Source organism: Solea senegalensis, linkage group LG12 (assembly GCF_019176455.1).
Source record: "Solea senegalensis isolate Sse05_10M linkage group LG12, IFAPA_SoseM_1, whole genome shotgun sequence".
NCBI lineage: Eukaryota > Metazoa > Chordata > Actinopteri > Pleuronectiformes > Soleidae > Solea > Solea senegalensis.
In genome coordinates, this window is record NC_058032.1 from 21928662 (window position 1) to 22000750 (window position 72089).

General features: G+C 40.7%; 1 protein-coding gene across 4 annotated transcripts; it reads right to left on the minus strand.

The window, feature by feature from the left end:
* Positions 1-38364: 38364 nt before the first annotated feature.
* slitrk4 (SLIT and NTRK-like family, member 4) lies at positions 38365-55938 on the minus strand. 4 transcript variants are annotated; one of them, XM_044040490.1, is made up of 6 exons: positions 54806-55938; positions 51475-54010; positions 41013-41238; positions 39864-39986; positions 39196-39243; positions 38365-39110 (listed from the first exon to the last, which is right to left on the minus strand). In XM_044040490.1, exons 2-3 carry the CDS (start codon positions 53966-53968, stop codon positions 41225-41227), a joined length of 2508 nt encoding a protein of 835 aa, XP_043896425.1. In that variant the 5' UTR covers positions 53969-54010; positions 54806-55938; the 3' UTR covers positions 38365-39110; positions 39196-39243; positions 39864-39986; positions 41013-41224. The 4 variants fall into 4 exon arrangements, with proteins under 4 accessions (XP_043896425.1, XP_043896426.1, XP_043896424.1 ...); XM_044040491.1 differs by lacking the exon at positions 39864-39986; XM_044040489.1 differs by having other exon boundaries at positions 39196-39986.
* Between the last annotated feature and the right edge of the window lie 16151 nt (positions 55939-72089).

The window sequence follows — 72089 nt, forward strand, 5'->3', positions numbered from 1 at the left end:
CGCCCACAAATACCAACATGGCATTTGTCTCAAGTATATTCACTCACATCTTCACCAGTATGTGCTTTCATAAAGGATTGTACCATCTAGTCCTACATATGAACTGAACTTAAACTGGGGGTGTCAAACAAATGACATACATTTGAGCATCTGGATTGATCAATATGGGGTCGGTCTAGAGAAAAAAACAACTAGGTGTGTGAGCAATATGAGGTTAACATTATAACACAATATTCCATCATGATATCAACATAAAGCTATTCATGATGCAATATCTACAGAATCTGAAAGTAGACATGTTTGTTTTGATAGGGACTGATGTATACTTGACATTATGCAAATTGACGTGACCAAACCTGACCCGAGCCCAACAATAATTTTTGGGAATATTTGTCTGATCTGAGACCTGTAGTATACTCAAACTGTGTAGATGTTAGATGGAATATATATATATATATATATATATATATATATATATATATATATATATACATATATATAAAACTGATTTAAATCAGAAGTGATAAAAAAAAAAAACAGCTCAACATTTTGCAAATATGCATCAGAGAAGCACACACTGGTTGATATGTGTACAAACAGAGAGATGTTAAGAAGGTAGTTGTGGAAGAAACAACAACAGCAATATCTTTCTTGACTGTGTTCGAGATTAGAGGAAGAGGCTGTCAGATTATCTATCTAAGAATCAGGAGCGAGGGAAGAAAAGGGGCCGACATGGTGTCGAACAAAAGAAAGAGGAGGAATGAGCTGCTTCAGTGAAGATGTTTAGTCTGCAATGATCTGTCAACAGCACTAGCTTACTTGCACTTCAAACTAATTTTCTAATGCTGTGCCTTCTTCTCGCTTCCCTCCATCTGTCTCCTCTGTCAGTACATATCTCATATTTATCAGTTTCCTCTCTCTGCACCTCTGGCACTTCATATTCCAGCTCTCACTGTGGATTCACAACAAAGGCAGCCACACTCACTGTAGAGGCAAGATCCATTTTAATCATGGCCTGAGAAAAGCTTTTAACAAGGGGAACTTTGTTTCGGGCATTTTAAAAGGAACTTGGTTCACGTCCCATCTGTCTTGATCTATCTCTCTTTGAATGACTGTGGCAATCATTTCATCTTGACAATAACAAAACACAGCGAAAAGTCAAATCTTTCATGATGATATTAGGATTCCTTGTAGTTTGGCACAGTTACTAGCCGACCTGTTGTACATGTTTCTGCTACAGGATTACGTCTGTTTTAGTTTAACTACTTTGACCATCATGCAATGGTCCAGTCCAATTAAGGTGGGCTAGGAGGGCTTTAAAGCCACTGAGTTGAATGGATCAGTTTGGAACAGTATGGTATGTAATTGTTTATGTTAGGAATTAGGAATATTAGGAATAGTACCAAAGTAGCTGGCCCCGATCTTAACATTTTTGTCACCCTTCCCTTGGGGTACTGGAGTAATGTTACGGTATGGTCCATACAGCCACAAACTAAGCAGGAAAATAAGAGCTGCTGGATGTTCTCCATTGATGTTTGTCTTGTTGTGCGCTGTGTCGTCGTTACACCGCTACAGTGTCACGCTGACCACACCCCGCCTACCAAGAAAAGGTACTGTTCGTAGTCAAAAATGCAAGCCTGACCCAGGGCTTTACGGTTTTAAATAGTACTGTACTGTACCAAATCTAACCGTAAGATGGAAACATGGCATAAGAAGCAACTTGGACTCTGTATGGAGGAGAGATACTGTGGCAGCTGGCTGTGAGGCTGTGTTGAGTAATTCTTTGAAGTTGTTTATACTTAAAGACCTTTGCTCTTTTTTCTGCACAACTCATTGTATCCTGTTTAATTATCTGCAGTGCTGCAAGCAACACAAAGGAAAAGTCCCTAATTTATGTAGTTTTACTACCGGTAATGTTACATTGTCACTTTGTCTTTACCTTGTTGCTTTTAGTCTGCTTATACCCCTTATTCCTGGAGGCGCTACTGGAGAAATGATAATGGGTGGAAGTTCTGCAGCAGAAGTGGAAGCAGCAGCAAATTGGTTCTTTCCAGTGGCAAAACACTGTGGCGGCTGCGGCAACAGTAACATGGCATTAGGATTGCGCTGGTCCTGCAATGCATGAGCATGCTGCAGTTTGTATTTCACCCCATGTAGAAACTTAAACCCAGACTTGGGGAAGTGGGACTTTCACTTTGCAGGGGAAAAGAGGTAGGAAACAAATAAGATTGAGTCCTAACCCCTTTTTATTTGCATTGAATTGTTTTAATGTGATATCCATGCACAGTAAAGCAGTCTAATTGTTAAAATAACAATAAAAAAAGTCAATCCAACTATTTATATTTAACACTATCCGAGTGAAATTTAACACAGATCCTGATTGTATCTTAAATTAATTAAATTTCACACAGCAAATTTCAGAAGACAGTGATTATATCATCCCCAAATGAGGTGTAACAGATTATTTTTTTACCCATAATTCACACAAGGTATCATGAGCCATAGAAATGAGCTGGATAGATTGTGTGTGTCTTTTTTGTGTTTATTTTGAACATATTTTTAGCCATTTAGTTTTTGCTTGTGTCACGTTAAATCACATGTTGCATCTGTTGTTTGTCATCTTGTTTTCCTACTTCGGTTTGTGTTTGTTTGTCATCTTAATTCATGTAATTTTGTCTTTTGAACTTGGTTTCATTTTGTGTCTCTTTGTGGTGATTTTGTCAGTTGTATGTCTCTGTGATGGTTGTTTTTGTGCAACTACTTTGTAGTTGTTTCTGTCCAATTGTATTTTTCTTCCTTCATGTCTTGCTTTGTTTTGATTTTGCAGATATTTCCAGTCACTTTGCATCTTATTTTGCACCTATTGGTTGTAATGTTGTCCCTTTGCTAATTGTGTGTCTTTATTTTATCTTAAAATGCTCTTTAAGGTGTGTCTTCATTCAAAATAGGCATCTGACTGATGTTTCTACTCGAGGTCAGAACATAGTTAATTTCTGTCTTATTCTATTTCCTTCCCATTCTTGCTCTTCCATTTCTCTTAAACCTCCATGATTTTGCTCTTAACTCATCAACCCTTTTTGCTCATCATGAAGCAACCCTGCTCACCCTGTTCCTTTTATGACAGGGTTGGTCAATCTGCTTTCTCGGCGTACAGTAACCTCACATGAGAAGATCAGTTTGATGGATTTGAGTCAAATCAGGGTGGTCAAACTTGTTCAGAACATCTCTGCTTTTAATCATTTGCTTACCTGAAGAAAAGGGTTGTATGGTGAATTTACCATGAGACTTCAGAGGTGTCTGTTGAATAAAAAGAAGGTCACTCTGTGCTCAAAACAATTACTGCCGCATGTTGCGTCTACTGTATCTTTGATTCTGCCAGTCTATCAAACCCCTGCTCAAACTCCGGGTTAGATCTCAGGCCAATGCATCACTCCCAAGGATAAGCCAAAGTAAAGATGATGGATTGTCTACATGTATGCATACAGTACGACCACCTAAACTGATGTATTTATAGAACTTTGAAGGATGGGTTCTTCGGAGAATGTCAATGCTCCTGCATAGGCCAGCCCATGGATAAATCAGGGAACATCAGTCAAGATGAGTCACACACGGTGAGTGAAGCTGCTTCTGAGGTCATCAGGCCGGGGACCAATCACATTCATTCAATTCCATTATGAATTCCACTCTGGGTTTTTGTCTGTCTCTTTTCATAATCACAGTCAATCACATTAATATGAATTATTTTTTTTTAAATACAGTGAGTCATGTTCAGACAATAGAAATGTAGCTCATCTTCCCTCTCATCTGCCACCCCACCTTCCTCATGCATGCATCCTACTCACATATGCATATTCTTGCTGTATAAGGGGCTGTCAGTATAGTCTCAGTAAACATCAAAATGCCACCCTTTGTGTTTTCGTGAAGACAGCCAATAAGCTATTTTGGCAAAATGATGATGTTTTAGTGTTAGGAACGGTGAATACACTGCTTGGACCCAAATGCACAAGACAGGAGACACGATGAATGACTTCACGTGCCTTTATTTTCCTCTTGAAAATAGCGACTATACTTGAATGAAAACAAAATTCAGAAGGAGAAAGTAAACTTGACTAGACTTGGCTTTTAAGCTTAGAAGAAGGCGAAACAGGCGAAACAGGCTTGGGCTCGGCCATGTGCTCTTGGACACATAAACGACACACTGACAAATGACAAGAGAACCAGGGACACTATATGGGGGAGAGGGAATCAAGGGCAGGTGTGAGTGATCACTTAAGGATCACCAGGTGAAGTGCATGAGGGAATTAGGGGAGATGTGTCAAAACAACTGAGGAAACTACGAGACAGGAAGACATGACATTTACCAAAATAAAAGGGGAAGTGAAAATCAAACCCACACCAAAAGTGACTTTGAACCTAAACTAACACAATAACTAAACTAAGCACACAAATACACTTACAGACTTGACGCTTGGTGACACATAGTCCGACCTCATTGGCATTCACTGTTGATATTTTTGTCATCGCTGTTGCCATCCTCCTCTTGTGTTTGGGGATTGCTTGGTCTGTTTGCTTTATGATAACTTTTACTTTCTGACCTTTACTTCCTTCCTTTCCCCTGGCTTTGTTCATTCCAATAACGTTTTTTAAAAAAAAAAGTTTGCAGCCAGCGCACATGCTTCTTTGTCTTCTTTGCCTTCTGTTACAGATTGTTGTCGCTGTTCCAAACTCATTACCCTGCCATATATATCACCCTTCCTTGTTTCTCTTTCTGTCCCTGAACACCCTCTTCCCTTCCTGCTACAGAAATCAATGGGTGCATCACTGTAATGCCATGACATATCCACTCATTTGGAAGAAGACAAACTTCTTAGTAGTGTGACACTTGTGTACACAAACATATGATTATTTCTGAACCTGCTGCATAGACCTGTGTTTTTCCCTCAGTCTTGTTAGTCAGATATTGATGGTGTGGAGTTTCCTCTTGAGGAGGGGATAGGAGGAAGGTGGTGTTATTAAATATTTATGGATCAACATCCATTCTTATGTTTGGCAGTGGAGAAAGCCTGTGACTGGAAGAGTGACACGGCTTGTTTGTGCACAACATGTGGCGAGGGACATGCAGAGCTTGTCAGAGTGTGTGTTGCAGTGGATCTATTTGCAGATTATGTTGTGCTGGGCATTATTTTTAGGCATCAGGGTTTACTCCTATAACATTTACATTATCTTGCTTCCAAGAGGAGACATTTTCCTTGCCCATCAGTTTGCAAATGAACACACCTCAAAATTCAATATATAGGGTATGCAAATTAGTGGCAGATGACGTAAAAGAAGCCTTAATCTTTCCAGTGACTCCTTAGAAACAACCACAGGGCTCAGAAACCCTCCATTAACTGTGTCTGACCCATGCAGGTAACCCAGCCTGAGCAGTTGTGACAACCCGCTGCCATTTATCAGCATGCATTTACATTTTTAGTCGACTCTTTTCATCCTCTGAGGAAAAACCTGACCACATGGAAACAGTCTGCCTACTTTAGATTTCCTGAAAATTAAGCACATACCATTGGATAATTGTTTTTATTTATATGTTAATGCCAAACAGTGATATAAAGGAAATTTGTGGGTAAGGTTCAAGTTTAAAACAAACAAAAAAGAAATAGCTTTTTTGGCTTCAACGTGCCATCATATTAAAATCTTGAATTTAACTTCATTACATGCACAACCTTGGTACTCCGGCTTCCTCCCACAGTCCAAAAACATGCAATGTGGGGATTAGGTGAATTGGACACTCTAAATTGACCGTGAGTGTGAGAGTGAATGGTTGTTTGTCTCTATCTGTGTGTGGCCATGTGGCGATGGCCCTGTGGCGATGGACTGGCGAACTGTCCTGGGTGTACCCTGCCTATCGCCCGATGTAGCTGAGATTGGCACAGCACCCCCCGCGACCCTCTTGTGGAGGATAAAGCGGTAGATGATGACTGACTGACTTATACAAACATGTCTATGGTTACTTTATTCAGTTTCTCCCAATAAATCCTCCTGGATGTTACATACTGGATTTTTTACACACACCCTTAACTGCTCAATAAGTGAACAATGTCTGTTGCCTTTTTAAGGGGAAAGTTCAGTTTGTTTGTTTTTTTTTTCAAATTATAGTTGTATGAGGTGCTGAACTTGGCTGTCTAGACTTCTTTCCACTAAGCGCTGGCAGTACATTACCCTCACCTCATCCACCTGGCTCCTGATCAAGTCACGCATTACCTACAAAATCCTTCTCCTCACCTACAAATCAGTCCATGCCCTGGCTCCTCACTACCCATTAGACTTCCTTCACCCATACAGACAGTCCTGGAGGCTGCCATATCCTCAGCCATGGAGTCAGCTCAGTCTGGTAACACCCACCTTCTGGAACTCGCTCCCAACTGATCTCAGCAATGCCCCAAATATGGACAGCTTCAAAAATAACTTTAAATCACATCTTTTTAAACTGGCATATGGATGATAACTGTCATATGCCAGTTTGCATCAAGCAAACTAACAAGTGGATGTGCCAGATTCTTTTTCATCTAAACAAAGACAAAACAGAATTAATTGCCTTTGGAGTTAAAACTGAGGCTTGCCTTCCCGCCGGATTAAAGGTGACATCGGATGATCATATCGCACATATATGTTAGTTATGGAGGTCTACTTACATATATTACCTGGTTTCATGGTCAAAAACCTCCCAGTCAACGAGCCAAGAGCTTTCCCACTGTCCTGTGATTTGCCAGGTACCTGGAAGTGACGTAATTAGCAAGTCAGCTCTCAGATACACAGCTCATCCTCTGGCACAATGGATGCTCTGCATCTCAGCAGCTACAACAAGAGTAGTTCTTCTTCTGCAGTTGAATGTATGCAACCGGATGTACCAGGAGGAGCAACAGTGGTGAGAGGAGTGGTGAGGTTTCCTGATGACATCATCAGCAAATGGAAGTGCCTTTCCACTTTGTAGAGCCCAGGAAAACAATAAATCTCAGCAGTACCTGAACTGTTTGTTCTAAAACTTTAGGGTTTTATAAACGAGGCAATGACGCAGATACACACACAAAAGCAGCGTTATTTGGAGCTTACGGTCTATGTCGCCTTTAAAACCCAAAAAACAAGAAACCTTGTTGTTTTCAAGAACTCTGACCTGAATTTAAAAAGTCACAATGTCTGTGTGAATATATCAAGACTTAAAGGATTAATGGTGCGGCAGGATCTGGAAAAACTGTTCCATGCTTTTATCTTCAGTAAAGTAGACTAATGTAATGCTGTTCTCACCGGCCTGCCAAAAAAATTCCATTAGACAGCTGCAGCTGATTCAGAAAGCTTCCGCCATTGTTCTTGCTAAGACTAAAAACTGGAAAACGTAACACCAAATTTTAAAATATCACTGCACCTCAGCCATAAATGTTTTATTATTTTTTTTGTTCCTATTTTACCTCTCTTTTTAAACGTTTTATTGTGTTTGATATGCCTTTTACATATTTTATGCTGCTGCTGCTATATTTCTCTTTCTTCTTAGTGTAAAGAACTTTGAAATGCCTTATATATAGGGTGCCATTGTCAAGACACAAGGAATACCTGATAATATTCACTACAATTAAAGGATTTGCTGAATAGTATACCAAGCCCACTCAAGACTTTGATATCTTAAGAATATGTTTGTTGACTTTCCTCAGTACCAGACATCATTTCCAACTTGAAAATGACGTGAAGAGAAATGGCTTGTTCCCGTCACTTAATCTAGATGGATGTGGTTCGTCCTTCAGTCATTATTGTTATTACTTTTTTGAAAATCTTATTTAGGCTTTTCTTATTTAATACAAAACACCCATATGAAACTCAATATAGAAAACACATCACAAAAAAGCCACAGAGCGTAACTTTTGGTGATTGTTGTTGTTGTTGATCAAAATCAGAAATACTTTAATAATCTTGAGGAGGAAATTGCTTAAAAGCGCTAGCTGTTATTATTCTGCCTCTGTTTGGTCTTTGTGAACAGAAACAATGTAACATTGTTTGTGTTCCATGTACTTCATCTGAAAGTAGGTGGTGTCAAGAAAAACTACCAGCTATTATTTTATTTCAAATTATGTTTATATGTATGTATATAATACATATATATATATTATTATAAAACCCAACTTTAACATGACCAGTGTTGAAAGATGACAGGAAGTAAGGCAGCAGGGAGACAGTCCATGACATTCACCCTATCCAAACACTTGTTGTTTCTTTCACACTTGCACTGCATAACTTAGCTAATTGTCCATGTTCAAATGTCATGTTCTGGAAGCTCTACCCTCACACAGATGGTTGAAATCTATGTGAAGTTGTTCAAATTGTCAGGGACTAAATAACCCAGAACAATCAATGGCATGCGATTGGTAGAGAAATGCAATTATTCCCCTGTTGTCTTGCTTCCTCAAAAATGAATAGTCCTCCTCTTTTGACTCAATAACATCCTTGTGTCCTAGTGTCAGCCTCCTGAATAGTGCACATCAGTGCTTTTCAAACACATCCCATCAAGGACCAGCGTTTCGTTGGGTTTTCACTTCAGCCAAGCAGCACAGCAGCTGGTTCCACTGATTAATATAACCTCAACAAAAGCAGAGGAGTGAGAGTGTGATGAGCTTCTGCAGCGTCTGAGTGGAGTCTTTGGCCATGATGCAAAACATTTACTCTAGTAAGATTTCCTTTTTATGCTGCTTGATACTTTCTCTCCATACTTCAATGAAACATACTGGCATTACTTATATGACACGCTCCATACGGGACAGATGACCCGAGGCAGTTGCCCCATTTCCCAAACACTCAGTACTGACAGGCTTTTGCTTTACTCTACAGTTTTGCCATTCACCCATTCACACCCATTCAGTCACACTTTCATCCAGTGCAAAATACATAATGGACATTATGTCCATTATTTAATGGCGTCTAGGCTGGTGGCAAATACAAGCAGTATACAACAAATACAATAGCCACACATTACTTTAGCAGCTCCACCTAATGACTTGGATGACCAGACTGAAGTTTCTATGTTTGTTTTTTTTAATTTACCATACGGTACAACATATGTAAGTGAGAAATGTTTAAATTAACTAAAATCACTGAATTTGTTTTATATGAAATGGTATCAAATCAGGGGATTAGGTACATTTTTCACTATAAATTGGCGGTAGACGATGGATGGATACATCAAATCAAAAGGGTAACAGCATTTCTGGAAATGCATTAACAAGTAAAGGGTAATAATGCCTAATTAACACCTTTAGCTACTACTTAGTTCTAATGGTTGATTCCAGCCAAATACTAATAATAAATATAAGAGTTGCACGTGGGGCAATCTGTGTAATTAGAATCATTTACTCAGTATCAGGTAAAATGTATCTGGAATCATATTGAATTTTTACTAGATCTCAACTAGACATTTAACTTGTCTGTATTGGTGATAAAATATAAACATTCTAGTACCAACACATCCTATTTAAGTTCTTGTCACTATACAATGAAGTCCACCACCCTTTTTTCCTCTGCAGTTCAGTCATTAACATCCTGCATGTGAGCTGGAGCTTCCTCAGTGAGAGAACTCCGTCTTGGAACCCTATTGGCTGAAGGGTTCCTTGAATCAAGTCTCATTCTAGAAGCCAAACCTTTGACCAGGCCTTTCAAAAGAAGATAACAACAAGAGCATTATAGGAAGTATAAGGAAAAAGCAAAGGAATTACTGTACAACTGACATGTATAATTGCTCTCAACAGAAAACACTCTCATCTACAGTGAGTGTAAACAGTTAAAAAATGTAAATTGTAAATTAGGAAATTAATTTTCTCCCCCAGTTTTAACCAGAAAGAGCCACCAAACTCCGTGAAAAAGCAGTAATTATATCATCTCGAATAACAATATAATTTGAGGCCAGCATAAACAATAAAGGGCCCAAAATATCCCTGGCTGGCATATCACTGTTTCAACAAATCATTAACTCAATTCAATTGAATTCCCTAAATTAACAAAGCCTAAATTACTACTCTTTTAACAAAGTTAGGCGGTTTTAGCAAGTGCTCAGTTTGAATAAAAATGAGCTTCTCCTTCTCACTTGATTAGCAACTTGATTAATATTTCAAGAGTTGAGAAGTGCTTCCCATGTTCCCATTTAGAGGAGATCAGACAAAAAAAGTATATCAGTGACCACCAGTGTGATTGACAACTGGTATTGTCCAATAGGAGCCTGTTTGCATGCAATGCCTCGGAACTTTCAGTTTCCAAACGTCATATATTACGCCAAATTACGATTCTATAGTTCAAATCTGCTTCCAGCGCTACTGTAGCATGACGCACAGCTAATTTGACGACTTGCTAAATCATATCAAGGTGACTAGTTTTGATCTCAATTTTACAGACTTCTGATATCTAAAGAGACAAAAGAAAAGATGCCACTCACACCATAACCAGGCGTCAGACATCTGCTACAGAGGCAGCTGGACTTAAAGTCCAAAGGTCATGCCCAAGGTCAAATCGATTTTTATACCACATATAAAAACACCACCCCGTTGTCTCAAAGTGCTTTCCGAAAACATAAATAAATACAATAACAATAAAAATATAATAAGTCACCAAATAAAATAGTACAAACTCAGCAATGAAAACCACACATGATGGAAAAATAAAAGGGAGACAATAAGACCTTAACCCCTAAAGAATAAGAAAAAAAACAAAAACAATAAGAATAAATAGAAGACAAGCTCAACTGCTATTAAAAGCCAAAGCAAATAAAAAAGGTCTTTAGCAGATACTTTAAACTCTCTAGGGTCTGGGCAGCCCAAATATCAGACTTTTCCACAATTTTGGACCAACCACAGAAAAGGCCTCGGGTTTTTAGCTTGGAGCTAGATCCAGGACCTGACTCTTGCATGGAGGTGCAACAACTCAGTCAAATAAGGTGGTGCATTATTATTTATTTTATTTTCTTATTATTGCAGCTATTTAAAATCAAGCAATACCGTTTTGAACTGGATCTTCTAGGTGAGAGGACTGAACCAGCTGAAAACAGTGAAGAGATGGCTGATCTAACCCCAAAGTAATAAAGCATTGCATTAATATGTGAATAGTTATGTGTCTCTATGTGTTTGCCCTGCGATGGACTGTCAGGGTGTAAAGAGCTCTAATTAGTTCAAATCATATTAAAGGGCTTAAAGATAAAAGCTGCATGTCAGTGTGTTGCTGCATAGTGAGCTGATGCGGAATAATTGAATAAACTGCAGAAACAAAAACAGCATGATTTATTGATTGGGTGATTTTGAAAAGCTGCTCAAGGAAACAGACCATTTTGACGTTGCTCAGCAAAAATGGATTGTTGCTGTATGAGCATGGCTGCCTGAGTGTGTGTGTGTGTGTATGTTTGTGTTTGTGTTGTGTGTGTGCGTGTATATGAACAATGCCTTTGAGACGTCGGCAAAAATCGCTAAATAGGGCAACCCCACATGACCCAAAAATGCTCACTTCTCTCTTGCTCTGTCTGTTTGCCTTCATCCCCTCCTCCTCCTCCTCATCTCCCTCCATCTCAAATGGGAACATTGTATGTGGCCTATCTACAGCCCAACAACCTCCTCTGGGCATTGTGGCACACACGCACACACACACACACATATGTTGTACAGATACACACATGTCAATCGATGCTTGAGGCAGACAGCAGGCCGGCAGTAACTTTCAAACTGGCTTAGCGCAGCTTACCGAGGCTTAGAAAGGCAGATTGGTTACAGAGGGTGTCCCTGAATCAGAAAGTCGCCAATATGGTCAACATTTTCGAACGACAGCTGATAAAGCAAACCACGCAAACAAAATAAAAAACACATGCACACACTGTGTTTTCCCACTTTGGGGCTTATACACTTGGGGTCTTAACCGTTCTGCATTTTCATCCCCCTTGACTAAGTGTGTGTATCAGCATGTGACTCATCAAAATACAGCACTGCCCTTTTCTCATGGGGACCCACCCGTGCTCGGCCTGTGGCCTATTTAGCCTGTACTCACTGTGGCCTGGCTGGTTTAATGACACTCTCGCCAGCGTTTGTGTCAAGCTAGCTGAGCTGGTGATGGTTCAGGCACTTTTCCTACAAAGCCAGATTTGGGTAAGGCTATTAACAGATGCCTGTATGAAGCAGGGATTCAGTGACCTTTAAAATCCAGAATCGACAACAACTCTACCAGGACTGTTTGTAGGGAAACACTACAACAACACAACTGCCCAACCCCCCACACACTTTTTTTTTTTTTTAATGGTCTGTAATGCTAAATATGTACAACTTTTTCATGCACACCTCATTCACATCCATTTATACACTCCCGGTACAGCCATCAAAAGCGATTTGGGGTTAAAGCCTTTCTTATTCTTGTGCAAGCCAGGCATCAACGAAGGCTCACACACCCGCAAGTTCCTTCAACATGGTGGTGCAGCGCGCAAAGAAATTATCCTGTGCTTTTAACTTTTAATATCTGGCAGTTATTTACAATTTACTCTATACTAAAATAGTGTTTTAACAATTTACAACAAAAAGAAAAAACACTGTAATTGTACACAAACATATTTGAAATTTGAACAGTATAACATTTAAAATAACCTTTCCTTGAGTTTTTGTAAAAAACTAACTAAAGGTGTTTTTCCAACTCACTCCTCTCTGGTGACAAAGACGTCGATTCTCCAGCTTCCTGCAACAGTGCAACAGCACAAGTGAAATTACCGTAATAACCACATTGGTTGGTTTTGACTTGCAATTTCTTAGCTTTCAGAAACAAACAAAGTGTGAACAAATGATCATCTATTTGGTGTATAGAGCTGCTTAAAAACCACACATCTGCTAAACCAGTTTTACCTCAGACACATCCATTGTGCCATGTAGTTACAAAAAGTCTGAGGTGCACGACTACTGTCGCCAGCAAAGATGACTCAATTTCTTCTGTATGCATTGGCATTTACTTGAAGATCCTGGGATCAAACCCCCTGACTTTCCAGTTGGAAGACAACCCACTCTATACTCACTGATCCACAGCTGCCTGTACTCACTACTAAAAGTTGTCATGTCGCAGCACAGCTGAATGACAACGTAAGCAGATTACAATTTCAGATATCGTGTGAACGTTTGGCCTTAATCCTGATTTTTGCTCATAGGAAATCGGCTTTAAGGCATGAAACACTTGCAGCGCGCTAACACAGAGCAAATTGTGGCATTTCAGAGGCCACATAGCAGCAATATTACAACAGTAAACATAAAGGAACAGACCTTTGTCCTCCCACTGGTTTTTCAGACGGTGGTTGCCTCAGATTTGGGCGACACCATACCTTTAGCTTAGACAGATAATCACAGTGATTGACAAGCTGCATTGAGACTAGCTGAAGTTCACAGTGTGCTCCACACTCCATTGAGAAAAAAGGTGATGCAGGGCACTTTTGTAGACAAAACTGGATACACAACATCACCTGACCGGACATCACCTTAAATCACCTGAAGCACCGACCAACACAGACGGAGGAGGAAGCGGCGGAGAGTGGAAAATGGTGGAAAAGCACAGGAAGTTGTGAAAGCATGTTTACACCATTTCTTGTATAATTACCTGATGGGGCTTTGTTGCTATCTTCAGTCTTACCACTAGAATTCATTGACCTTTAACAGAAAATTATGCTTTGTATTAATCAAAATCATAAATTATGACATGGACATTTTAATCCTTGAATATTACACAACTGTAGAATTTAAGTAATTATTTTTTGCACAAACATCTCTTTTGTAAGAGTGTCCTGGCCATGCATACAGTACACAAACAAAATACATTGAAATAAAATGTACATAAAATCTACTTAGAATATGCAGAGGGTCCAATGAGACCAGATCGACCTAGGAAGAAGGATGCTGTTCCAGGAAGAAGGAGCCACGTATTTAAAAGCCTTTTTTCCTAAATCAGCGCAGACTCTTGGAACTTCTAATAAATCCTGCGATTGACGACAGTAACCGCCTCTGAAGAATGTAGGCCTGAAGATATGCAGGAAGCAGACCTTTAAAGTAAGATATGCCAGTGTTTGGATCTGCAGGTGGACAAGTCAGACCATCCACCACTAGCATATAATTAGCAGTGATGCGTCAGTGCTTTTAAATTAAATTAGTGATGAACCTCAAAGCTCCATGATAAACTGTATCCAGGGCATGTAAGCTTTGGGAATATGCATAACACATCACCATAGTCAATGACGGACAATTGTGGCAGCAACAGGCTTCTTTTTGGTCTCAAATTACAGACAGATCTTAATTCTAAAAAGAAATATCCTAGTTTCAGTTTCAGCCTTTTCACCATCAGCTGCATTTAAGGTGTGAAGGAAAAAGGAAAAATAATAAGATCCAGACTCAATCTGTGAACCCTGAAAATTGGTGATTGTTTGCCGGTTCCTTGTCTTTGATTTTGAATGCGAATTTGGAGAATTTAAGTTATGATTTTTGTTACGTCAGAGTTGAAAACAAGTTTTAAATCTTTCAATTTAGAGTAGAAGTATGAAAGGAACCAAGGGCAAGTGGAATGTGGAATGTGGTAACACTGAAAAAAATGATTCTGACCACTTGTAAATGTTGCATATACTAGGCAAGCATATTTTAACAGAAATATTTGTATTATTAAACTTCCCTTGTAAAATTGTATCAAAGGTGACATAAAATGCTTGTATCACACATATATGTTAGTTATGGCGGTCTACTTACATATATGAACTTGTTTTCGTGATTAAAAACCTTCTAATCGCTGCAAACGAGCCGATCAAAATATCTCCTCACTGACGCTCTCATCAGCCGCGCTGTTTCAGACCAAAACCACACCCCCAGAATGTGGACTGTGTTGTGATTGTCCTGTGATTGGCCAGGTACCTGGAAGTGACGTAATAGATAGGCCAGCTCTCAGATACACAGCTCCCCCCTTTGGCACGGGGGATGCTCTGCATCTCAGCAGCTACAACGAGAGTAGTTCTTCTTCTGCGGTTGAATGTACACAACCGGATGTGCCCGGACTAGTGCCCTCACCAGGAGGCGCTACGGTGGTGAGAGGAGTGGTGAGGATTTCTGATGACGACATCAAATTAAGGAAGTGCTGATCCGCTTCGCAGAGCCCAGGAAAACAATACAACACTATTTTCTCAGCAGTGGCTGAACTGTTTGTTCTGAAACTTTAGGGTTTCATAAACGAGGTAATGACGCAGATACACACACAGCGTTAATTGGAGCTTCCAGTCCATGTGGGCTTTAATTCCAACACAAAATGTCAAAATTATGACAATCATATTTTATTTAATTGAATGTAGCTCAAAAAAGATAAGCTTGTCCTAATTTGTGCATGCCATCCTGTTTGAATTTTTGGCACATGCTCACAAGCATACCGCCAATTTAAGACTTTGGGCGGTAGAAGTTCGTATCTTCTCTGGGAAACCTGCCAAGAGGACATTACTCGTCGTTCCTCGGCTGAATCCAAAATTGTTTAGGTAAGTCTTTAATAATTACTGGTTTGTCATAATTTTACTTTAACCATTGTGTTTATACATTTTGCAAATATTTTGATCGAAACTCAAGTAATTAAGCTAGATACATGCATTGCCTAGCTAACTTAACATGCTCCTAATACATTATAAAATAAAATATCCGTTATCGCTGTGTTTAAACACTAATGTTGCGCTTACAAAGTGGGCATTTGACCACCGCTGTGTATGGTGACCGACCCAGGCAGCGCAGTGTCTGTTCGGCGGTTATCACCCCCGCGCGCAAACTATCCCCCCTCCCCCCACACCCCTCGTCGGCTTTCTCAGCGAACAACGTACGACTCGGATGCAGTTCAGTCTTGCACTTCCCTCGTTCACCGTGTGCTTTTATAATTGTTTAACTACAGGGACGTTTCAGGAGTATCCCACGTTCTGACAGCAGCTCCCTGACACCCGCACATTACACATAATCTCCCGGAAGCCATGTGACCATCACACGCTGCAAGATCGATTACACACGCAGTCCCTCTCATTATGATTCAAAATGTCAAAATGATTAAAAATGTTAAGGATATTACAATGTCAATAACAAATGAGTAAAACATGTTACATCCATCTTCTACAACTTTATCCTCCACCGGAGGGTCGCGGGGGATGCTGTGCCAATCTCAGCTGACATAGCGCCATAGGCTGTGTTCACCCTGGACAGTTCGCCAGTCCATCGCAGGGCACGTTGTTGCTCCATTTGCATCAATTTATGTAATATCTTAATGCTGTGAAGTGAACTAAATCATGTACCAATATGTCGCAACCGAACAAGGACTTGAACCCAATAGCACGACTCAGAGACAACTTCCAAAAATATTCCAATTTATTGGACAAAGTAACAAATAAAAATCACTCTCAAAGGAGGAAAAGTAACAACAGAAAATCACTCTATCGAGGAATCAGTAGATAAGCAAAAGGCAAAAATAACAAATTATAATCACTCACTGGGAGGAGACAAAAGGTTTGGGCAAGGTGCCAAATCAAAATCACTCTTCACAAGGAAAAAAAAAACTCTGATGGCTCAAAAAGGGACAAAACAAAGTAGCAACTAAGAAATGCAAAAACCTTACAAACAATTGACGTGGCATGGATTGGCGTGGGTTCTCTGGCATGACAGACAAGACGAACTGGCAAAGGGCAGAGGGAAGCACAGGCTATATGTAAACTCAAAGTAGTGGGGAACAGGTGGAAACAATCAGGGCGGGGAAGATAATCAGACTGGCGGGAAGGGCAAGTTATCTAAAACGAGAGGAAAGATAGATGTCAAAATAAAACAGGAAGTCACAAGACAACAAATAGAAGGCAAAACTATACATAACTTAACACAACTTTCTAGATATGACACAATAGTATAGCACTTAGAAAGTATTCCAGTAGTGAGTAAATAAATAATGTTGCATATTTTGCTGACCCTGCCTGTAATCTGTCATCTGTTTCATATTTCAATATTATTATAATAAATGAGATTCTTTTTCATACATGATTTTGAACTGAATGGTAAATTTAACATTTCTTTACAAACAAAGTTGGCAACATGTTTTTTTTTATATATTTGTGTTCTTACTTGGCAGGTTTTTCCTCATCTGAATTTCAACCCAAGTTTGGAACCTTTATATGTTGTGGGTAAGTATATTTAACAAACATATTATTCACAGTCATATAATTAGACAAGCAGTAAGTTTAAATCTTACATAAATTGAATTAACAAATCTAATTAACAAATATAGCTATGTATAGGTGTATACGGTAACATCATACAGTATTAGCATGTGTTGGCAGCCTTACTGTAACTCTTTTTGTCCCAGGGAATGCTCCCTATACCTATTGTGCTTGGTATGGGAGCATTTTAGGGCATTTGAGTTGTGTCAAATACCTTCTCAAACTTCTCAAGTCTCACTCATTCAACTTGGTGCCCATGTGGATCAGCACCCCTTGGCAGATTACTGGATTGGAGGCTGCCGAATGGTGACACTTAAAAGATGCATACACATACAAGGTTAGATCACACTTAATTATGTTGTGCTCATTTGTTGAGTGTATTTATTTTATAATATTTCTATATTTTTCTCTCTCACATGTAGATTGAAGAATGGCAGAGCCTATGAAGCTGAGAGTCATCATAGAAGAGGATGACTTTAGAAGACTTGATCTCCACTCAGGAAAGCCAAAGACTTTAATGGACTTGCACAATGTTATTCGTGATACATTTGGAATTGAAAGAGACTTTTGCATTCAATTCATGGATCCTGACTTCAATGATGAGTTTATGAACATTGCTTCGGTGCAAGACATTCAAGACACAAGTACAATTAAGCTTGTGTACATGCAAAATCATCCGGATAAAAGTCCTTCTTCAAAGCAGAACACTTCAAGCACTCCTGGACCATCTGGGAGTCCATCAAGCGTTCAAACACCTCAGAGTGTGTCCTCATTGTCTTCATCTGACTCAGATAACACTATCAATCTGTCACATTCAGACAGTGAGCTGAGAGCACGTGCATGGCCCCGTGAATTCATCATTCCTTGCTTTTCCTACGGTGTAGAGGTGCAGCTTCAGTGGGGGAACGAGACCTTCAGAGAAAATGGCACAAGGCTGAAGATTACTCCAGGGCTGAAGTCGGAAATCCTAGAAAGGTTAGCTGAGGAGATTTTCGAATATACAGCATACCCACAAAATCACCAAATAGATGATGTAGCAGGGGCACTCATCAACAAATTCCCCTGTTTGCGAGAGTCTGCCACTGGATGCTACAGCTGGATGATTAGCCTGAAATACAACATGGCTAATTACCAGACAAAGATGCGGAGTATTGGCTGTCCTGAAGTGACTGTAAATGCATTGAAAAATAAATCGAGCGATGAATGCTTCCCAGCCAAAAATGTAAAGAAGGCTAAAAAGGCAGAGGTCAACTATTGTCCTTCACACCCCACTGGCGAAACAGATGAAAGTCTGGAAAATCTGAGCGTTGAACTATTGAATGATGTCAGACAAAGGAACAGGGCATCAAATGTAAGAGAGAAGATGTCTAAAACATTCTCCTACCGGAGAAAAGAAGTGGTGCATGGAAGCCTGCATGGCCTGCACTTTTCAATATTGATGAGGTAAATGCTTCCTTCCCCCATGTTCCTTTTTTCATTGGGTAGTTTCACTGTAAGGGTTGTGGTCTGAAGAATGGTATTTTTTTTCATGTATTAATGGTAGTTGACTAAAACACTGTACACATATATGTATGCCATGAAAACAACCTCAGGAAAGTCTTACTGTATCCTTTTCATGGATCACCATTACATACATGACTAAACAGTGCTCTTTGTCTTCTGTCTCTTTCTTTTATGTGTGACAGATAAATGCTCAATTTCAGCATATTACAACATGTCCCCTTCAGACGACCTTCATGGCACAGTTGGACAGTCTTCAGTCCCAGCTGACGTCAATTTTCCAGAAGAAGGGAGGTGTTAGACACGGGCCAGGGAAGCAGCCCTGTTTTCTTAGGTTGGACATTGAAAGCACAATACCTGCAATAAGCAGGATTTTTGACAATGCTTAGCACAGCAGCCAGCATATCAGACTGGATGTGCTTAGTACCTAATTTTAAAGAGGTCACCATTTTTGTCAGCGTTGTGTCCCAAATTTAACCATTATTTTGTAATCAAAGGAATAAGGTTATTTAAAGTATAACCCTAGTGTCAGGAAACATTTTTAATCAGTGTAATCTCTTTACACAGGCTGCAAGTGATGTTCATTCAAAAAGGGCAGCAGTCCTCAGGGCACTTTGCCTCTACCTTGGTGAAGATGATGGACATTTAATCCACGAGTATATGGTGAATAAAAATATTCTCTTTTTGTAATCATTTCTGACATCAGACAGAGGTTTCTACTGTGTGTGTAAAATAATATTTTACTGATACAGTGCACTATTATAGATTATATGACAAACGATGATGTTTCTAGTGCTGCTTTATCTGTGTAAATGAGACTGGATGACATTGTAAATATACAGTATAGTATATATTTGGACAGGCAAAGACTTGATTTTTAAAAATTAAAAGGGTGATATAAAACAAAGACAAGTCATAAGGGCAATATAAGCAGCTGTTATGGAAGGCATCTAAAGGAACAGCTTCAAAGAGGATCAAATATGGGTGTGTCCAAATATGTCAAAAAGACAACAATTTCCATCAGACATACTTATTTTTCTACATGACTGCATGTAGCTCTGGGTTATTTGTCTTCAGTCAAAGTATGGAGTAACTCAATGACTAGTAGTGAGGTTATGCTAATCCACAGAGTCAGTATGGTAAAATAATTTGTTCTTGTGTCTTATATGATAGATCCCAGCATAGAGATCTAAAGTAAACTCAAAAGCACACCTTGCATCACACAATACCCATAAAACACTGGATGCACAAATGTAGCTTGTGTGGACATTTTCCCTGATTGAAATCGGAAAATATTTGTTCTGCTCGGTGTACAATGTGTTTCTTAAAAATAGTGGTTATTTATGGGAAAGCACTCAAACGTTTTCCTTTTTCTCCTATTTACTTTAAATATGCAGGACATCGAAGGAAATGACATCCAGAGAGACATGCAATGGTGCACCATGGGCATTTCTGTCATCAGCAAGGAAAATGGAGAAACTGGACATTATGATGACATTGGAATTTTTGTTGAAGGCGTGATCGTCCTGGACAACATTGGATCTGCAGCCCAGGCTTGCGCAGTGATGCTTGGAGTGATCGATGCATTGAACCTGGCCTACCTCAAGGAACTGAGACACTATTACATATTCATTCAAAAAGTGCTCATGCAAATGGATGGGGAAAAGCTTTCCCCCAAGGTCCTTGGCCTGAAGAACAAAATCAGTGTTGGACTGTAGGAATGCTTCAGCCACACTTGTAATGACATTACGCGGTGCTTTGCTATTTCTGTTAATTATGGAGAGAATGTTTAATGTGATATGAAATGCAACTTCAGTTAGCGTTCCATGAAGATGAGAAAGTGTTTGTCTACAAAATAGAAGTATTCACACAGCCAGTGGTGTGAACATTACACCCAAAAACGTGCTGCTAGTTATGTGTGTTATGGCAGTAATGAAGGATCACCACTCTTGTCTGTTCCAGGCCAACACCCAACAGAGTGATAGGATATTCACTAGAAATGTATCCTTCAATGATCAACAAAGCCACTTGTTTTATTACGTGTTCACAAGTTTCTTCAATGAAACTTTGCAATTTCCATAATATAATCTCAGATTCAGGCAACCTGTGTTTTTTTTCCCAGAAACTTTTTTTCTACTGGTATGTTTTCAATCGAAGCTGTGAGGTAGCTCTAGAAAGGGTAACCATGGCTTTGCATGTAACTGGGAGAGAACTAGTCTGCTGTCTAGTCTCTAGTCAGATCAGGACGCTGCACAAATGTATCAGTTTATATTTTTCATTCCATGTTAATGTTATGAAGAATCTGAACAGCAGGGTTCTGCTTTTTCTTGTTTCATCTCTTTAGTAGAGGCTTTTAATAGGTAAGGGTTAAAATTGTTATTGTTTATGCACTTACAGGTTCTTGGCTTGTCTCTGATCTGATCTCTGAATATGTGTCAGAATTGACGTGTTCTCTTTCATTTGTTTACAGAATCAGAGCAACATAATTATTTTTCTTTTACAAACATTCATGTCATATGTTAAAGTGAACAGCATTGCTATCTGCATTTCATATTTTACAGGTGTTGTTTACATCTTATAATAAGAATATTGGGTCATGAGACTTCTAGCCTTTGTAGCATATTAAAGTCAGTATCTTAACCCAGCTTTTAGTTCTGTGTGGTGGATGATGCTCAATATTGAATTTATATAGCTAAAAAATATTTCATTAGAATGAACTTAATTTAAAGTTTTAGTATTTGAACAAAAACAATCTAAAAAGCATACACAATTTAAGCATATTTAAAATGGTTTAAAATTAGGATTAGATTAAAATGTACTAAACATAGTTTAGTATTATATTAAACATATATTAAACATAGTTTAATTATATTTGTAATAAATTACAAATATAATTGATTTAAATTTCTCAAAGATTATTAGTGCCCTCAACATAAAAAATATATCTAGCTTTAGATATAATTATTTTGTGCAACCACTAAAATTAAGTACATTCAACAAAATATTTTTTTCAGTGAAGTAATACGTCACATTCGCCCCTGAACCCACACGCCAACGTCTCCGCCATATTAGACTTAGCAAGTACAGAATAGAAAGAAAAAGAAGTAAATGGTCAATCTCCTGGAAAAAGAAAAAGGATGATAATGGTCACATTACTAAAATGACTTCAATTAATCCTCCCTGAGTTCCGACAGGCCCTTTCAAGGCCCTTAAAAGTTTTTGAGAATTGCCTTATTCTCATGCCCTGACTCCTAGACCATTTGTGATAGCTATACAATTCAATCATCTGTTCAGGATGAGACTCCGCCTTTTCACCCTATATCAGCTGAGATTGGCACAGCACCCAGTGCGACCCTCATGTGGATGATAAAGCGGTAGAAGACGGATGGATGGATACCAGAAAGCACAGAAATAGACCGTTGCATTACAGTATAGCCCTCAGGACTTACACGGAAGATTCTTCAGCACGTCACACGTTTGTGACGTCAGGCAGCCTGATTATCATGATGGTCATAAGAGATAGACGCCACTGATGTGCCCTTGCTTGTTACAACACCACCTACTGCGTCATGCACCCTGCGATGTTGCACTTAGATCAGACCTATGCAGAACAAACATCGAATCCTAATTACTAGCAGTGTTGTGGGCACTGTGCTCTCTCACTCTCTCTCCCTCTGCTGATGATGAGAGTCCATGTAGAACAATGACAAGTAATGTTAAGCAAGAGAGAGGAAATGACGCGATGCCTGTGAAATGCAAATTTCAAGATCTGTGGCTCACCAAAGAAAATTACAAAGACTGACAGCTCTTACAGGTTGCCCTCCCATCTTAAGCATTTGGTCCTTGAAACCAGAAAGTCATTGAAAAGTCCTTGATTTTGGTGTGGGAACCCTATATTTCATTTTATTTAGGGGTTTGTGATTTACATGGAGTAGGTCTGCAAACGTGTCCATGTCCATGTCCTTGTCCTTTTTTTTTTACATCACTGATTACAACCCGTCAGTCATTTGCTTTGACAGGCTCTAATCACTGGTGACATTTCAATACTGAACATCACATGAACAGAATCACTTACAAGCTGAGAATAATTCACAGTAAAAAAAAGGACAAGAATAGAAAAGAAATTGAATGGAAAATAGGATAAAATCAAATCAAATCACCTTACTAATAATCATATCAATAGGATGATAAGGAGACGAACAGTAAGCAATTACTATTTATTATAACTCATAACTTTATATATAACTCTGGTATATGATTTGTTCTGTACATGACCCCTGTTAAATAAACGAATAAACTAAAGTATAGCATTCCTATATCATCAATTTACTAAAGTTAGCAAGTGTTGGATTCTGTACCTCAAATCAACTTTATTTCTATAGCACATGAAAAAGTAGCCAGGTTTGTCACCACAGTGTCAGTCCATTTAAAGCAGTGGTTTCAAAGTTGTGGTAACAGTTGTTGTAACAAGTCCTTTCTGTATGTCTTTTTTTTTTTTTTTTAATTAATAGATTTATTTTGCATCATAAATATTTTGGTTTTTTTTATCGTGAATATGGTTCCAAAATAAAACAAGCATTATTTGTAAATCACCTTAAAACAAACACACTGGACCAAAGTGCTGTACAGAATAATGGATAAAAGACAGAAGAAGTAAAAGACAGAAAAGCTCACACGAGGCAATAGAGTACATATAAAAAACAGGAGTCATATTCATTTGTAATTTTGAGCTCCTATCGTCCACTGCTGGGCTTTTTTTTTTAATTGACTGGCCCCCGACTGACCAGACGAGACAGTCAGTGGCCCACAGGTCTTTTGATTTGGAGACCCCGGATTTTAAGGTTTGAAAACCAAAAATTACACATTAAAAACCAATCCTAAAATTAACAGGAAGCCAGTGGAGGGAGCGCAACACTGGTGTGATGTGGTCTCTTACGACACAAGTGGAATCTGTAGCCTGTGGGTTCCCATCGCTCCGTCTTCAAATATGTGACCCAACCCTGCTGGATTTTCAGCGATCCGGTAAAATGTTCTCCCATTTGCTTGTTCTCAACTGTCATGGCATCCCAGGGGCACAAACACTATCCACAATCTTCACTTTTTTATGAAAACAGCCAGTAAAGGGACAGGTTTTCAGACATACACATGCATTTGAATGATGCAAAATTGTTGAGTGTTGCATGATGGGGGCTGTGTGACCTCTGCAGCAGTGGAGTTCTATAAAAAGACAAAAACAACAAGGAAACTATTTTATTTGGTCAGAGTATGTAGCCTAATACAGGCTAGGCCACCAATGGGGAGTGCACTGATAAATTCCATCTGTCCCCATTGCTGAGATGAGTTATTCAGCAGCTGCTGACCTCACTGATAGGACAGCTGGCTCCGAGGGCAGAGCACTGATTACATTGTTATGAACAATCTGCAGGAAAAAAATCAGTTTTCACTCTCAAAGACAATTTAATTTCACTCGCTTTCCGATGCTAAATAACAGCGACATTCACACAGGCTACATGGGAGCCAATGCAGGGGCGGACTCTGATGAATTCATACTCCTTTCATTCTTATTTTTGCTTCCTCTTCCCCGTTTCCTGCTCACAGATTGGATTTCCTGTTCTCCCCTCCTCATTGATTATGATTTCCTCTTGTTCTGCAGATTGTTTCATACTTTTATCTCAGCGACTGTCTCACCTCGACACCCCGCCCGTCTCATCGCCTCACTTGCTTTTAATCAAACGCCTTTTAACGCGGGAATTGAGACAATCCAAGAAGAGCACAGGGGCCTGGGGGTTAATCCATCTCCTTTATCTTTCAATCGCAGCACCTCCCTCTTTCCTAATCTGTGACCTGATTGGACAAATGGAGCTGTCTGTCAAGCTGTGCTGGGGTGGGGATGATTCTGCATGCAGACGAGCAAGCCTGCGACACCCTCTCCATCTCAATCACACAGGCTTGGCAAGTGGAAACACACACACACACACACACATAACACTCGCTCTTGCTTTTCTTGACTAATGCACACACTCTGTGAGGGACTTGGGAAGCTAACAAGCATGTGACATTGAGAAGGGTGAACAACAAGGCACCACACACACACACACACACACACACACCAACTACATCTGTATGCATAAATCAATAGGCCTTCTATGGCTGAATTTACTAAGGTCAAATGGGGCTCAGGCTGACGGGAAACAAGAGGACAGGGAGTTTGTGTGTGAGTGTGTGCGGCTACATAGGGATGTTTTAATGGACAGACAGAGGGAATAATGAAGGCACTTTTAAAAAAGGTTGTGGAGGCTGAGGAGGACAAGAGCATAAAAAGACGATGAAAAAGAAAGGAGGGGCTGAGAGAGAGAGAGAGCAGATAAATGAAGGTGGTGGAGGAGGAGGAGGAGGCAAGGAAGAGGACAACAGTTAAATAGAGGCTGCAGTGAACGGAGAGGTCAGTGTGGGAGATGATGGAGAGATGAGTAGGGGGTGGGAAGTAAAGTTGTTGATAAGGAGAAACTTGGACTTTCAAAGGTAACAATAGTGATGGAAAACATTTATATTGTCTTTTAGTTCCTGTTTTGGTAGTTGCGTGGCCTGCGATTAAAAAGTCTAAATTTCAGCTGTAACTTATAATCCACTGGCTCCTAATATTCTCTGTGAGCTATATAAATAACTTCTTGAACCAGCTCAAACCACCAAAAACCTGCCTCTGTTGAACATGCTTTGTTGCTCACCCCTCAGGTACTTAATGCATGTTTGCACAGCTGATACCGTGTACTTGTGGTTTGGAATAAACATGACAATTATACAATCAAAAAACTCGAGGCAAACATTTGCTTTGTGCCCAAATGTTTAGAATACAGGCTTTAAACAACAAAGGCATTTCATAACACACTTGTCAAGACAAACACAAGGAAAACTTCAGTTTAAAAAGCCAAAGGAGTCCTTGCAAGTGCACTGCATTGTGTCACAACAAAACTGGAGCTAATGCGCCTGCATGTTTTATCTCCAATCAAAACAGCTGAATATGGCCTAAAAACAGTACAAGCTAAAATAAAACCAGGTTAAGAAGGAACAGTAATCTTCACTTACTTGCACAAACAAGGCGTCTGTCCCCAGAAGACAACAACAACTGACACGGTAGAGGCAAAAAATCCAAAAACAAATGTAAAAAATGGAGGAGAAACCTCCACAATACAATAAGTGACACAATGCAAGGCACGAAAGAAAACGACAAAGTGAAATTTCAAAGCATTATCAAAACATTTAAAAGATAAATTAAAAAATTGTCCTTCTGCTCTATGGGACTGCAACCCTAACTCCCAGCAATGCTATTTTAATGACTGTGTGTGTGTGTGTGTGTGTGGTGGCCAATAATCACATCACTGCCTTTTTAGCAGCAGTCCTACAGTAATTATACTTATTAAGTGTGTTGCTAGGAGCTCACTTGACAATTATAACTCATTGTCCTCTCTGCATGTGGAGTATCTGTTTCAGTTGTAATGTCACTTATAGATGTTAAAGCTGTGGGTGTGAAGTTGTGGGTGAGATTCATAAAATGAATCTGTTGGAGGGACTCCCGCCTGTGCCTGATGTGGACCTAACAGCCGACTTACACTTACGTGGCGGAGGCTTCAAATGGACCTCTTTTCTGGCTGAGAAGTTGACAGCCATCCAGTATATCCTGGATTTGTTAACCCATTCTCATCCCAAGAATGCCATATACTGCCATTCTGTCATGTCCCTTGCCAACGCCTGACAGACTCACAATGTACCCTATACCAGGTCTGAAAAGAACACACCAGGCTTTCAATTGACCCAATTGACCAGTTGGCACCAACCACTGAATGTGGCCCCCTGTGGCTGAGGTCAATTGGTGATTGGGTAACTTCCCCAGGGGTACCCCAGCTCTTGACCTGTCGGTCACTAGCCAAGTTCTCTTTCCACTTGGCTATGGGCTGCATCACTTTTATTAAAATCATCAGTATTTCCATGACCAATAATAAATAATAGAGAAATTATATATTCCCTTGTCAGTTAAAGTGTGGACGGTCACCTGGTGAGTCTCTTTCATACTCGGAAGGATACCCTGTGTGTCTGTAAGGTGACGCCAAGTATATGACACTCTTGGAATGAGAACAGGCTGGGAGTGTTGATTACTTGACTGGCAGACCACAATATGTACGCTTAGTCAGGCAGAGTGGTTCGCAACAATAACTCCACAGGGGACTGTCCTGGCTCCTTTCCTCTTCAGCCTGTACACAACAGACTTCAACTATTGCACTGCTATCTTCAGATGGTTTTTGATTACTCTGCAATAGTTGGATGTTTATCAGTGGTGGCGAGGAGGCCAAGTAGGGCCACAGTGGATAAATGTGTCACATGGCGTGAGCAGAACCATCTACAACTCAACGTGACAAAGACAAAGGAGCAGGTCATCTATCTGAACAGGACTAAGGCACCTGTGATCTATCTCACCATCCAAAGAGTCCCAGGGGACACTGAACAACTATTAATACCTGGGAGTATTTATAGAGCATAAACTCGACTGGACAAAGAACACCGAAGCTGCCTACAAGAAGGTCCATAGCCACCACTATTTCCTGAGGAGGCTGCTGTCCATCAGCATCTGCTGGACGATGAAGAGGATGTTCTGTGAATCTGCTGTAGACAGTGCTTTTTCGCTGTTGTGTGCTGGGACAGCAGGTTAAAGGTAGCATAGACCAACAGGCCAATTATGTTGTGGTAGTGAACCGTGACTCTATCTTGGCCATTGCCGTCGGGGGTCTGTTGCAATTCCACTTTGCTTACATTGTCTGTCGCAGTCCAACGACTAGATCTTAGATACGAGTGTATAGCTGACAAAGTCTGGTGCGCAAAGATTTTCTGGTATATTGTCGTTGGGCAAATGCCGCCTGCATTCGAAGGAGCCAGCGGTTCATATGACAATTGGGACAGCACGCGTGCTGTGAGTGCTGTGAGGCATTTTGACAACCCCCAGACAACAAATCCACACTTGTGAGGATCCAGCCATTGGATTGAGACACAGCTTGAGTCAGAAGTTACAAAATGTTCAACTTTTTAAGTGACAGGACAAACATCACCCATTAAAATGTGTTATGCAAATATAACAACAGGTGTTATACAACACTACATGGCCCAAAGGGAGCCCACTGACAAGAGGGACAATATGCACCCAACAATGGCAACCATTACTTTAGCAACATTAAAAACAATTGCTATGCAGTCAACCATGACAGACACTCCTCTGCTTACCTCCTGTCCACCTTTGAGCATTGATGCAATGCATATTGTTCGTCCAAAAATGGACTGCCAGATATATTAGTAGAATTTGTTTGTGTCACTTGAGTCAAGCGGTTGATCGCTCTAGCAGTTGCCCCGGATGAATAGCTGTGGGAAGGTTACATTAACTGCACACATGTATAATGATTTCATTTGTTACCGGTGATTTCATTCCAGAGAGCATTTGTTTCACCTCCTTTGATTCCACATCAGAAATCAAACATGAATCTCCTCTGTGGGCCAACGAGTCTTAGTTTCAGGTGAGTGCACAATAACAAATACATCATTATTATATTAAAATCTAATCCTGCTAATATATCCCATTTAAAAACAAACTCCATTTTATCCTCTTGGTGCCTGGTGAGTGGGAGTCAGCGGAGGAACACTTAAATGCAGCACTGCACAGCAACACAGTCCATCAAGTACTACTCTGACCTTGGACAGTGAAGACTTATTAAATTGATGAACTCAACTTAGGATACTGAAGACACCAACAGCAGCAATGTAGATGAAACTGCCAGCCATTTTATACTGTAGCCAGATTTGGTGTCATGTACACTTTATGTTAAATATTCAAATGCAGCAGTCTCACAATATGGCAAGCCTAATATGAGTTGAGCTCTCTAGCTCAGCATCAGGGCACCTACACATAAGTGCAGTGAAATCTAAATCTCTTTGGCCCACTTGAAGAGTTATAATTTTAGATGCAGCTCTGCTGCGAGGTGCTAAAGCCAAAGGCCTCTTCAAGTGCCAGTGAGAGGCAGATGAAAGAGTCAGATCGAGCAGAAAACAAAAATTAGCTTGGAATAGGAGTTACATTTGGTTAAACGTGACGTATAATCAAACTGATAGCATCATTTGGGCTGTGTTGATTCAGTTTCACTGTCATGATGCTGACCATTAGTAGCCCTTTTCCTTGTTTTACTATACATTGTAATACTGTTTCTGTCTAAAGGAATAGTTCAGGTTCTATTGGAGATGGAGGTTATGTAGCGTTTCCCAAGATCACTCATTCTCTGCAGTGAAGTCCATAGAGAAAATAAGCGATTTTCACATCACAGCACACAGGTACTCCACTGGTACTGATCCACTGTTGCCACAATCAAGATGTGCTACTGTGTGAAAATAATTTGCTTGGATTTATTTTTGACACACTTTTACAAAGGTAGTAGACCAATAGCTCCTGTGAGCTAAACAAAAGCTAATTTCCTCTATAGACTTTGGTGCACAGATTTTATGAGATGAGCCATGTTTTCCTGACCATGCGTCAGTACCCCATACAATCATGAATAAAAAAATTGTGAACTATCAACTTCATGATCTGCTCTTATCCTCTCTCATGTCTCTTTAAAGTCCTTTAGTGCACACTGCAACAGATAAGCCAAGGTAGAGGTCGCTCTGGAGTCTACTTGTATCACTATGAATCACTGTGGTTTGACTTTCATGCTGAGTGCTGAACATTAATCTATATGGAAATGTGTTATTTAGATTGCTGTCCATAGCGTATCACACTCCTGAGTACTCAACATTATTTTGTGATATATATCAGTGCTGGATAGATTTACCTTATTTCCTTCTCATCTCACACACACAAAAACCTTTTCCATAGATGTGATTAATATTTGTCTCTGTATATTGGTTAAACTGATAATGTATTTTAAACCTTTAAACACACACTCACACAACATCCTTATGGAAACGCCTTGACAAATACAGGCGCAAGCACACACACACAAACAGAGAACGTAAATACCACTGAGGAGAATGGAACACACAATTTGCATGGAAAACGTGGTGTACTGTACTTTGTAAATCAGACACACTATCTACAGGATAAGCTAACGTTCCATGCTCATTGATTTTGCCATATCATCTGTATATATGACAATGAATAAAAACAACATACATTATATCTATGCTGTAAAATGAATGATGCATGAAACTGCATTCCCATAGCTGTAAAAGGTAACAGGGCAGTAACATATAGATAAAACAGGATGGGATTTAACATGTTATTTCACTGCATACCATAATAAATGTGAATACACTGTGTATGCAACTTTATTAGCAGCGTCCTTGTATCGCCAACAATACTGCACAGATCGCAGCCATGCGTCTACGGCATGCGCACCGGTTGGGGGAAAAGTGGCCAAGTCCATCACTGATCTTCACAAAGCCGCAACATTCCTGTGGCCAAAATTCAAAGCAGCAGGTAACGGAGGACCCAGATGACGCGAGTCATAGATAGATGTGGCGGAGAACATCCGGTAATTTTCCAAAATAAAACATCGTTCAAAATCAGATAATAAATAAAACGGAAATAATGTAATTTATGTATTCTTTCTGTGCCCCCGGTACCAATTGATGCACAGACCGCTACCGTTAAAGACGTATGCAACAAAAGAAAATCAGCAAACAAGGAGTGGCACGTCTTTCAATCAAGGTATTTATGTGTTGTTTTTTTCCACACTTTATTTGAATATGTCTGTTCTGTGTTCAGACACTTCTTATTCTTAACATGTTTATTTCACTACATTTAATTGGGAAATGTGTTTTTGTTCCTCTACATTTATGGGCCAGCAGTTCACAATACATCAATTGATTTACCAATCTGCCTGCAGTGAGCTCCAAACACTGTCAAGTATATATTGGAAAATTGCAAAATGGATACCAGGAAAAGTTGATAAAAAATAACTTCCTTTCCAAATAGCAACATATACAGTATATCATTGCATTTACTTGATAATGTAATTTAGGGGCATGTCTTCACATGTTGCAATACAAGCTTTTACTTCTATTTGAAACATGGCATCTGGGATTTTTTTTTTTTTTCCAGACATTGACCGTACTCTACTTTGATACTCGGTATTACTTACAAAGTATATTCTATGTCAAACGTCTCATACCTAGTCAGACTGCATCTCAATCTCATTCGAGATTAAGTGAGTCTGGAAAGGGTGTAGTCAACTTTCATTTTCAAGATGCTTGAACAATTGAACAACCAAACCAATGACCCAGATGATGTATGCAGGATATGTATGGAAGTTTACCTGCTTATAGCTCCAACTTATATCTTACATTAGCATGACAAAATTTATCTTGATATGTTAAGATGTCGCTGAGGTATACACATATGAACATGTTAAATGGAACTGAATCATGTTGCATTTAATTTGCCGCCACATCTGTAGATTAAACTTAGTTGGATGGGGGTAGGATTGTAGAGTATCCTGATTCTGCATACATCAGTGGGTAAGATTCTTAGCAAAATTGAATAGGATCTACCCATCATAAAAAAAATCAGATTTTAAGTCAAAAACTACTGGACAGGAAGTTGCTAACAAAAGGACAAACTTACACACCAAACTCACACCAATGAAAACCTTCTTAGGGGAGGTTAAGTTTGTCATCATGATATGGCAATAATATTGTCACGTTGCACAGCTTTAATAACCCATAAACCAGGGAAAACAACATGAATCGTTGTAAATATTTAAACCATTATTGGTTTAATCTACTGGGACACAGCAGAAGGACATAAGCAGTGTTATAGACTTCCTGCTCTGTTTTGTAATGGTGGATCTTCTTTGACAATGATGGCCTTTATCAGTCCTCTTTCAAACAACCCGACTCCCTTTCGAAAATATGTACACTGTTATCTTTCAGATGTCGGTAAACTGCTGTCCCGACATAAGGTGTTTGCTCTCCTGTGTCGATCCACATGCCTGAGCAATGGTTGTTTAGCGTCACTGATCTACTATAGGTCTGTTGTTTACTTATGGTAGAGTGCATACACATGCATGCACGCACACATCTGAGCGTGCAGTTTTAGATGTTGGTTTCTTTTTGGCATGGACTGGTTTTTAGTGAACGGTTTGATTTAAAAGCAAAAGGAATGCAATGCTTGTTGAAGATCTTTCAAGATTCAGAGACATTCAGGATGATGACATCCACAGTGTTGGTGTTCTACCTGGATCATGTTTACATAAATGTCCAGCTTGGGTATTTATAAGCTAACTAAATACCTATTCTGGGGCTAACTCTGCTCTATGTCTGGTTTTGAAAAATGCAAGTTGATTGGAAAATCCCTACTGCTAATGAGGTGTTCAGAGAGTCCAGCCTCTCAATCACACTGTGCACAGTGGAGAAAGAGAGATGACCACTACAGCACTGGTATTTATAAAAGGGGGTGGAGTCCAGCATTGAAAGACTAGACCAATAGAGAATAGTGGGGGGATTTTAAACCATGGATTATACTTGTGGACACTCAGTGGTGAGATTGTATGGTTTAAGCTTCAAATCTTTACTGAGGCATCTTGCCACATCATCACTGTATGTTTTACAGCAACACAGGGTTAAATGTCTTGGCCATGGACACATTGGCATCAACTACCGGAATCTGAAAAGGTTGTGTAGACCAAAGGAGTGGAGTGTGGTAGGGTAAAGTACACAAACACCTAGAAGAGCACAGTGATAACAGTAAAGTAAAATAGTTCCCAAGGTCCATTTTGGTTTGCAGGCCCAAGTTTGTGCCACCTTCACCTTGTTCATTGTTTTGTATGAAAGTAGATTTGGCTCCTTTGTTCCTCACTGGGAAATCCAAACACAGTGTACTGCACAAAGGGAAGGCAGGATAAGAATATGTGACACGAAAAAGGAGTAAAAGAGGCCATTAAGTTTAAAGTAGGGAAACTATCCCCCAATAGAGCAGGTGGTCTATGCCTCAGCTTATCACCCACCTACAATTTTGTGGCAACATGAATGATGTAAGACTCATTCATTTCACATTTTACTGACTAAACAAATATGCTGTACTTCTTTTTAAGATGTATAGAAGTGTACAGTTGTGTTTTAGTCCGGAAATTTGACCTCAACATCCGAACCCATCCATGAATAATGAGCACCCACACTCAGAGCTGTAAACAAAGAGCACACAAACACACAGCAACAGTGAGTACATAGTAAAGCACAGGGGGAGCTGTTAGGGGCTTAGGTTGCTTGCTCACAGGCATGTCACCTATTGAACCTCCAGGGAGTGTATTTCCTTTCCCTCACCATCCAAGGATTTGAAGTACCTTTTGTTCCCAAGAATGGTTCTCTAATGCACAGTTGCCCCTGACAAGAACCACAAGGCGCTATCAAATTCAGCAATATGCACTTGACAACACAGATACAGTGCATATCAAAGCACTGTTCTGGATAGCAGAAAGATGGTAGCTTGCAGGATATGTTGTAATTCCCTGGGTTTGTCCTGTAGCATGTTGTAAGGAGACGTCAGATTAAAGATGTTCATTACACAGCACATCAGAGGATGAGCTGCAACTAAAAGGGGAACAAGAGGAAAAACATTAGAGACAGAAAGAGAGAGACCGATAGATGGATGGATGCACACAATCTCTTTTATTGTGGGTTGGGTAGCACATCTGAACTAGTATTGGTAGCGGAACCAGTACCCTGAATTTGTTATTTTTCTGTACTTCTGTAAAGTTGTGAAGTCGTGAAAAAAATAAGAACATTACAACATTTAGAATGTACAGTATTTATAACAAATTAAAAACACCCTATCATCCAGTCAATCCTGATGCCTGACTGAGCAGGCAGAGAAGGTCATCCTTGTGAAACCGACCGGGTGGAGAGGTTCCCAGCATAATCGGTGTGGACAACGCTCAATGCACTGGGAATATCAGGGAAGGAGCAGAAGACAGCCGTGTGCAGGTTTGAGAAGCAGCAAAAAGAGCCTCTTGCTGGCTCTGGCAGTTCACAGTGGGACAGTTGGACCTGCCCGTGAAATCAATTTAAAAGGCAGCTTGGGTTACATTATAGTTTAAGAGAAGGTGTTTACATCCATGGTAAAAGTCTGATTTTAGTCAGACTAAGACAATAATTTGGTTTTCTCAATGTCAGGTAAACACAAGCTAGACTTAGTCAGACTAGCATACATAGATAATGCGTTCATAGTCTGATTACTCCTGTATGTATACGCTTAGTCGGACTGGAATTGGACTTGGGGTTCTATAGTAGTAGTTCAATAATCAAGGTACTTATAATCAAGGTAATAATCAATTACAGATAAATGGTAGGCCTACAGCTTTTTTGTTCAATCATAACTCAATATAAATTAAAAACTGTTCATTTCATTAATTCATTACCATGTGTTTAGCAAAGCATTTCATAAACATTTATAATGGTTGTCCATACTCGAACATACCAAAACGGTCACCCTGACTGTCAGGAACTCTTTATGACACTGGCCCTTGTGCAGCACTTACTCACAGTCTTCTGTAACACTACCCTGTGACGTTTATCGCAAGTGTCTATGTTGTTTTATTTTGTTTGCAGTTTTTGTGGACTTGGCAGTGCTTTCTCTTCCCAATCTCTTGCCGCTCCTGTCGGGGCTCGCACACCATAACGTGCCAGGCTTTTGAGCTCATGTGATCACAGTCAGTTGCAAGGCTCACGATGAAGTTTCTCCATATCATCCTGTCATTTTTGTACAGTACTGAGGCATTTCTTGCAGCCAGGTCGAGGATATTATAAAACACTGCCACTGGCCATCTGCTTTTGAGTGCTTTGACTGAATACTTTCTCGCCATTTGATCCAGCACATACACATTGAACTTGGTGCTGTTGTAGTACATTACCATGTCTGGTTCAGCCCTTTCCCCACTTGTGTTGGTCACAATGATGCATCGTCACCTTTCAGCTTTCTTCTGATTTTTTGGACTGTGCCAAGCAGGGTTGTTTTCTTGGCTTGTAATGTTTTTGCCAACTCAAGTGAAGTAAAACAGGTTATCTGTAGTGATAAGTTCCTGCCCTTTCCTGTGTAAGGCTCCACCAATTTTAACACCACACTGTCTCCGGGCCTCTGACCTGGCCTTTGTGTCTTTTCTCTTGGTATGGCACACCATTCACCATGTATTTAGTATCGACATTGGATGAAACTGCATCTTGCCTTTGTTGGAAAGAGCTGTTCATCCAGTGTAATGTTGACACCGGGTTTATCGCAAAAAATAGATGGTACATCATTTATAATGCATACGCTATGGTAATTAAAGGTAAACATGACCAAAACTTTTTTATTTTTTGTCGTTTTAATAACCTAACGTTGTTAAAACAATAAATACACATATTTAGGAGAAGTCAGGATCCCATGGTCTCATATAGTTAATTTCAACTAAATGATCACACTAAAAAAAATCAAAAACAGTTTAAATTAACCCCCTTGGTAGTTCTAGTCGAAAACTGTGCATGTAAATATACTGAGTGATGGATACGTCCTTGCTAAAACTGTATAGCGCTAAGCTAAAGTCAACAAAGACATCTATCATCAACAATAATTTATTCAATTAGCAAGTTAATTCAGCAGTCAGCAAGTTGTCAGTCAGTTGTTACTGCTGACTGCACTGGGTGACTTTTATTTCAGGCTGTGGAATTTTCTGCACTCTTCAGCCTTTAGATATATTTGGTATTTTGCCAGGTTGAAGTCGTCGCCTTGTCCAGTTTGTCTCTGTTTTGCTGCTTAGCGGCGACCGCTTTGGATTTGCCATCGTCTTCTGCCCCGAGGACATTTAACACGGGACATCTGTGACGCAATCACACTTTACTCTGCTCTAGCTGTGAGTAAACATGACTCTCCCCACACTCGTTTTTGCGTAGCCAAATTTGGCACAGTTTGATTTAACACCAATCGGCACTCGCCGCCATGAATGAAAGCCAGTCGGTGCTACTAAAAGTACCAAGTTCAGTACCTATTCCCACTCTTTCAACAGCTACTGCACTGTCAACACTGGCTGACTTGGCAAGCAAGAGAAAGGAGAGACAGAGAGAGAGAGAGAGACAGGGAGTAGAAAAAGAGAGCATTTGGGAACTTGTTTAATTCTCTCTGTGGGTGTCAATTAAATCTCTCGGCTCTGTCAACAGCACACACATACACACAAACTTGATCTTTCAACAGCTAGTGCATTGTCAACACCAGCTGACTTGGCAAGCAGGACAGAGAGAGGATAAGAGAGAGAGAGAGAGGGAGGGGGTGAGAGATACAGAGAGAGAGAGACAGAAATAAAGAACAGGTAATATGAGAGCATGAGAGCTCTGCAGGTAAGGAAACACTGATCTCTCTCTCACATACACACACACAAACATTTGACTTGATGTTTTCCGGTGTGGAGGGGTTGGATGCTACAAACATCAGTTCTAATTATGGGAAAAGCGCAAAGGCCTCCGCTTGTACATGTGCAGAGCAAAAGGCCATTAGCTGAGCAGATGAAAACCTACTGCATATCAAATAACATGCATGTGCCATGTTTCAGTGTCGCCTCCTCAGGGTTACTCTTCTGAATGTAAGGAGGACAGACAGCGCTATAAGACAAAACCTACATATTGATCATGTAATCCTGGGACTGGTTTGACTCCTGACACTTCAGTTGCATCTTGTGACTGAAAGCCACACTCTGCTTCATTGAGAAGATGTCGCACAAACAGACACCTGCGTCGCTGCCGTCTAATCTGCGACGGAATACACACACAGGACACGTTTAACCTTCACAAACTGAGCTTGACTGCTTTCCGTCCCACTCAATCCTCTTATTGTCTTCAAATAAGTATTTTATGTCAAAATCCAACATGCAAAATTCTGCCGAGAAATACAAACCCGTTTCTTACATTCTCATGATTGCAAAACAAACACACAGTGCAATTAACCAAACATACTTATTTTGAACTACTGCCAATAAACACTCCCAAACTGTGACTGGTTGTCACATTTCATATTACAGCCACACTAGTGGGTGCAATTATGTTGATATCAAGCAACTGGCCTGGCATCCCGCTGATTTCGCACCGGTAATTGCTGCAACACACAAAACATTGAGGTGAGAAGATTTTGTCACTTTCATGGGTTTGAATACAGTGTCAGTTGTTGGTCTTTGAAACAGGGGAAGCTCATCTCGGGCCCAGTTATTTAAAAACTGAAATGCTATAATGCTATAGTGTTTTTATTTACAGTTTATATGTACACATATAAATGGGCTATATCACCGAGCAAATGACACACAGCAACCAGCTAATTGTCGACAGACTTCCCTCGCAACATCCACACAGGCAGAAAAGGCTCCGCTGTCGTGTATGTTTCTGCAACGCTGTCAATCAAAAACTGGTTCTGCCTTTCAGACACTTCCTCCAAACATTATCCACCCCTTGATCCACTGTCATGGAAGCTGAGCTTCCCTGGAAGTGGCGATTTTGACGCATTTGTCCAATCAGTGTAGAGCTCACAGCAGTGAAAAAATCATATTCATTGCCCTCTCATAGAGAACAGTTGAGCTTAATGTGTTTTTTTACGGAAATAAACACCTGATTCTGAGCGAACTAGTGACACTTCCTAATTGTGTTTAGTATTGAATGTATATGCAACACAGTACATAACGGGCCTGTTGGAAGTCGAAGGGGAGCAAATCCCATTGATTCACACTGATGTTTTTAACACAAGGGGCATTGATGAGAAATATTCTAGAAGTGGTATTCATATCAAATTTATCTTAAAGAAAAAAAACAAACAAAAAAAGTTAGACATGGTTTTTAAAATACAGGTTTTCATATTCAAATCTGTAGGGACAAAGTGTCTTTGGAAGTGAATTACTTTGTCCTACAGTACCTTGTAAAAATGTGTTTTGATTTTGAGTAATTCATATTAAAATAAATAGTGTGACAATGATCGCCAGTCTTACATTAAACCTTTAAAGTAACCTTTCCCTGTGTCCAATTTGTTTGGAAAATTGTTAAGAAGCCAACTATAGCGCTTGGACCCAAACGCACGAGACAGGAGACACGACAAACGATTTGAGAGTCTTTATTTATCTCTTGATATGGGAGGCAACAAACTAGACTCCAGGAGCATAAACAACGCACTGGCAGAAGGCAAAGGAACTGGGGGAACTATATAGGGGAGAGGGAATCAAGGGCAGGTGAGAGTGATTACTTCACCAGGTGAAGTGCATGAGGGAATTAGGGGAGATGTGTCAAAACAACTGAGGAAACTGCGAGACAGGAAGACATGACATTTACCAAAATAAAAGGGGAAGTGAAAATCAAACCCACACCGAAAGTGACAAGAACTTAACGTGACTAAGCTAAACTAACAAGATAACTAAACTAAGCAGAACAAAAACACTGACAAACTTGACGCTTTGTGTCAAAAATGTCCTGCTAACTTCATTCAACCCCAGATGAAGCCTGTTTAGAAAATTCTACTCAAAGTACCACTATTTTGATACATTTTTACTTACTTTTACTTTACTTTTACAGTACAAGTAAAAGTCCTGGTCTAAAAAGTTAAGTTAAAGTAAAAAAGTAGCTTGTTTAAAATGTACTCAGAGTAAAAGTTACTTAATTTTTAACAAGATTCTTTCTCGTGTCATGCCAAAAAGGAAAAGGGGACACACATCTGACAGGAATTGTTTTTAATTAATTAAAGGCAAACTTTTACAAATAAAAGTACTGACAAAATAAAATATGTAAACACATAATGTATCAGTCAAAATGGTTCAAAGGTCACGAATGCTTCATTCATCTCACCTTAATTTGTGCCAGTTTACCTAAGAAATGTTTTATTTTTTATAGTAACTCAGTAACTGATGTGATTTCAAATGTAGTGAAGTACAGTACTTCCAAAAAAAAAACATACTTAAGTAAAATTACACATTTTAAAAATTCACAATATACCTACTCAATTACAGTAATGGGAGTAAATGTAATTCATTACTTCCCACCTCTGATTAATGGTTAAACTTAATGGTCTGCCTGCCACACTTCCACTGCACAAATCGATGCTTCACCCACGGCACCAGTAATGTGACATTTTAACTGTATGAAAACTCAACAGGGATGGAACCAACAAACACACACAATGCTGCAGACACGATGTAACCCACTCCTCGCGATCCGTCATCACAGCAATTAGGCAACACACATGCAATGTCAGCTTGACCTTTACTTTGTATCAGGATGCATGTTGACATTGATCTCCGTCTTGTCTCCGTCTGCTCGATAACAAAACAGCACGGATCCATATTACACCTCGCCGCTTTGGAAGAAAAAAATGTAATCAATATCTTGTGAGGGTGTTGATAATTGTTTTCTGACGTCATCTTTAATGCATTTACACTTACACTGCATTATTCCTGGATGCCAAGGTGGATTACTTAACCATGTCAATGCTGTTGTTGGAAGTGAAAAATAAAGAAAAATCATCATTAGAAATAACTAAGCAAAACTGATTAAGAGGATGAAGATCCAGGATCAAGGATAAGCAGAATAGTAATAGCAGTCTAGTGAATGTCAGAATGTGATGTATATAGAGGAAAATGAATATTATAATAAAATAAATATATAATATCATGTCGCGTCAAACCCTGAAGGACTACGTGATGTAAATGGCATTGATCATGTGCTTGCATGCAGACTGTATTTACACAGAGGATTAAAGCCTTTGGGAGCAACATCACAGCCTAAAGATCCGCAGCTGACGCCGCAACTGGAGCTGAGCCATGATGGCATTTGTTTTGAACGTCTCGTCTAGGTTTGGCTTTTACTATTTGTAATTTAGATTATGCTAAATCAACAAACCGTAATTACATTCAAAGCAGAAATAAAATAGGTCTAAGCCTCACACGCAAAACTAAAGAGTTGAAAGATGGAAAACATCTCCAAAGAGCCAAGTAGAACTGAAGAAGGTGGGTTCACAGTGTGCACACTCACATGCACACACACTAATAACCACTTTATTAGATAAACCTGTTCAGCTTGGGCAAAATTGCCTGCTGAAGTTCGAACTGACCTCTTTCTTTGTGACACGTGGGGTCCACACAAGCTACATTTTCCTGGGGAGCAAAGACTTCACACCAGAATGCACTGACAAGCCGATGCACAGTGGTTTTTGTCACCTCACCCTTTCTTTGACCTAATAAAGTGACCCACAAACACCCAAGCCAATCAGACACCCTGACCTCCATTGCTCTCTATACACTACACACCTTCACATATCAACTGTGAAATCTAACAATATAACAGTCTACACAGGTCTATACTGTATTTTTAGACTGGTTTGTTAAAACACATTGACTAGAACTACCAACGAGTATCTGCACCCTCCAAGAGAAACAGTTGGTTGATGATCACAATGGTACCTTTAAAATATAATATAAGGTTATGCTGTATATGAAGGAAACGGGACACCGGAGCTTCAGCTCTTCAGTCAGGTGTCATTAAGTGGATAAAAATAGCTTTCACTTGGTGCCTTGATTTACTTTAAAGTGCTTCTGTAATTGGCAAAGTGTGAGATCCAGGGGAGAGACCTTTAATTCTCCCATAGCCTTTCAAAGATTTCCACCAATGCTTTTGACCGTTTAATGATGCAGGCGTTCGTTAAGATTTCCAGCCACATCGCGGTCATGATCATCACCAGAAAACATCATATTTGTAAGACCACAGTGGGAGATGGGTACGGCAAGATAAGACGTTCCTGTATTGAGCTTTTGCAGAGCATGTGTGGGTTAAATTTAGCCCTTCAGGACAGCGTTGTCCTCCATTGTTGTTTGATTTTGCTGTTCTGCCACTTCAGGTCAATGACACCAATGCTCAGCGAACACAGTTGGACCTTTCTCAATCCAGCCACATATTGTGTATATACAGTAGCCTATTCGGTATATAGAACCACATACTGAAATGACAGAAATCTGATTTGAAAATTGGAATTGACAATTGGATTTGTATGGAAGAGTATTAGTGCCACATGTAAAAATACTTTTTTAAAGAAGTAACAAAAAAAAAAATAGAACAGCACATGCTGTTTTATTTATTTATTTATTTTTTACACGTAGCCCTAATGAGCTTCCGAGAAAAATAGTTATCTGAACCAAAAACGAACAAAAACTTTCTAGATAAATGGAAACAACAATGAACAAACATTTCTATATCATCAACTTACTCATCTGTTGCGTAGTCACATTCTCTCGTAGCTTCAGTCAGTACATATACATGGTTGAGCAGAAAAAGGAAGGATTAGGCCTCAAATCCAGGCCTCTTCTTGGTTCTGGTGTGGCCTGATGGTTGTGGAGTCAAGTCCTGCCCTTCTGCCCATGAGCAAGAGGTCAGGCGTTCAACATGAAGCTTCTTTTTAATTGTGTCTGCAGTTTTTCATCAGTTTTCCTGTTCTTGAAACACACCACAATGATATTACACAGTCAATTTCCAACACATTTAAAATGGGTCACTGCAGAGTACGGTTAACAAAGTTATTTTATATTCTCCTATTACTAGTTTGTAACTTTTAAATCTAAACAAATAACGGCTACATGGAAAATGGATGTCTGTGTAAAAATGTCTTCTAGTAAAAATGAAATTCAGATCTGTATCAAATCATATATGTTTCTTTCTGTGAGAGAATATTTATAAGCCTGTCAGGAGTGTAACTGTCGGCTAATGAAACATTAAACCTCCTGCTAAAGCCAAATCCAAATAAACACTGTGTGTCCGCTAAATCTGTAGTGTCAGGAGTCTTTGAGCTGCCATCAGCCGAGTCCACATTATTACTAAAGCTGGCCCTGCTGCATGTCCTTCAGGGGCCAATTCATTAGTTAGCTGGAAAGCCCAATCAATCACAATGCATCACGGAGGACTCGGGATCATAATGCAGCTCAGGTGCGGGAAAAAAAAGGGAAAAGACAGGCAAATGAGACGATGAATGGATGGAGAGAAAGGCAGACGAGATGGATTGGCAGGTGGGGAGAAAGGAAAAAGGGATGATGGCTGCTCTAAACCCCAGGCGGCTTAAGGTGGTATCCCAAGAGAGGCTTTGTGTCATTAGGGATCACCTCTTTGTCACAAAGTTCTGGAGAAGACTGTCTTTTCCTCATTTTAAACACATAATGAACATCATTGGTTCCTGGACATAAGAGGAGGACTTCTTCCAGAGAGCAGTCACGAGGCATTGAGTGGGTGAGAACAAATGGAAACTCTTCCATGACCTGGTTACAGACTCAATCATATTACATATCACATTGATACATTTTTATTTTTCCATTTGATATAAGACAGTTAGACACTGATCTAATACATTTCTTCGGGGTAGAGAGTCAAAGAGTTTCACGTTCCATGGTGAAATGTAAGCTATTGATTAGCGATGTGAAAATAGCTACAGGAAGGCCTCTGCTGTGTTCCACTGGGAGCGGATGAAACACACAGACACACTAATTCTGGCACTGAGGACACTCACAGACATAAAGCATTCCTTAGCTTCATACCCTAATCTTAATCTTAAAACCCTAATCAGGTTTGCTATTCTTTTAAGGACATCCACTAACTTCAGCCCAAACAAGCCGTTATACCTAACCTTAACCATATCCAGTTAATGCCTAACCCTAACCTTATCATAACCACATTTCAAATCTGTGCCCTAGAATTAACCAGCTCAGAAATGAAGTTGTGCCTCATTAGGACCAGGTTTTTTTTTGTCCCCATGAGTACGACTGGTCCTGACAAGGTCAGTGTTTACACTAGAAAAAGGTCCTATAGAGGTAACAGATACAGGCACTCCATACACCAAGCATGTAACCTCTATAGGACCCAGGTCTAAGGTTCTAAGCATGTCTCCTGTGCTTGTTTGCAATTGTTCCCTTGGCTCCATTGATCCATCGCAGATCAATGTAATAACATAGAAACAGGTGAAGGTTTGCATTGCAAGGAAACAGCAGTGCATTCACCACACATCCTGTGCTTGGATATGTTACACATGGAGCTGCCTCCAACTCCAAAGCATGGAATTGTTTCACAAAGATTCTTCAGGACTTTTTCAAGCTGTTCAACCGCTCAGTTTTGTTGGTTTTACACAACAATAATTCAAAGCTTCTTATGGTGTAAAGTAGTCGAGTGCGGTTAGACCTCAAGGATAATTTGCAGCTAACATTTTCCTTGAGTAATTCCATCGAGTGAGGTCCGCTGAGTGTTATTGGAGGCAACAGCTGTGAAACACATTGCAGAGGAGGTTTTCATAGAGTGCGTGTGCATTTCTAAATTGTCAAAGCTCGTTATCTTGGTGGAACAATTAGTGAGAGTACCTTGCACTTCATGGAATACTCCCGCTACCTTCCACTCTTTCAAAAACTTAAATGATGAATGTTTCATCACACCGTCCAATTTCTTACATCACAAAATTCTGACTCACACAGCTAATATTTTCAACGCTCTGCAGTGCATGAAGGTCAACACAAACAGGAACAATTCAAGTAGGAGAATTAAGAAAAAATAAATAAAAAGAGATGTACATACATTTACATTCATACCCATTAATAATTGTTGTCCTGACAGGAAATGACACTGTGTACACCAAAACTGAAAATGTGATTCTATGTGTGTGTGACCTCTTTTGCACTGTGTATATAAAATATAAATAAATAAATGAAAAAAAAAAAAAAATGTGTGCATGCTGTTTTAAGCAAAAGGCATATTTCAGGTTCAGGCACCAATGCAAGACATGGGATGCCAGAGAAAAAAATAAAAAAAATATTTTTTCTGATGTGTTGTGGAAAGATGCCGTGTCTCTCTAGCAGGTTTGCACAACATTTATTAAGTTTCTTGCCTGCAGGGGCTGATGAAACATGTGAGCATTAAATGATCCAAATCAAACATCTTAAACACTTGTTGACTCCCCAAGGCTCCGAAAGCCTTGAACAGAAAGATGACAATGGGTTCCAGTGCTCGCGGATGTCACGATATGTGTGAAAATGGCAGGCAAGGAGCTATGGCTTCAGCTGGATTTGTCCACGCCTAATGAGGCAGCTGTTGGGGAGGCGAGGCTTTGTCTGCTCCTCATTGGGGATGCGTCGAGTAATTTGTGATAACTGGGGAGATGCCATCCTCTTTCATGCCCCCCAAATGGCCGTCTGCGGCGGATGCCAAAAATTGCTCCAGCACCATTCCTTAGTGCATTGTTGGCATTCAGAAGGCACGGATTAGCGCCGCTACAAGTCTGGCACCGCGGCTTAAAACGTCATCAAGGGTGAGAATAAAAAAAGAATGACACAGTATTTAAAACAAACGCTACATAAAAATAAACAAGAGGGGAGACATCAATGGTTTGTCAGGAGACATTCAGTGCCTATTTTAATGGGACTTGAGCATTGAAGTATATTACATTACTTCCTGCTGGATCTACCAGTGAGTCTAGTGGTAAGGCCAACACAGTTATATTTTGGAGGACCATTTTCTCAACCATCTATATAGGTGAGCGACTGTGTTATTGTAGATGAGAACATTGAATCATGGCGTTAGAGCCTATGTTCTTCCTCTAATTCTTTACAACAGTTTTTTTGCTTATTAAACTAAGCAAAGACCATTCCAACAAGTTTTCCATCAAATTCACCGACTTTTCAAGGACTTTCAAGGACCAATTCAATCAAATTCAGGGATGGAATATACTGACACAGCTTAAGATTGGAAGGGTAACTTGTAAAAGCCACTAAAGGAATACTTCACCAATTTGCATTTAGCTATGTATTACTAGAATCGGGTTAGTATTTTTGAAAAATTTTGCTTCCGAACCCCAGATTCCCGAGTCGAGGAATATCTTCATTCCTCTTTTGTTACACGGCCACCAGTGACATTTGGTCACTTGGTCCGAGGCTTAGAACTGCAATGCTAATTACGCACTTTTTAGACCCACTCATAGGGGGACGGGACCTCATTCCCAGAATGAAAAACAGTGTCCGCCATCTTCGCTAACAGTTCCGCTAACAGGGCCAAGTGTCACTGGTGGCCACGCAACAAAGAAAAGAGTGAAGATATTTCTCAACTCAGGGGAAACTGAGGTTGGGAAGCACAATTTTTCAAGAATACAACCCCTTTTCTAATAATACAAAGCTAAATGCAAAGCGGTGATTGCAAAGCGGCCAAGTGATTGTTCTTGGGATCTTGGGCAAGTCAAGTCTTTGTAATTTTCTTTGGTGAGCCAGAGGTCTCGGAATTTGCATTTCCAAGGCATCACGTAATTTCCTCTCTCTTGCTTCACGTTACTCGCTCATTCTTCTGCATGGAATCTCACATCGATGGCAGGGAGAGATGGTGTACAGTGTCCACAACACCGCTTGTAATTACAACTGGAAGTTTATTCTGTGTACACCTAGTACAGCAATGCAAGGCACAGGAAACTGTTGGTGGCGTCGTAACAAACTTCTCTCTAGCCCAAAATTCAAGAACCTTCAATGACCCATGTCCATTTCATGTACAAGGGCCTTGAGAATTTTTTTTAAATTCACAAAAACTCAAGGATTTCAAGGACCCATGGGAACCCTGTGTTATGCAACAGTTTCAACAGTTTCTTTTTTAGCACTGTCGTTTGAAGATGCGGTCCAAAATGAGCCAGTTTAAATCATCTCATAGATTAAGACCCGTTAAGTTGTGGTATTAACTGCCAGTCCTATCCAATCACAAGTGCACAGTGCTAAGTCAAGGTACCTAAATGTTTCCTGGATGCAATTTTGGAGGTGGCTTTGCTCATATCCGTCCCCAGTAAGCATTAAAGACCACTTCCTGATGTCTTTTGTCCTGCTGTATCTTCACAGCAGGACTTTTCAGACCCATTTCACACTGGCTGCATGGGTAGGTTATGTCTGCGGGGTGTGTGTGTGTGTGTGTGTGGGGGGGTCAAGCCGAGGAATGTTTCACAACTACTGCGTTGGACCATCGTGCATGACAAGACTCCACGTCCATGTAATTAGCCCCCAGTTTGCAAATGAACCCCGGTGCCATCACTGACATGAATAGACTGCAGACCTGATTGTTTTCAGGTCAGTGAGCTTTATCTACAGACAGCAGAGAAGTTCATCAAGCTGTTGTCGGTGCTCGACTTTAGTTCACCAAACGTGTTTGTGAGGTGTTGTAGGAAGGAGAGAGGAGGAGGAGGTGGAAATGTAAGAACAAAGATGTTAGCCGATGGATGACATCACTGACAGAATATTCTATATTTGCAAATTATTAGGAACACCTACTTTGTTATCCAACAAACAAAGCCTCTTTGTTCATGTGTTAGATGAAAGCAAGACCCTATCCAGTACTCATGTATAGGCATGCATCGATACCACTATCATACAAGTACTCCGATACTGCTGCACCCGGAATGTCAACAGTTTGAAAATACTTAAGATAAGCAATGGAGAAGAAAGTGCAGCAGACTGCTAGACTGTCGAGACAGGGAGGAGAAACGTAGCTCAAACACAAGTTGTTTGATAAATAATCAAAAGAACCAACACAACAGGATTAGCAACTAAATATTCAGTATATTAATATTCAAATCTATCTGTTCCTAAATGTTTGCTCACACAAATATTTGGTGTTCTATTCCACGATGTTATAGCTCAATGTAAATACCTGTAGCGATCAAATAACATTTCCTTTTCATGCCCAATTTTAATTTTGTTTTCACGCTGAAATTGTTTAATTACTCAGTATCAGCAAGTACTGAAATTTAAGCAATCATACTTGTAGTCAGTCACAAAAAAAAATTGTATTTCACAATGGAAATAAATGACATCTCCACAGAAGAAGCGTTTAAAAATGTAAGCAATGATTCCTGGTTCCCAACCTTTGCAAAAAATTTAAAATAATATGGTTTATGACGTTAAATCACTTTGTCTAAAGTGACACATTATTAGATGCATTATTCTCTTAGTGAAACGGAATGAAGCGTTTTATAGAGGAAGAAATGACGTGCAATAAAACAAAATAAAAAGACACTTACGGGTGAAAAAGCTAATGTGAATGAGAGTGAATGCAGCTGTTACAGATAATGTGGATAGGAATAGACAGTACCTTTCCACAGCTTATTATTATTAAGTTATTGTAATTCTTTCCTCGATTTGAAATTTTTTTTTCATCTCTATTGAAACTTTCGTGCTGCCCCCAAGTGCTGTTTGAATATTCAAAACGTCCACATAGAATAAAAGACGTAGTGCATTTGCATTTCAATTCACCCATCAATAAAAAAAAAACCAAAAAAAAACCCTGCAGCTTAATGGCAAACTTAAGGTTTGTATTGGACATAAAAAAAAACATGTTCTTCAAGTTTTTAATGATGCATACAAATATATCATCACTGGTATTTCATTTCATGTGATTTGTCTCTCCACATTTGCTTATTTCTTACTCAAGTGCCACAGTCGCTGCCTGTTCCTGCCTTGCTCTGATGACTCACTTTTGCAAATAATGATTAACATTATCATTACCATCCAAAGCCTGTCCTCATTTCTCTCTAATTAATTATCAAAGAAAACTAACATTGAGTTATTGAAACATAGATTTCTCTTCCCTCCTTTTGAACACAAATGCCTAAAATGAGAAAAAAGAAGAAGAGACCTGCTGCTTTCCAGTCACCAGTCCACTCTCTGTGCTGTGTTCTTAGCGCACACTGCCCCTTGTGGCCACTTTCATTTTTGAAGCATGCCATCCTCTGCCACCAGCAGGACTTTCCAAACTGTCCCAATCGAAAACTCAACCACCCGAGTAAACTAGATAAACATTTCATGAGGCAATGCCACCACAGAATGTACTCAGGGATGAGCTTTACATTTCAACTTTCTCCACAGCAGGTGGGGTAATAACAGCAGAGGGGAGAAGTTGAGGGGTGCAAACCCCAACCACAGAGCTCTTGGTGTGGTGTGTTAAGCTACAGTGAAAGTCAACTGTTCCTCCATTTTTTGGGGAGGACTACAGTGGCCTCCTGAAGGGCCCTCAGGAGCTTCCAGGAACAGAGCCCTGCTCAGGAGCCAAGACAATGCAGTAAAATGTTGGAATGAACTGACACTTCTCCAGCCAATTTTAGAGGGGGATTTTAAAAAACCTATCCAAATTATCCTTCCGCTCTATTAAAGAGGGTATGAGATGGGTGAAGATGGGGAAGAGAGCAGGGAAGAGAGAGAGAGAGAGAGTTTGAAGGGGGTGGACATATCAGATTCACCCAACAACACCCCAACCCCCACATGCGTCCTTTTTTAGTTCATAACTGCCACGAGTATTCATAATTAATGAGGACAATTCTCTGGCGTGTGGATGAGTCATACTTTCTGCTACTTGGTTTCCCAAAAGCCCCAAAAGGTTGGATTAACACAGGGAGGAGGGAATCTGAATTTTTCCCCCCTAAATGGAACAGACATGAATGTTTGAAAGAGGCCTAAAAACTAATCGTAACACACGCAAATGAAAAAAGCTGGAAGGAAAGATAGAAATAAAGGACGTTTAGTATGTAAAAACAATACATTGCATCTTTGACGTTCCGATTTTAAACAGCTTTCAGTGATTGAACAAAACAAATCGGCACAAAACCCAGTTTAAACAGAGCTTCTAATGTTTGCTTCACATTTCAAATAAATTAAAGGTTCAGTGTGTAGGCTTTTTTGGCATCTAACGGTGAAGCTGTACAACACAATTTTACAGTTTACATAGTTACATGTGCAAGCTTCAGTTGCTCTTGTTTGAATATTTGGATGTGACGGACACATTTCAATGACGCAAGGCTGTGAAAGCAAAACACCACTGAGATTCCCTGCTGTTGTGTCATAAATGGACAATTTGTGTGTCTGTGGGAGTGACGTGAGTTACCACATGAACCAGCAACCATGGGTAACATGAAAAAAAAAACCTTTGCATCTGGTGTGAATGCACCACAACAGTTTGTCCCCTCTAGGCCACTGTAGAAAACACGGCGGCGCAACATACTGAGAACCCACTCACTCTCAAATTAGATAGAATGGGCTAATAAGGTAATGAAAGCACAATGATTTTTCATTTCACATGATTATGCAATCATTAAAACACAATCCGGAATGTTATATCTAATATCCGCCAACAGCCCTAAGCCTACGCACTGGACCTTTAAAAACAGACCAACTTAGCGAGCGGCAACACTAATGATGTGGTTTTTACCACAGTGGGACAAGCACCAAATGGTTTCATTGCATTAAGCACAACAAGCAGCAGTTTCCTAGCTTCCACAGCCAGTTCCCTTAAAACTAAACAGACTCGGCAAACACATAATATGCTTGAAGGGCAGCCAGTTTCTGTACAAGCACAAAACAACTGCCGCACCCTGTCACTCGCGCGGTCGGACAGTGTGACTCGATCTGTGAAAAGGTGGGAATTATAAGTAGATTTGACGCTTTCAGCCGAAGGGTCGTCACTTCCCCTTCAAGTGAAGCATCACTGGAACCAGCTCCAACCAAAGAAAATAAAAATAAAAAATAAGGGGACACTGTGCAAATAGGTGCTGATTTTAATACCTTGGTTTAAACATGATTATACAAGAGAAAATTAACCAATATACAGGAGATTTATGACTGATAGAAAATTGTATTTATTATACTTTCCAAGATACATTCTATTCATTTGTAATGTAAAACACTAATCATTTTAACTTAACAATGCTTTTTTTTTTTTTAAATAATGACCGGATAGAGTTAAGTTGATAAGAGAATTTGGGAACAGAACCTGTCCTGACAATAGAACCTCAAACTAAATAAATAAAACAAAAATAATTCGAAGCCATCAAGACGGAGCATTTTTTTTTTTTCTTTTTACTAATATTGCACATGGTGGATTCATGATTCTTTCCAAATCGGACAATTTAGAGCCTTTAATGCCCCCTCCCCCTCCCGCCCCCATCAATTCCTCAGAATCATATCAAGTTTAATGCACATTTATTTTGGTTGCATAATGTTAATAAGAAACCTCTAACAAGATACTGGGGGAGATATAAGAATAAGGAAACCGCTTGAAACGTCACAGACTATCAGGCCTTGGTTTGTAGTGCGACACATTTAGAAAGGAAACACCACAGATCACATGTTACAACCCTCGTCCACTGGGCTGAGAGAAAACAAAAACCTCGACAGTCACTTCGGGTGGCCTGAATTAGCTCTGATGCATCATTTGTATCAAGTCCATTCCACTCTTTGTGTATTATTCTTTTCAAATAATACCAATAACTCTTTAAATAATCCTGCATAGAAAAATAAATGAACTATGTTTTTAAATTTCTGTTTCTTTACTACGAATTGAGAGCTGACAAGGGGAGGCAGATCACCTATTGAATTACATCAGTGGTTTGCTTTGACAATTCTGGCTTGTAGTCGCTTGATGATTATGCTCCATCATACAGTATGTATGTGTGTGTGTGTGCGTGTGTGTAGATGTTTGTCCTCGTAATTTACAAACCAGTCCCACACATACAAATAATGTAAGACTTACAAAATAAATTCCAGGTTACGCTTACATGGCAAGCAGCTTTGTACTTTTTTTTTTTATCCTTGGGTTTTTCATTTTTCTGAAACAACGTCCTCTGACAGTGTATGTGCCATTAGATGTCACCCAAAAATGAACAGTAACTGTAAGTAGCAATTTTTGAAGAGAAACACCATTCAGAAGACACTATATTTAACATGGCTCTTTACACAAAGAAAACAAGTCACAAAATCATTCCCAAAAGGAGTTTTGCAGTGCCTCCAATTCCCACGAATGGTTGAACGGGAGCCGTTTAGCCTCTCGGCAATGAGCAGGTGTACAGCTACTGGTGTGTATTCCAGGCAGCCGACTCCAGAGAGCATCCCCAAGAACAAACATGTATCCCCGCAAATCAAAAGAGCAAAAGTAGCATCCACTGAGTCATTGATTGTTAATCTTATCCCAGAAGTGGTGATTTTGGATACGTTCCAGAGCAAAAGAACAACACACAATGCTGCCTCCTTTTCTTTCCTTCTTTCTCTCTTACTTTTAAACGAGGGCTGAAGTCAGTGCGGTATATATTCTCGAGCACTGTTTTCAATACCCTTTGATTTGGTTGGAAAAACAAAAGGAGGAGAAAAAGAACAACAAAAAAAATATACATAAGAAGGTAATTACCCTTTTCATAGCAGCAAAAAAATGTTTATGACTGTCTGGTAGCTTTTTTTATGGTGTCCTGTGGTATGTATGTGGGATTCATACATGTCGTGGCATGGATAATCCGAAAGGTCTTATACAGTGGAATACATCCATGCTGATTCTAGTAATAGCTTTGTAGTGTGGAGCCATTTTGTCCATCTCTGCATTGGTCATTAAGGATTTCCAGAAGGCACTTTTTTTGCTGTGTGTGTGTGTGTGTGTGTGCAGAGAGAGGGAAATGAGAGAGGGGGGGGGTTCAAAGATACGTGTGTGGCTTGAGACAGAGAAAGAACGAGAGAAAGGCAGGTGTGCATGGCTGTCTGTCTGCCTGTAGGTCTGCGTGTCTGAATTCTTTGTGTATGTGTAATCAATGCACTAAAGCAAACACAAGGAACCCTACATTTTACTGAGTGCAGTCTGCTCCTCAAGCACCTGCAGGTAATCAGGCGTTCCTTGGAGCTTGGCTTTCAGTTCATAATACTCACTTTTTCTCTGCTCCACCACAATCTTACTGTGGTTCCCACCAATCAGAGATGACTTCTTCATCTTTTTATCCAGTGTTTTTTCGGGGTAGCGGATTTCGTACCCGCCCATCCCTATACTGTTGAAATCCCTTTTGCTGTCCAAGAAGTTCTGAATGAACATGCTAGATTCTCGGTTGGGGAGGAACTCCTCAAGTTCGTCGATGGTGCTGAGGCGTTTGTTGCGCTCCAGGGTGGAAAGAGCCTCTTTATCCTTGTCGCTGCTGTTCCGGAAGATGATCTTCTGTCTCTGTGAGTCGGCAAACTTGAACCCGGCGTCCATGTCGGAGGAGCGTCCGATTCCGCAGGTGTGGCTCTTGCCAATGTGCTCAATAGTCTGGGGGATGAACGTCTCCCCTCCCAGGTCATCTCCTGGGATAGAACCTTTTTTGCCAGATTTATGGTTGTGTCTGCGGAGTTGCAATGACATCGAGCCACATTCCTGATTCCCTAGCCCCTCCTGCCTGCCCACTGGTTTTTTATTCCGTCTCAGAACAAAGACTAAAAGGCAGAAGGCCACAAACACAGTCAGTATTAGCACTACAAGGATGCTCAGGATCATAATTGAGAGAGGCACAGGTCCTCCTGGTGGTGCTTTGCCAACCCCAGCAGGCGACAGTGAGGTCAAAACAGGGGTGGCGCTAGTGAGAATTAATGGTGGCCTTGCAATGAGCTTAGGGCATAAGATCTCATTTTTCAAGAGACGCAGCTCAATGTTGGCGAACTGCACAGGGGAGGCACATTTCACCTCTTTAGCAGCCACTCCATCACTTAGCTTTTCTAGCCAGAGTTTGAGGGCGACCAGATCACACGAACACTCCCATGGGTTCCCCTCCAGGTCTATCTGGGTCAATGATTGCAGCTGGTCCAGGACACCGCTCACTGGTAGGGTCATGAAGTGATTGTTTTTCAGATTCAGTCGGGCTAAAGATACACCCGCAAATACGTAGGCGGGGAGACTCCTCAAAACATTGTTGTTGAGATACAGGAGTTGCAGATTCGGCATGGAGTCAAATGTGCCGGCTAAGATTTCTTTTATGGCATTGTATTCCAAATACAGGTACTGTAGGTTCGTGAGGCCCAAAAACATCTCGGGATGTAACTGTTCGAGCTGGTTTCCATTCAAATACAGTCTCCTTAAGTTAGTGAAGTTAGCGAACACACCTTTCTGGACCGTGGCAATTTGGTTACTGCCAAGGTGTAACAAATCTAAGCCCTCAAACCCTTGGAAATCAATCGGACTTATGTCACGTATGTAATTCCCACTTAGATGAAGTTTCTTGGCGTTCGGGGGTCTGGGAATGAGTTCAGCCAGAGTTTTAATGTTCCTCTCTTGACAGCTGACACTAATGCCAAAGTCAGACGGGTGGGCTTTACAACTGCAGGGCTGTGGACACAATGGAGGGGTCCGTGTCTGAAAGGAAACAATCTGACTATTTCTTCCAAAGGGGGGCAAACCAGCCACAATGCCGTTTCCGTAAATCTTGGATGAGTCTGTGGTTTTTGGCGCTTTTGTGGCCATGGGCACCATCGTAGTTGGGGACATTTTGGAAGGTGACTGTCCATTATCCGGTGGCGGCATTCTTACATCAAAGTCACTTCCTGTTCCCATGGGACAAAGCTCCTGTTTGTTGGTTTCTTTCAGGAGCCTCCCGTACAAATCACTTGGTGTTTCACATATGGCCTCACCAATAAAAATATTATAGGGCATGTTTTCAAGCCACGCCTTGAGGGGCGCTAAATCACAGGTACAGTTCCAGGGGTTGTCATCCAGTTGCAGCTCTACGATGCGCCCTATATGCTCCAGAACCCCCAAATAGGGAAGCTTCTGGATCCTGTTCCCCCTTATATCCAGATGTGTGAGAGAGGCGAAGCGAAATATGTTGTCAGGAAGTGCCTGTATGAGATTGTCATTCAGGATCAGCACTTTTAGCCTGTGCAGTTTGTTAAAAGCTCCCTTTTCTATGTATTTTATCAGGTTGTAGTCAGCCTGGAGGTATTCCAAGTTTTCTATCCCTTGGAAAGTGTCCGCACGTAGCACCTTTAACTCATTGTTGTTCAGGTGCAGCTGTTTCAATGCAGCCATTCCCAGGAACGCTCCGCCCTCGATGTTCTGCAGTTTATTGTTCCCCAGCTGCAGGGACACAGCGTGGGTGAAGTTCAGGAACGAGTTCGGATAGAGTACGATTAAGAAGTTGTTCTGGAAGTTGAGGTGGTACAGTGACGACGCCGGTGGGATGAGCTGCGTGGGTCGGTAGACAGTGATCTTCTCGCAGTTGACATAAAGCACATTCTCAACCGACATGCAGGAGCAGGCGCTGCAGGTCTCGGCCATCAAGTCCGAGGCGGATGGGTCTGCCATCGGGGGTCCGTCCGACATGGAGGGGGAGGAGAGGGAGGAGGAGAGGGAGCCGGAGAAACAGGAGGAAAAGGCTGCCAGCAGGAGTACGAGCAGCATCTCGCCGGTTAGAAATCCTCCCCCAGAAAACCATTTAGTAACCTTTGAAGAAAAAAAGGGTGCAGGCACAAGCGTTGAGATACATACAGCAAGCCCAGAGAAGCACATACACGCACGCACACAGAGAGAAAGCAAACCATCAAAATGCATATCTGATATTGATTTGGCTTTCATTTCAATATTAGTCAATACACATATTGCTTTAATGTTTTAATTAAAATCTTGCACAACACAGCAATCTACAAGTACAATGATAGCACTTTTGTGTTGGAATCATTGCAAGCTTTGACTTTGACTCAGTGGTTCAATCACTGGACAAGACAAACATTTGATGCAGATTATTCAGTGTTGCCGGAAAAAAAAAAAAGTACCATATGCTGTATAAATTACTCATGTCCAGCAAGTGCTGCATCTCTGCATCTTATTCTGACAAATCATGAAGCATCGTCTCGGAGAACGTCTAAGGCAGCAGCAGCACGACTCTTATAATCTCCCCCTCAAAGCACATTCAACAGAATCAAAGTCAAGCGGCTGCAGCTTTCTTTTCACATAGGGCTCTCATTTGAACGCAGTATAGCATCCCTAAGCAGGTTATTTAGGAAAGCAAGTGTGAAACCAAAGAGGGGGGAAAAAGGGGAATTGGGACTATGCCCATTCCTGCTGAGAGGAGGTTTGAGCGGCATCCATTTATCATACAGCAGATGCTGCCACATTTCACACCAAATTCACAAAAATCAAATCAAGTAAAAAAACAACAACTAATAATAGTACTACAAACAATAAAATAAAAATCAGTGGTGGAATCTAAATAATAATAATATTTAAAATAAATCTTACCCAAAGCTGAGGTGGTGGTGAATGCGGCTCCCTCTGGAGTCACGGAGCAGGGTTGGTGAGACATGGATGGAGAGGGACGGTCCTTCCAAAGCCGTGGAAGTGGAACGCAGACAGTTCGCGGGGAGGCGCAACAAGAATTCTGCGGCCCCTATATCTCCATGTGTAGGCAACTGTGTAGGAAGCCCCGGCCAAGAAAACTGAAAAGGAGGGATGCGGTGGTGGAGGGGGTGAGGAGGAGGGGGAGAGAGCGAGAGAGGAAGAGAGAGAGAGAGAGAGAGAGATTGGGGCTCCGATATCACCCGATGCGTCTCTTGCTGACAGGCTCCTCTTGCTTAGAAAAATCACCCCTCTGGTCGTTTGGTCCCCAAGGTGGTTGTACTACCTCCATGGGAGAGCATTCATTTGGTTGCAGGGGAGATAGAGAAGGACTGAAAAGGGAGAGAGAGAGAGAGGAAGGGAGGGAGGGAGAGGCAGACAGCTTTTAGAGATCTTGACGGCGCGTCCGGTGACTCCAAGGCGTGAAAAAAGAAGGCGCTTGACGGTAGGTGATGCGGGAAAATAAGTCCATCATTATAGTTTGTTCTTTTTAAAAATAATAATAATAATACGGAGAAACTGGCTGAGTGAGATTAAAAAGGGGTGAGGATGATTAACACTGTGCGTCTGGGCTTCAGCTCCGCTCAGCAACCTCCATCCATCCAAGGAATAAATACTGGTTTGTTTCAAAGCGGAGTTGCGCACCGGGATAATGGCTCAGATGGAAGGAGCGACCAAAAACGCTCCCATCAGTGTGCCATTTTTTCTATCTAAGAAGCATTAATCCAATCAATTATTTTAAGCCCATGGAAAAAACAAACAAACAGTTGTTTCTCTTTACAGTTCAGTTTATCTGCAGATGAAATGGTCAGTCTCCATCGGATGTGAGTGGATTTGAGACGCAAAAAAAAGGCAGAAAAGCACAGAGAGAAACCAGAGAAACAAGTCAGGACAACAGATGGCCGGTGCGTAAAAAAATGAATAATGCAGTTATTCAGCCTTTAATCCGCTGCGGTGGAAGTGAGGAGCTGGAAACTCCGCGCGTTCTCTCCCGCTCCCATCGGTCCATAAATAAATGGTGATCAGAATGGAACTTGTAAAGGAAAGCTGGGATTGTTTTAAGTCCTTGTTCCAAAAAACGCATACGATCCAATTCTGAGTTAGAAGAGAGGAACGCGCGTGTGTCTTTTTTTTCCCCCTCTTTCCTCCACTCCTGTAAAGACAGAGCAGTATCCGTGGAAGGCGCACGAGTGTGTGCTGCTGGCTCCTTCTGCAGCCGCATTCACTGAGCTGAGCAACACACACGACTAACGAAACACAGGAGAATGCAGCGATGGAGAGAGGGAGGGAGGGAGGGAGAGAGAGAGAGAGAGGTGGAGGTTCTTTCATACGCTGAGAAGAAAAAAAGAAAAAAAATACTTCAGACCTTGAAATAGATCTGCAAGTTTACATTTTATTGGTTTTATTTTGTATTCTGTAACTGTTTATCATTATTATTATTATTATTATCATTATTATTATCTTGTAATTATCAAAGGCTATATTCAGATATTTTACATGGAGCTACTATAATTATTATATTATAATGTCATTGTCCTTTCTGTTTATTCACTTATTTATACATCCATCATGTTAAAACCAAGAGCTCAAGGATGAATTAAGATGAAAGCGGATCAAATTTCCCTGTGTGAGAGAGAGGGGTGTATGTGCTCCAAACTGGCCACAGGGCTGCGCCTGTGAGCGGCATTTTAAATAGGAGGGATAGAGAAAATAGAGGATGCAGGAGGAGGAGGAGAGGGAGTTATTATTCAACAGTGCAGCAGTAAGGCAGGGGGGAAAAAAATGGAGGAGGTGGGAAATCAGTCAATCAGATGCTCATGTGGTTCACATATTTCTCTGCCTGTGCATTTTTACAGGAAGAGAATGGATCAGAGACGAGGAGAGGAGGACAGGAGCCTTAAGGTATATGATGCCATCTCTGCTTCAAATGGTTGATAAAGATTAAACATCTATCTATCTATCTATCTATCTATCTACCTATCTTTATTCATGAGGAGTCCCATGTCTTTGTGTAGAGGCAGCATGGCACCGTGCCCACGCTCGCTTCGCTCCTCCTTACAGCTGACACCCACGGGAGACAAGGGAGTCGGACCTGAAACCTGACAAGTGTTTCAGCCTCACCGGAAGCCTCACCTCTGGTTTCCTCTTGCAACAGGTGCCAAGTGACCCACACAGGGATACAACCCAGGAGAGAAAGGAAAGATGGGAAGTATGGATTTCAGCAGGCCAGAGCAAGCAGTGCAGAGTGCAATGTCACATATTTAGTCATTAAGGTTTTCAAGGGAAAAACAAAAGGTTAATTAGGTTCAAATGGGGTTATCCTGGATATTGTGGATTCAAAATTACAATAGGCTGTTGATTTATGTCATTATTTGGTTATTAATGTATTTATTGGGACCATTTACATCATAGTTTTAATGATGTAAGTAAGATTTATTCATTTTTTCTGTCTCCTATATTCATCTGCTGGTGTTGATTCCTTAAAGAAACACAGAACTGAAATATCATTCATTTAATGAAGGTATTATTTAACTTTAAGTTTTAAGTGAAACAGCTCTTGTGTCCTGTTTGAGAGACACATTAAATGACAATAAGCTAAGACAAAAGAGTGTGCACGTTAAGGCAAGTGTAAAGCCTCAATAATCTATTAGTCCATGCTTTCACAAAGATAAAGAGCCATCACTCCACACAGCCAGCGGGTAATTAAAGACCCTTCGTGTTTTGATGGAACATGCACTCTCAGTTCTCTCGCTGAGCTCAAACAGGCAGCCTTTTAAAGTGATAGTTCAGTTTTTTTATTGCTTGTCTGATACATAATCAGGGCTGACTGTGATGAGCATGCCTCTTTCTGACCCCCGGAGCAGTGTGACAACCCCAGAGTCGTACTTTTAGCTCACTTTCAAGCATTAAGCCTAATACATTATATTCCTGCTTTAGTCTACAATATGTTAAGAATATGTGAATCACTTGATCTCACCATTAAACGGCATTTACCAACTGGAAAATATACCAAAATCCATAGAGAAAATGTTTAGCTCATTTGGACACGGTCCAATGCTGCACTGTTTTATTAGCTTGTGTCACTTAGTTAAATCCAAATGAAGGATTGCACACTCAGAAGTCACCAAATAACACAAGTGAACTCACTGGTGGAGGCAGTAGTGGATTAAGATTAAGATCTTTGTTTATGTGACTAAAACCTGTTCGATTTGCTGGCAGCCGTGTTTTCAGTGAGAGTGAGTGCCCAAGTCTCATCGCACGTCAGAAAACCTGTAGTGTCCCTTTAATGCCACCTATTCTGCCATATATGTGTGTGCGCGTGCTGATATTTGACAGTCTTGGACATGTTCCTAAACTGGCTGAGTGTCCTGAGGGAAGCAGGCCTACGAGAGAAAGAGCCAGACAGTTGGCAAAGCCTCTGCTTCCGTCTCAGCTGTTGTTGGTAGTCGGGCCATGTGGCTGAGACACAGCTTCCTGTGTCCAGACAATGGAACAATTAAAAAAAAGATAAAAAAAAGAATATCGTGTCCTTAATCCTGTTTGTCGGATTAAAATGAAGCATTGTAATCTGTGTTTAAATGCATCCATGCATGTGTCACTTCCCTCGTTCTCTCTCTCTCTTGTCCCTCACAGCCACTGTGAATGCTGAGTATGTGCCTCTCCTGCTGGGAGTTAAGTGTTTGATGTGTTGCCCCCATCTGGACACAAAACTAACTGCACTCCATTCACAGGACTTTCAGGTAATGAGGCTCAGGTGAGGCCTGTTCACTGTGTCCTCCTCATCTGAGCTTGGCACATTATCAAGCTCACTGATCAATGGTTCTGGCCTGTTTCTGTCACGTACACCTGTTGTCATGCTTGCAGGTGCTTGCCAGCAGCAGCACTGATGCAAAACTAATATTGATTCAAATCCGACATGAGCCGAAAGCCAATGTATTTCTCTGTCACTGAAATAGAAGTATTAAATTACTGGGAAAACCCACGGCAACAACACATGGTGTTGTGAATGAGAATTATGTTTGTTTTTTGATGCACAATTTAAATGGAAAAGCGGCACACTTTGGCATTTTTTAAAGTCACAAAACCTCATTTCCATAGCACTTTACCCCAACCATGGTTAAATAGAATAACCATCATTTGAGTAGCAGCTTTTGTACACACTCAACCAATTTCAGGGTTGAGTGTGTAACATTTAGGAGGGTTTATTTGCAGAATTTTAATATACTACTCATACCTATGTCTACAACAGTGTATTTTGGCCATACTAAAGAAAAAAAAATGTAAATTTCGAGAATAAAGTCATAATATTATGAGAATCAAGTATTAATATTATCAGATAAGGTCTTTTTTGGTGGTGTGCCAAAAGATTCAAAATGCCATAAATCATTGGCAACCCTGAGATGCCATGATCATAATCACAGGAGTTTCAGTCATTCTTCCAAAATTCCAAAATCTTGATTGTTTCTTGGGAATCTTTAAAACCTCTTTGAATATCATGCACATGTAACACGTGGCAACCTGACAGTCGACGACCACCAGTCATATCAGAGCATGTGTTTGCTGTTGTGAAGCAGAAGCTTACTACACAAAACAAAAGAAGAAGGAGAACCCAAGGGTGCACTGCACTTTGGAAAGGAAAGGGTTAGTGCAGGAGTCCCCAATTTGTTATGATCTGTCGTCACACCATTTGATTTCACTCATTCATAAGAAACAGGTCACATGCTGGCATCTCATTGAATATGTAATAACATAAGATAGCATAGTCAGGTCACCATTGGTTTTACCTGCCTTGACTTAATAACTACCACCAAATGTTGGAGGGATTTTAGGTTATGGCCTAGGGGACAGGCAGCTCTATAGTTAATCTGAATACTCGATGCTCGGTGCTGTTTTACATGCGAGCAGCAGCATTCTGCACCCGCTGAGGCCGAGACACTATGTGATGACAGACTTGTAGAAGCTGCATTACAGGTGTGGTACAGGGAGGTGAATGCTAGCAGCAACAGGCAGAAAGTTTGCCAAAAAAAATGACATCACTGACAGCGGCTTTGAGATGTACGGGGCGTTCTGGCTGAAGTCGAAACAGTTTGTGTGGCAAAATACCATGTAGAGCATTGATATTGACTGGCATTGCTAACAATGATTAGCTGGGAATTATCATTGCCAGTTCTGACTCCAAGTTTCGATGTTAATGGAACACAGCCTTAAAAACCCCATGACAGGGCTGCAGGCCTTCCCCTTTATTTACGTATGAAAAAAAAAACATGCCGTGAGGGAGGGACTTTGGAGTTTAGATTTGCCAGTAGCGCCGCTGCAGCTACGACACAGCGTGACGACATCGCTAAACAGAGAGTGAAAAAGTATTGCACACAGATGCTGCTGCTGAAGTGCTGACGACTGAGAAACCAGATTAACAATGGGAAAATATCTTGCACGCTCTTGCTTCACATTCATGCATTTTTTATTATCTGACAGTGATGATGTTTCAGGCCTTCTATAAGGTCAGAAAGATTATGACTCAATTCATAATGAGGGTCAGTCCTACTTGACACGTGAATCACAACCTTAACCTCCACCTGTTGGCAAATGGTCTGTATTTATATAGCACGTTTCTAGTCTTGATGAGCACTCCACTTTATTGTTTTAACTGTACAACTGTACATCAAAGGAGAAAAAAAATAATACCCACTATAAGAAACACTCATTACCTCATTTATGAAGCCCTAAAAGTCCATAACAATCAGTTCAGCCACTGCTGAGAGTGCAGGGCTTGAATGTTTTCCTGAGCTCTATGAAGCGGAACGGCACTTCCGTTGACTAGTTACGTAACTGGCAAATTTAACCACTCCTCTAAACCACAGCGCCTCCTAGTCCGGGCACATCCAGTGACGTACTTATAGAAGAAGAAGAACTACTCTCGTTGTAGCTGCTGAGCTCTGTACGGGTTGTACGAGAGTAGTTCTTCTTCTTCTTCTTCTCCTATGGTTGAAAGTAGCAATATAAAGCAGGACACATTACCAAACTTCACCTAAAGGAAGGAGCAGTGCCAACAATACGTATATAACTGTCTTTGTGTGCTTGTTTTGTCGCCTAGCATTAGCTATAGCCGGCTACACGCTAAGCTAGATGCTATCTCGGTAACCACAACGTTATCCAAGCTACAGGCGTCCTGCAGCAGTCTTTCACTTGCCACAGTATCTTCTGACTCTGGGTCAGACTCCGGATCAAATGTGAAAGGGATTACGGCATTACTCAATGTTTTGATAATTGCTAGCAGTGTATCCGCCTTTCCAGAGGGGGAGCTGCGGATCTGAGAGCTGACGTGCCATTTACGTCACTTCCAGGTAACTGGCCAATCACAAGACAGTCTGTGTTCTGGTTGTGGTGTGGTTTTGGTCTGAAACAGCACGGCTGACGAGAGCGTCAGTGATGAGACATTTACATCGGCTCGTTTGTGGTGACTAGGAGGTTTTTTACCATAAAAACGACTTCATGTTTGTAAGTACACCTCCATATCTCACATATAAGAGAGATAGGACCTTGCTATGGCCGCTTAAATCATATTCAGACCATGTGGTGGCAGAGTTTTTAAGAGGTGAATTTAAACGTGTTGAATAGTGGCGTAGAGGAAAGTTCAGAGTGCTGTTTCTGAGGAAGAGGATGATGATGAGTGAGGCCACACAGGCCAAAATGCAGGCTCATCCCTGGGTTGAGGTGGCACAGCGCTTGAACTCCTCTGAACTCAAGATGAGTCATCGCCATCATCCTACGTACAAATGCTGTAGCTATGACCGCTCAGATAACTGTGCCATAGGCTACTCAAGTGTCAAAGATAAGTAATAAAGTTTTCTATAGCAAATACAATCATGTCAACATTCTTATCAGTCTACTGTAAATTTAGACAATTAAGACAGGCTGATGCATTACAGTTGAACAGGCAAGGCAAGCAATTGCTGAAATCGGGGCCCCTGAGGGCAGAAAAAAAAACCCAAATTGATCATTTAAGTTTGCATTATTTATTATTTATGATGAGTGAGAGTAATGTTTCCTCATAACTACCCTTTTAATGTTCTTACTGAATATGAAATACTGATTACCCGGTAAAAGATGAACACATCTAAATTAATAAATTTCATTCCTGATGCTGTGACACTCGTGATCCTACATTCACACTATATAGCAGTCGTATACTGCATACATCACGGTCGTGTGGCCACTCAGTAAAAACAGATCACTCATTATGTTTGCATGCACAGTTTAATCGAGCTGTAGCCGTAGCTCGACAGAGTCAAGCAATAGGACAACTTGCAGAGTACATGCGGAGAAAATCCATTTATTGGTACGTCTGATTCCACCTCTGCAGGTGGCAATGTATCTCAAGCAAGTGTGTATAGAATAAATCTCCTGTTGACCTTTATATCACAGAAAAACAAATGGCAAACGACGAGATGGGCAGTGGTTCTGTATGTTTTGTATCTGCTGTTCATGTTAATCATGATGCAAATTCGATCAAGGATGGCTCTTGTGGTTCGAAGAAAGCCACCGCCGCCACCGTATGATTTGGGAGAAATTTAAAGACCCGGGAGGAAATGTTGGTGCATGGGCAGAAAGCCAAGTATGACTCCAGTCCCACTAAATGTATGCAGGAATAATCAGACTATGAATCGCATTATCCAGGTATGTTTATCTGACTAGGACTGAAATCAAACTTTTTACATGCATGTAAATGCAGTGATGTGACCTGATGTGCAGTTTATGAATGTCTAATGTAAGCAGTAAAACTAGAGTGAGCTTTATGTGTGTGGGATTACTTTGTGGCAAGAAAAGGTGCAGCATTTTAATTTACACATGCAATCTAAAAAACCATTCAAAGAGAATAAAAAACCCTAATATTTAAAGATTCTATGTGTAAGTTCATCACATCTGTCATTTCTTACTGGGAGGAGGTGGAGATGATCCTGAAGGCTAGTTTGCAAAATTAGGTGTAATTACTGTATGTTTAACTTAACTTACTTAGACATACCACTAACCCTAACCATAACCTTAGGAAACATAACCTTAACTATGACATTGTTTTACTTGATATATGGCGTTACCAGGTTATCTTGGCCCTAACCCAAACCTCACTTCTTCTCCATGCCGAACCCTAAACCCCGGGGTACACTTTTCCCCAAAATTGAGTTGTTTCTTGTGCGTGATATACTTAGAAGCTGTCTCTTCTTCCACTTTTCTGAGCTCTTCGGAACTTCTACCTTGGGGAACAGCTCCCGGCGCCGGCTTTTCATTTGCATCCGGGCCTCAGTACGTCACTTCCGACACCACAGCCCTCAGCTGTAGGTTCCCCCACATGCTTGGAAGGGAAGTGATGAGACGGGTTGCAACAAAAGTGATCATTGGTGTCAACATCTCACTCAGTAATTAGTGTTCCACTCTGTACATTGGATATCTTCATGTTTTGTAGAGTAATAAAGAAAACTCGATACAGTTTCACATTGGTAGTTCATGGTTCTCATCATGTAGAGCTACCAACACTTGAAAATAACTGCATTTTGCAGATTCCATGTTGGCATCTCTGCAAGGCCTTGACGCCATAATTAGCACAACAAGGTCAACACATACTTCTTAGGTTCAGAGGCAGGTCTGCCTTGACATAGGGCAAGTCATGGCTTGAGTCTGAACAGTTAATAAAAGAGGTCACTGAAAAGCTTTTGTAAAATAATTAAAATTCTACATCAGGGATGTTTAGGTGCAGCAAATGTAGACTGACTGGGAGGACTCTGCTGCCGCTCTGCACCTCAATAGTGTGTCATGTTTTCTTTACGTATCATAATGTAAAATGACATAATTCACAAAAATATAATTGCGTTGAGTAATTTAAGTGATATACATGCAGGCATATTGGGCTGAATCATAAAAGCCAGAATGGGTTGTTGGGGCTAGAACACACTTATCGCTGAGCTGAGCTCATTAATAACGAGCCAGAATTCACAGCACTGCTGCTAAACACGAAAGTCTGCGAATGAGTAATGAAGCTACATCATTAGTTATTCGAGTGCCTCCACCTCCTGTATCAATTTGACTTGAAAAGCCTGAACAGACTAGGGCAGCGCTGCAAAGGGTCTTCAAAGAGGAGATGTGATTTTGGCTTTTTTTGGTTTTTGGCAGTTAGCATCTGTAATGTTATATTACTGCCTTCTTCTTTTATCTTTTTTCCTTCCTCTCTTCTCTTCTGCATCCCTCAGTCAAAAAAAGCCTGTCTAACGGTGAGAAAAAGCAGCAAATATATTCTTAATATACACATAAATATAAATAAGTGGACATACTGTACATTGGTTGAACCTTTTGTTAAGTGGCCACGTCCGCATGTCCTTGTGCCTTTTTCCATTTTGCCACTTTAAGTGAACCTGTTCAGAGTTCAGACCTTGACTAATCCAATTGATCCAATTAAATTGATCCAATTAAGTGAGTTCAGTTCTGGACCCCTTCTCAGGGCCCAGGTGTTGATTTGTTTGTAGCCACCGCTACAGTATTAATACAAACACTGTAGAGTCAAACTCAGTAAAAACACATTTCAGCATACAACTTAAGGAGAAATCCAATCACAAGACATCAACTAATATACATCTAATACTCCTGTTAAGTTCTGGTATGAGCAGTTGTACTCAGCGCTGTCCAATTGTGATTAGGTCTCTTAGGTCTAAATCTAAATTGTGCCCATGCATGTTTGACAGCTGGAAAACTGAAGCTTATAAAACAGAATATAAAACCGAGACTTAATATCAAAGCAGGATATCTAACTTCAGATATGCTCACTGTTGTCTCAGCCTTTTTTGCTTTAAACTGAAGTTTGTAAACCACCCACTCGCTCCTAAGCTGGGTCATAACAGTCATTTAGCAGATGTACCAGGAAATGTAAATCAGCCCCTTATTTGGTGAAGAGGAAAAGACAAGCGGCAGGCCTGTGAGTCATGAGCATGGAGGAGCTGTGCTGAAGATATGCAGAGTCTGGGGTCAGCACTAGACACTGCTGACTTCATATCGATTGCCATTCACCGCATGTTCTGTGTTCAAGTCTGAACAGGTCAGGGTTCTGATCTGACCTAGAACACGACAATAATCACTGACTGCCCATCCAAATGAGAGTCAGTGCAACACAAGATCAAAAAATTGTACAAATCCCAGACATGGTTATCCTCTCTTCTACACATGTAGGGAACATAGTTCATGTTCCTCCTCCTACAATCCTACTGCAGCCCACATATATATAGCATAGATGTGGCTACGGATCTTCAGTAAGAAGAAAAATGTGGATTAAGATATAATCACCCAGAAAGGAACTGTAACATTTATTTAAAGGAGAGCTCATACTTTAGCACGACTTATTATGATGTCAAGATGGTAAAGTTTTGTTAAACTCATAGCCTTAACCTGCTTTTGCTAAAATCTTTCTTCTTAAGAGAACAAGTAAGAATAAAAAGGGAGACTGCAGCAACTTCGTCATCATCTCAATGCACAGGTTTTGGGTTCTTAGTAATAACAGCGGTAAGAGGAGCGCCTAAAATGAAAACACCTCACAAGGTATAGACATTTTTCAATGGCCCCTATCTTTAAACGTGTATAATGTGAGTGAACATTTGCCATGAAATGATCACCAAATTTCACAAAAAAAGATTCACATGAAGGAATCACAAAGACCATAAACAATAAGTGATTAAGGAGAGAGTGCTTTTCTTTGCTAAGACTTTCTATTTTTTTGTTCAGTAGTTTATCCACTTTTGGAAGATCATGCTTTGGCTCAGCACTTTGCAACTCAGTCATATGCAGCATTGAATTAAGGAATGTATCGGACTTAACAAACACTGGAAGCAGACTCAAAAGCACGACTCAACGGCAGTCTCAGTTTGAACAGGTTTCCAAAAAGCACAAGGCAACAAAAGATACAAACAATACAAAAGAGGTCAAAAGGCTACTAGCAACTGATCTTAAATACGGGCAATGGTGCTTACTGGTTGACAGACAAGATGAACTGGCAACAGACACAGGTGGAGGGATAATGATAAACAGGTGAAACACATCAGGGTGGGGCAGGTAATCACAGAGGAGGGAAACCTTACAGGAAGCAGACACTGAAATGAGAGGAAAAGTTTTTGTTTTTTTTCAAAATAAAACAGGAAACAGGACATAAGACTATGCAGGATGTTTTTAGGAGATTCTATTCTATGCATACCAGTGGTCTGAGAGTTTGGTCTCACTCACATGGATCAATCTCAGAATTGGGGCTTTCGGAATGTCAGGTTCATTCGGATATTCGGGTTCTTTTCTTGTTTTCACATAAATTGAATGCCCTATTTTGGCTGTAGAGCAAGGTTTGTAGGGTTAGACTAGACATACTAGAGACTGTTAAGCCGAGACAAGCTGTCACTGATGCATGTGGCAGACCACACAATGGGACCTGACCTGACCATTCATCATAATACAGAATGAGACATGAGACAGCCTGTATAAATAATGGTTTTAAAAAACAAAGGAAAAAATGACCAACATGATGAGGAGAAAGGCCAGATCTTTGTCTGCTTCATTCAGCTTCTCCGTTAAGGGGTCGCCATAGCAGATCATCTGCCTCAATCTTACCCTATACCTTATGTCCACTTCTGTTACACCATCTGTCCTCATGTCCTCCTTCACATCACTCCCAATGAAAATCTCTGCATCTTCAACTCCAGCTCCGTCTCCTGTCTCCAAACCATACATGATAGCCGATAGGTCTCACTACAGTCTTATAGACCTTCCCTTTCACTTACACTGCTATCCTTCTATCACACATCACTCCCGACACTCGTATTCACCCACTCCACCCTACCTGCACTCTTCTTCACCTCTCTTGCTTTGGATGGATAACGGCAGGTAGGCAGGAATAGATGACACCCAGAAAGAAAACTGTAAACAAATGGATGGTGCCTGAAGTGGTGTGTATGATACTGGGTGTATTGGGTTGCCAGAAGAGGACAGGTTGCACCATCAGTCAATCAAGTCAAAGATTACTTGAGGTAATTTCATCAATCCTCTTTCACTTTGCTGCTTTGTTTGTTTAGGTCATCACTTTAGCACTTTGTTCTCTCATTAGTGAAAGTCACTGGCGTGAAAGATCATAGAAGGCAGAAGGAAAAAAATGAGCATGCTGTTAATTGTTGTTCACTAGACATACACAGTAAGCTATAAAATTATACATTTTTGTGGCCGATGGTGGTCTGATCATGCATTAATTTGCCTTTTTTCTAATCTGGTATAAGGTGTCTAAAATTAGACATATAACACCAATCTATTTGCTGCATGTAGAGCACAGGCTCAGTCACCCAAATCCTAAAAATAATATCAGCCTGTACAAGGAACTCTAAATCTGTTTGAAATGCTTTCCACATCCTTCTGGGACATTATCATCTGTTGACAATAATCGGAGGATCTGTTTTGGAACAAGCCAAATAAAGTGTCACACTTATTTTAAGTGCAACAATCCAGGCAGAATTACAGCACATTATCAGCCCTGCAGGACAGCTTCAACCCTGATAGTGACACTCTCCTCTGAGGCGAGCATGCAGCCCCATTACTCTCTCAGCCATGCATGGGGGGGGGGGACGATAACAACAGAGGGAAAATGAGGCAGGAAACAAAACTAGAATTAACACAGATTAAAGAAACTAAGAAACAGGTGGGGAGCAACCACATTGTCAATGTGAATGGAGACCACACCCTGGATGTCAATGAAACAATGTTTATTACTGGCGAGTAGGTGCTTCTACTGGCCATTCCACTTGACCTCCAATCCAAACAAGTCATTTCCAGTGCTGCTGCTCCAGCGATCAACTCAAAAAGTTGCAAATAAAAGTGTCTGTGCTTATCCAATGACGACCTCAGCACGGAGAGCTGTGAGTATTTTAATAACCTGAAGATAAATCTCACTCTTTCCTGTGTTCATGCCTAAGGCACTAAAAGACATATGGGTTCTTAGATGTTTCTATTCATCTGTGGGTGTCTTTTTATGGCCTTGTACTCACTGCTGCAGCTTGGCCTATGGTTCATCACCTGCATCCACTGAGACCCACAAAGACATAGACAGAGGTTAATTGGGCTCAGATGAACCTTGGCATCCCAGTGCACTCGGCCTGCTGCTCAACCATGACGCAGTCCAAGCCCCAATTTCCATATGAAGGCCTTCAAGGTCTGAGTGGATGCGCAGCATTTTCATTTCTGGTGGATTCTGCAGCACGAGCGGGAGAGGAAGTAGGAAACTAAAATATCCTTTGTTGACACCACATAGGATGTCACTTATGACGCATTTCCACCAGCTCTACTTGCCTTGCCTCGCCACGGCACGGTTTAAGTAGCATTTCCACTAGCCTAGTACCTGGTCAGACGAGGTTCCAAGCGGATTCCCGTCACAAGAAGAGACCTCCCACACACAAATCAAGCGGAACAGCGCCGAACTGTAGATCACTTAAAACTACTTAACAATCCTAACAATGTGGGGGTAATCTCCAACAACTACCAAGGAAACCTCTATATTTAACAGGAGTCTTTTAAAGTGGAGTGGTGTATTTAGGGACAGCGCCGCTGATCGTGAGCCACAGACCGCTGCCGCTGTACTCCGGAGACGTGTGGACAGAAATCAAGCTGAACAGTGCCGCACTGTAGGTAAATTAACTACTCAACAATCCAAAAAAGTCGGTTAATCTCCAACAACTACTAGTGTGGTGTAAAGTCACTAGTCACTCGTGTAAAACAACAGTTTTACAGCAGTTTCACTCAGCCATGCAGTGATGACTCCGCCCACGTTAAGTAGGTACTTTTTTGTAGTGGAGATGCAACCTAATCGTGCTGTGTCGTGCCGAGGCGAGTAGAGCTGGTGGAAATGCGCCATTAGATACATCACAGAAAGAATCCTTGCTAGCCCAGCATGCTCCTGTTTCTTCAGTCAGTGCAAATAATGCTCGGGTTGTCGTGTTTACAACAGTGTATTTCCGTGCGAGAAGTACCATGGGAAAAATGTGTACGGGAGCAGGAGACATAAGCAGTTTAAATTGGCTGAGGTGTGCGGATCAGAGCTGTTCTGCAACCAAGGCTACATCCACACTGCTCCATTTACATTTATGCATCAACTACCTTGGTGTAGAATTCTGTTTTTCTTCGACAACCATAAGGCTGTTTTTTAGTCAGACTGTCCTCCAATGAAACGTACATATAGGTACATTTGCACATTTGTGGCGAGAGCACTGTGCCGGAGCGCGGTCGACAATGGTTCGATTCCTAACTATACCACTTTTTTAATATTTTTTTTTATTTTTACTACCTAACCCTGTCTTTTTTGCACTAACCCTACCCTCAGTAACATCTGTGCAGTTAGAAAATACTATTAAAAACATACCTTTACATCGCATTCAGGGGTTTAAAATAAACCACCCACAGTCACGTTTTCAGAAAATGCCCTACATGTACGTTTTCAGGGGTTTTCAGGGTTTCAGTTGGAGGACAGGTTGATTTTAGTTTGGATCGGCATGAACAGAGAAATAATAAATAGTAGTGCAGTTGCCTGCATTTGCTTCTATTTGGTCCCAAATTAACAATCAGTCGTGTACAAAAAAAACCTTGGTCACACGATCATGTTATGATCAGTCTCATACTGTAAAAGAAATCCTTGCTTTTACTTTTCATCAGTGTTGTTTCTTGTTGGCCGTCATTTCTGAAACTAAGAAACAAGAGAATCAGTTTCCTGCCAAAAATGTGTCAAGAAAAACAACAGTTCGAACAGTCGTATTTGTCCAGCAGCAATGACACATTGTACAGATGTGGGTAAGTAAGAATGTTGGCTTTTATCCACCATACGTTTATACATAATATGATCTGGTTAAATACACAGTAAATATGGGCTATAATTAAATAAACCTTATTCTGTGCCACCCGACCTCTCATTCTGTTTTCTCTTTGTCTGTTCTCCCCATATATTACACAAACACCCCCATCTCTCCTTGCCTCAGTGTCCTTTGATATGTTAAGCTAAGCACCCTATTTATAAATCATTCTGAGAGAAATCATTTGTTATTTGTGCATTTGTACAAATAACAAATGCCCCACGTCTGGTGAGGAAGAGAGAGGGATAGAAAGGAAAAGGAGAGCGTCGACGCAAAGAGAGGGAAGGATTTGTCTGATCGGTGGCTCCCTGCGAGGCATGTCACCCAGGTTGAAAAGCTGTACGTATCATTATCTTTACAGAGTACACAGCAGTAATGTTATAAGCGTGAGAGGAAAAGAAAGGCACCATTGTGCGGTGAAGTTGTGAGGCAAAAAGCGTGGCTTTTAGGCGAGGAGCCAGTTCTCTGAATCCGCACTGTAGTGTGCGCAGGCCAACCATTCACTGGTACTGCAGTGTGGCAGGAAAAACACATTAGATGCAGTTCTTGTTAAAAAAATGAATCAGTCAATGTGCGGCCACACGCTAAGAATGTCACTGGTTTGGGTCCTGGTTCAGCTGAGTGCCTTTGTGGAGATTGCATGTTCTCAACCGTGGACACGTGGGTTCTTTCCGAGTACTCCAGCTTCCTCACACAGTCCAAAGACATCTAGATTAGGTTAATTGGACAACTGAATGTTTTGTTCCTCTCGATTTGTGAAATAGGAGTGTAAGAATATAATAACAACATCAATTGCAGAGTATGTGTTCAGTAAAAGAAGACCCCAAATCCATAGAGAGCCTGGTAGCTGAAGGCTTTGTGTCTAAATCTACTCTTCAATGTCCAGTGTGTAAGAATTGGTGACATCTTATGATGAGACTGCGGAGTGCAACACATGGTGGACTCCTTTGCTCACCCTGCCATTCCCCATGTGTGCCAGGGCCTTCACCCATGACATCCACCTTCATTGGTTTGCAGCACACTCTGCAACTGTTTAAGTGATTGTCCTTGGGAAATTCACAAACTTTGAAGGATTTCAAGGACCTGTGGGAACCCATCAAGGATGCATTCAATTGCCAGGTATGAAAGGTCATTTTTAGCACTATCCACATGCGATCAGATCACTGGAGACGGATGCTAAAAGGATAATGTCCCAGCATGCACCTTTCTGACGTCACTTCACAGAATGACCCATAAGAAACACACGTGCCATACACATTTTTCATTGGTTCAAATGCTTTTAGCAACCCATGTTTAAGTTTCCTGACAAGTGACCTTGTTTGGCCATGTGAATAATGATCTGTCATCTCCCTGAAGCAAAGCCAGAAGGAGTGTGACAAAGCCTCTCAGGAAGTTAAGTCATTTTAAGGGACTGGGTGTATTTATGGTCCAAATGAAATGCCAGAGATTGCAGACGGTAGAACATACAAGCACCAGAAGTGTATTCTGATATATGCACCACTAACAGTCATTTTTGCTCAGTGATTTTAAAAGAAAAAAACACATTTTAAATAAGCGGTGGCAGTCGGTACAAACCAAGTACTGGCGGGAGGAGAGAAAGGAGCAAGCTTTCTGTGTCATAAATGAGACAAACACTGGTGACTCATGAGCCATGGGGCAGTGAATTCATTGTGTAATGCAGCAGTTGTGCACATGTGTCAATGAAGTGTAGTCATAACAAAACAATTTCACTGAAGCAAAAGCAAGGCACACAGTGCGGCTAATGCCCTGGAGGATACAGTAAAATGAAGCAGAATGAGAATAGTGGGGGAAAAGAGAGAGGAGGCTATTGTGTGGGCACTTACACTATAAAGAAAAGGTCAGATTCTTTTCTATACAGTAGACAACAGAAGCCAAGTGATGCAAACAGAAGACATATTAGGATTGGGATTTTCTATTTATGTGCTTGATGCTCTTTATTTTATTGTGTGTGGTTAGCACATGACATTGACAGGCCATTCAAAAAAACAAATAATATCACATTGTGATTGCAACTTTCTATTTTTCACACAAAGTGACGACCATGAATTTAGGAAACTAGTAATTAATGTCCCGACGTCTAATGTTGTCGTTTAATGTTTTGGCAGCACATAACAGCTTCAAACTAAAATAGATGTTTTTTTTTTTTTGTTTGTTTTTTTTTAATTAAAACCCATACACACAAATATACTATCAATTTGTTCAAATTCACACTCGCCCTAACCAGTATGGTGACCAGCTCATATCTACTTCTCATAATTAAAGAT

Excerpts from the sequence above, each read along its gene's own strand:
- slitrk4 (XM_044040488.1), bottom strand. The coding sequence starts at position 53,968 with ATGCTGCTCGTACTCCTGCTGGCAGCCTTTTCCTCCTGTTTCTCCGGC.